Here is a 72,089-nt window from a genome sequence, read left to right on the forward strand (position 1 = left end):
CCTGCGGACTTCAATCCACTAAAAACAAGCTTTCTAGCCTGAATTCCAAGAAAAGACAAAAGGAATTAGTGATTTAGAGAAGAAGAAAATCAAACAGAGAAATTTGATAAAGAAATGAGCTCACGGACCTAGAGTCCTTCTCTCTAAAACCTCTCTCTAGATTTCTTTAAGAATAAGCTTAAGAGACTCCCTTCTTAGAGAAAACCTTATATACTCTTCTCTTTAGTATCCACTAAACCATGAACCAACTTACTATGTTTCAACAAGAATAACCCTTATTTCACATGACAATTAATTATAAATGAAATTTTATAATTAGATGTCTGAAAACAATTATTTAATATTTTTTAATTATAATTAATTATATTTTAATTAGACAATATAATATGTTACATTTAGTTCACACTTAATTTTAATTAATATTATCAACAATCATTAATCGTACATAATTATATTAGTCTAATTAATTGTCCAAATTCAATGATATATATCAACTTAACTATATTTAATTTTAAAAAAATCAATTTATGTTCTTGTATATTATGAATATTAAAAATCATAATATCTTCATGTTTATAATGACTAATAACAAAAAAAAAAGGTATTTTGTGCAAAAGAAACGTGGATTATTTTTAAATAGATGAAAATTCTTTTCTTTTCTTTTCTTTTTTCCAGTAAAAAGTGTAGTTTTTTATGTATTTTTTTTAAGTTCATCCATATATATATATATATATATATATATATATATATATATATATATCAGTAAATTAAAAATTAAAATATAAAATAGGAGTATAGTTGACTCTCTAAAAGTGAATATCAAAATAATCCATCTCCTTTATTTTTTGTTATAGATATGATATTCATATGTTCTCAACTTCTCACTTAAAATTAAAATTAATAAAATCTTGTTATATTTGATAGTTTATACGTGATAAAGTTATAACAATATTAACTTCTTTTTTTTATCTTATTAATTCTTACTTTTTTTTATTACATATTTTACAAATGATAAATTCAAGTTAATGTTTACATATTTAAATATAATAATTAATGTTTAATTTAATAAAATTAATTACAATAATAATTGTTATATTAAAATTTATACTGAGTTAACACCTGATTTTAATTAATTAAAAATATATAATTAAATATCAATCAATTTGATAATATATATAACTGTTTATTTCAGAATATAGCATACTCATATTAAAAATAGTGTTCTTTCATATCTTAAAACGTTTAATAAGAAAAACATGTTTAAAAAGAATGTTCCAAAAAAATATAAATATCTATAAAAAAAATATAATGTTAATAATTATGCTAAAAAAAATTAAATGTTACATTATTATTTTAAATATTGTTTCAATAAAAAATAGATAAAAACTATTAAAAAATTAATTATTTATAGAAGAAGTTATATTTAAAATAACACATAAAATTATGAAATTATATATTTAATATGCTTTTAATTAGATAAAATTTAAATAACACACTTATTTACATGTGCATCGTGCATGTCAATGTCTGGTTAATGGTAATTTATGTACTTTCTTTATCCATTTTGTTGGATATTTTGACAACAATTTTTGTTTATTTTAATTTAATTGTTGTTTTACTATATCAATTCAACATTAATATTTTTTCTATTATATTTTTAATCTTTATTATTGCATCCTTTAATTATTTGTGTGAATTCAAAATGTTTAAGGATAATTTATTTTATGAAATCAGACATGTTAGTTGCATTTTAAGTTTTGTGTCAAAACTTTAAATATTAAAATGGAATGAAGGGAATAATGCTTAAGAGGTGTTGATATAAGATTTTTGAAATAATTAAGACAATTAATTTATGGATAGAAAAAATAGAGTTTATGAAATCTCATAAAATGTCTAATATATTCACGTTATAACAATTTGTACATTATTATTTTTCGTGTTTATTTTTTTTTTCATTATAAATAAATATAATAAACGATGTGATGGCAAAAGAGAGACAAAATTAATTTACAAATTGTTGAAAATTGAACAAATATCATTAGGCCTACTTCATTCTTATCCACCAGAAGGAACCAGATCAAGAAAACCTAAAAAAAAAAAAAAAAAAAAACATGATGCATCCATCATGAATTGAATGAAGTATAAGCAGTGCTGCGAAAAGTTTTAATGGTGCATGCACTAAGAATTTGGAGAAGCACCGGGTCGTTGGTGCACCTAGGGGTCTTGAACTGACTCAGTGCTGAACCAATATTGGCCAAAAAAGAATCCAAAATCTTTCTGAAAGTTCCTCTCTCAACAATGCAAAGCACCAAAGGCCCTATTGAACTGGCTTTCCTTGCAACCACATAGCCATGGTCAACAAAAGCTGCATCCATTTCTGTGCAGCATGCCTCAAGCACCTCGTCCTCGACCTCACCTTTGATCTCCCAGTAAATGACATAACATCCTGGTTGGTTTGAGAGATCTGCATTGCTCGTGAAATCAATCAGCTCAGCATTGGCCTTGTTATTAGTTAGCAGCTGTGAAGCCTTCTCTACCACCATTTGAAGGTCTTTCTCTGTGGTCTTGTCTATGTTCACTATTAGAATTAGTTTTCTTCTGCATATGAATTTCAGTTTTGGGGTCCCATTGTGAAAACCTGCTACTTCCACCACATCTCCTAGTCTGTACCTGTACAGCCCTGAAAGTCAAGAAAATAGTTTAAACAAGGAGTTTTACACTGTAATTAAATCAGAAATTACTGTATATAGATGTGTTTATCAATATATATATATAACTACTTAAAAATAATACTTGTTACGGCTATGATTGGTTTTTAGTATAATTTTTTACATTATTAATACATAAAAATTAATTCCTCCTATATATTTGTTTATTATGAGTTTTATAGTAATGACTTTATAGGTTTTATCTACAAGAAATGGTTGTGAAAGTATTTGAGTTTTACTTACATTATTTATAGGTAAAAATAAAGTTTTTATTTTACTTATAATCATCATTTCTGTAACAACAAAACATGTAAATATTGGTCAATTTTCTTGTGGAATCAACTTTCCAAAAAGTTATATGTATAAAGGGCTTAGTGGTCATGCACCGTAAAAGTTTCACTACAACAAAATTTAGTATTACCGACAATTATTTAATGACAATAAATTAATTGTCTCTATTTTATTATTTATTAAAAATATTAATGACTATTATATAATGGTCACTAAAAATGTATTTACATCACATCAAAATTTACTATTAGCGACAATTATTTGTTAGAAAAAACTTAAGTCCACATCGATTAGAAATAAAATAATTAAAGAGTATATAAGTGAATGATAACTCTCACCTTACAGTATGTTTTATAAGGTTTAGTTAGGCCTATAACTTACTATTCTAAGTTGGTATTTAGGAAATAAGATAATTAAAAAAATTAAAAAATATATACTTAGAAGATAACCTTCATCTTCTAAGTTTTACATCAATTAGAAATAAGGTAACTAAAGAGTATTTGTACTCATCTTACAAGTCCTACATCGACTAGAAATAAGATAATTAAAGAGTATTATAAATATTTTCTTAAACTTTTAGCGGCAATTTTAAATGTCAGTAACAAATGACACAAAAAGTTATACACTTTTCCCGACCATTATGAGGGTCTTTACCAGCATATAGAATAATTGCCGGTAAATGTTTTAGCGACATTGCATACAATGGCTAATGTGTAAAATGTCGGTAAAAGATTTTGTAGCAATTTTTATTGCCACTAAAAATTATATTAAATACCACTAAAAGTCCATTTTATTGTAGTGTTTTTATATTATCAATAATCAAAAATCATTTTTAATATAATTTTAAAGATAAATTTGTAAAAATCAATAAACTTTTCGAAAATGATAATTTGTAGTTAAATAATTGTGTAAAATTGTTTTATATTTTAGTGTATATAATTTTTTCTCGTGTATAAATTGATTCTGACTTATTAAACTTCTTATTTTCTTCTCATGGAAGTATTAATTGAGAAGTTTAATATAAAAAAAATGATTTGGTCTAAATTAATTCAGTATTTTTTGAAGAAAAAAAATAAAAAGATAGTAGATTTCACATCTAAATTAAAATCAATTTATGCGGTTGTTATTTTATAAGATTTTTTTTTTCATTTAACTTTTAGAAAAAATGATACATGGACAAATTTCAATTTTTATAAAAAAAAAAATATTCATATTACTTTATTTTCTTATTCAATAAGTATCTGTAGTGAAATATATAGACATATTTTATCCTACCATCAATTTAATTAGGTTAAAAAAATGATCATTTAATGTAACATTAAAAAAATAACTAAAGTTAAATTGTTCTTTACGAATGTTCATTTATTTTAATAGTATATACAATAATCTCACTGAGGGGATTTTTTTTTCACCTTTAGAATTCATCTTTGGTTGTATAAGTTGGACTACCAGTTGGACTAAATCTAAGCACTTCTTGATAATTAACATAGTTATAATGAGAAGGATTACATTCCAGTTTGCATATGGAATTTTGAAAATGACCATTTCTGACAATGTCATGGTAAATCCTTGTGAGAACTCAGAATAGACTTGAATGACAGATATGTATCATAAAGGAAAATAACAAAAAGCCAAAGGTTGCGACATATGATATGAACAATCCCGTGGGATGTGGGCACACAACCCCAAATTATGACCAACACCCGCAAGAACTTCAGAAGTTTTCAAAACCCATTTGCAGAAAATATATTGTATTTCAACTATACATCGATCTGACATATCTAAACTAACTTTTATAGAGCTGTGTAACATTATCAAATATAAGAGATAAGGTTCAGCCTAAATTTTTCGGTACATATATATCCTGTTGTTAATGTACAGCTGAGGGTCAAATAGCCTGTTTATTTGTCACGTCTAGGTAGTTTTCTTTATGAACTAATGTTCCACGCTAGGCATTATTTTATGTGAGGACAATGCTTCTAATCATTCCTGTCTAACCGAACAGTGAACAAGTTTCTTTTTATCTTATTTTTAACAAGTTTTGCACAAAAAAGTTGTCTTTTTAATTTATTAAGCCTTATAGTCAAGTTTATGATTAGACTCTCATTTTGATAAATCATGATCCATCAGAAACACTACTACATATATCACATTTAGTAACATTTATCTGCTAACATGTAATAAAATGTTACTAATTTCTATTAATTATATATTTTGTAACATTTTTAACAATAAATGTTACCAATTAATTTGAATTATACTCTTTAGTAACATTTTTAATCATAAATGTTATTATTTTATTTAAATTATATTTTTTTTTTACTTTCTAACATTAAATATTATTAACTTATCTAACATTTTAAACATTTTTAATAATAGATTTTACTAGTATTTGCTTAATTACTAATTTTAAATAATAATTAGTTTTTATTTAAAATCTATTTTCTTATTTAAAAAAAAATACTTGCTTAAACTAGCAGAAACGTGCAAACAACCCTTCCGCATCAAGAGAGATAAACAGAGCCCTTTCGCACCAAGAGAGATAAACAGAGCCCTTCCGCATCATTCAGAAAAATCGGAAGACTGAGCAATGGCAACGTTCTCTCATTCAACTCTCTTATGCTTCACATTCAGAAGCCACAAACACTTCTATTGACCTTGTTCTTTTCATCTCTGATTCTACTCTCTTATTCTTCAAAATCGGAAGCCATACTCATTTGACCTAGTTATCGAAACCTTAAAGTAAGTTTTACGATTTTTAATTTTGAGTAACCATGATCTTTTGATTCCCAAATGTTGTTCATTGAATTAAGGATGTGAGCGAGATATCTTATTGGTTCTGCTTCCTTTTCCCTATTGTTTGTTCTATACAGCTTGGAGAAGGTGAGGGGGAAACTGCTACAATTGAAGCGGGTTATCACTATGTGCTAGAATGGATAATTTGCTTGCCTGAATTTTGGTACTATTTCTTTTGGATGATATTTTCTTAGTTTACAACTAGTAACTGGAGTTCATTGTACTTTTCATTTAGGTTGGAGAGAAAGGAGTTTTGAAATATATTTATCCTTATGATTTTGGATTTTTATTGTGTTATTCTTTGTATTATCTTTTTGATTCAAAGCCATGTAAGATTCATTATTTTCGATTTTAATACAAACTAATAATATTGATAGCTAGCAAAATCCCTTTCTAGTTTTACTTAATCTGAATGCTATGCTATGGAATATCAAAGAAACATAAATATCAAAGAGATTTTTGATCCTTTAATTTAAAATTTAGAATGTGCAGTTTTAGTCCTGCAAGTTTTTCTTAGCCAATTAAGTTCATCAATTTTCTAAGTTAGGCAAATTTGATAGGCCAAGTAATGCTCAGTTGCTCACTTTACATCGTGGCAACGGGTGTGTCTACAGGGTCTTTAACTAAGCTAGGATGATTGGATCTTGATATGTTTGATTGTTGGTGTGCTTTACCCATTGATGGTGTATGTCTTGATGAGGTGTACATAGTTCAATTAGCAATAAGAAGTGATTTGAAAAAGCATAGTACTCAAGCTTTTGTGTTGTCAAAATATAGTTAATGGAGCGTGTTGGTATGTGGATCTTAGACTCCATTAGGAAGAACCTTCTCAGAAAGTGCATGAAATTATAAAGAAATGAGTCAAAAGAATTATGGCATATTAAACTTCTCATAAACGAGCATGAAATTAACAGTATATTTACATCTTACGATTCTTGTCCAGTTCTTCTTTCATATATAGTTGAAAAAAGTCTAAACATTTTGTCATGTGAACTATACAATTGCTGTCTCGCTATTTCTGCTGCGCCTAAGAAGTACTTGTGTTGAAGTTAAGAATCAGTGTGTTCTCTGTTGGAAGAAGTTGGATTGGTTCTGTGGTAAGGTCTTTTTCTCTATTTTCAGTATTACATTTACCTAGGACAAGGAAGAACTTGGATGCTATATGGGTCATTGTGGATAGATTAACTAAGTCTGCCCATTTTATTCCCATTAACATTAGATACCCTTTGGAGAGATTAACCAAGTTGTACATAGGTGAGATTGTAAGGTTGCATGGGGTTCCTACTAGTATAGTTTCTGATAGAGATCCTAGGTTCACCTCTAGATTTTGGGAGAGCTTGCATAAGGCGTTAGGCACTAAGCTTAGGTTGAGTTCAGCATATCACCCCCAAACAGATGGCCAGACTGAGAGGACCATACAATCCTTAGAAGACTTGTTGAGAGCTTGTATCTTAGAACATGGAGGTACTTGGGATAGTTTCCTACCTTTGATAGAGTTTACCTACAATAATAGCTACCATTCCAGTATTGGGACGGCACCCTATGAGGCTTTGTATGGTAGGAGATGTAGAACACCTTTGTGTTGGGTAGAACCTGAAGAGAGTGCCATTTTGGGACCTGAGATAGTTCAACAAACCACCGAAAAGGTTAAGATGATCCAGGATAAAATGAGAGCGTCCCAAAGTAGACAAAAGAGCTACTATGATAAAAGAAGGAAAGACCTTGAGTTTAAAGAGGGAGATCATGTATTCCTTAAAGTAACTCCTTGGACTGGAATTGGTAGAGCACTTAAATCTCGCAAACTTACTCCAAGATTCATTGGTCCCTACCAGATCCTTAAAAGAGTTGGTGATGTAGCCTACCAAATTGCGTTACCTCTATCCCTATCAAATCTTCATGATGTCTTCCATGTTTCTCAACTTAGAAAATACATTCATGACCCATCTCATATTGTGGAACCCGACAACATTCAGTTAAAGGATAACCTCACTTATGAAACCATACCTTTGAGAATTGAGGACAAGAGGGTAAGGCAACTAAGAGGTAAGGAAATTCCTTTAGTCAAAGTTGTTTGGGGAGGAAACTTTGAAGAAGACGCTACATGGGAACTAGAAAGCAAAATGCGGGAAGCTCACCCATTCCTGTTTTCAGGTAAATTTCGAGGACGAAATTTCTTAAAGGAGGGGAGAATTGTAACATCCCAGTTTTTATTATTATTATATGGTATTTGGTCATAATTTTGTGATTATATTTTACTTCAATTGTAGCTAATTCACATTTCATTTATGCTTAATTGTAGGCTTTAGAAATATATGTATATTGTTGGGCTTAATTAGATAGTTGTAAACTTTCTTTTCAATAAAATCGTTTTCGCTGGGCTGACTGGCAAACCTCGGTGTTTAGGGCATAACTTGGACTGTGATGGTCCAAATGATGCAAAATTGGTGTCAATGGAAATCTAAGAGAAAAACGCACAACTTTCACAGAAATAGCCATTTGCAAAATCGGTCGTTTAGGAGGTCAAAATTGGAATTTGATTGATACAATTGGTTCTCGCTGGACTGATTGGCAAGCCTCGGTTTGTGGGGTATAACTTGGTCGGTGGTTGTTCAAATGATACAAACTTGGTGGCTATGGAAAGATAAGAGAAAATCCTACAACTTTCATGAAGGAAATATTTTCAGATTCGGCTGTCTATAAGGTCCAAATCAGTAGCTAAAGTCGATGAGGAAAAGAACATGGCACCAACTCCATTAATTCATCCCACCAACTTTAATAATTCATCTCACTAATTCATTCCACTTAGTTTTGTCTAAGATTTTTTCATTATTTTCCATTTTTTAATGTGTCTTGAAGGCTATAAATAGCCCTTCACTTCTCCATTGCAAACCATCCCTCAATTCTCATTCTCTCTTCTCTTATACTCTCTTCTTCTCCTCTTCTTCTCTTTGAAGACCTAGAGGAATCCATAGGAGGTGGTTCTATCCTAGTAGAAGGAGCCTAGAGGAGGAAGCTCTTCTTTAGTTTCAGCGCTTGTCATCCAGGTAAGGGGGGGAGTGAGAAATCTCGCTCTGGGTGTGGGATTGTATGCTGGGTAGTGGGATTGGCCCCCAATCCTGTGTTTGTTGTATGTTATATTGTTTGTATGTTCTAATTGCTTGGTTAATATGTGTGTATGAATAGAAATTCTGTTGAGATTATGATTGTGAAAGTTATGAATATGATATGATAATGTGAATGTGATGTTTCTAATGATATGATGTGATGATGAAATATGATGTGAAATGACCATGAGATATGATTGACCATGAGATAGATAATGTGATAATGTGACAATGAGATATGAAATGTGATAAAGAGAAATGACCATGGAAAGTGATAAAGTGATATGAGAATGCATAGAGTCTTGTTTGACATGCATCATTTGCATAAAGTGATAAGGGTACGATATGGAATACGCCGCCAGAGAAGGCCCCCTAGTGTAAAAGCTGTGGGGATCAGTCCTTGGGGATGACTCGGTTTGGAAGTCCCAGTCTCGCCCATTGTGTGCATGGGATGTATCTTGCGCGGCTTAGCTATCCCGACGAGACTCTGGTAGTATGTCCTTCTAGTGAGAGTGCGCAGAGGTTGTGTCCCGGCATGTACTCCTAGACTACTCTTTGTGTATTGCTAGCGGCAATATACTACGTGATAAGTGACTGGCGCCACATGCATGATAAAATGTAGTCCGTGTCCATACATGTGTCTTTTGATGTTATATGACAAATGAATATGCCTTGAATGAGTAAGATGAGATATTGTTATTAATCTATGTTATACATATTTTGTTTGTGCTTGGCTATCTGGTATATATTTCTACACTGTGAGCCGAGTGAGATGTTTTCTCACTCCCTTTTTCTTTGTGTTGTTTTTCTCTGACTGTTATACAGGTGATTATCAGTATGAGGCTGAGAATGTTGGTCGTGAAGCTTAGGCTTCTTTATGGGCTATGCTCTGATAGGACATGTGACATCGGGGCATAGATAAGATTAGATTGGGATGTTAATGTTATTATTTTGGAAACTTGAGATTTATTTCTTTGTAATTTCTGCTGATTGTGTTTGTTAAAAATGTGATACTCTTTAAACATGTTTGATTATTAAATGTTATATTTAAATTTATTGAGTTATGATATGCGGGGTAGAGGGTGTCACATTTAGTGGTATCAGAGCAGGTCGATCAAATCGACCGTGAGTTATGAGTCTACTGTGCTTGTGTGATAGTTGAGAAATTTATACTAGCATGATGGTTGATTATGTTTGTTGTCATGTGTACTATTTTCTTAGATTATGGCTGGTAGAAATGATCGTGCAATTGCTGATGCTCTTCAAGCGTTAGCACAAGCCGTGAGTAACAATAATAGGGCTGAAATCACTCCTAACTGGTTAGAGCGATTTCAACAAAATAATCCACCTACTTTCCAAGGAGGATATGACCCAGATGTTGCGATGAATTGGCTAATGGAAATCGAAAAGATTTTTAATGCCATGGAGTGTCCTTTCGCTCAGAAGGTGAGGCTGGCTACCTTCATGTTGACTGCTGATGCCCATTTTTGGTGGGAAGGAGCTCTTCAAAGGATGATTGATGGAGGAGTGCAATTGAATTGGGACAACTTCAAGAGAGTCTTCCTCGAAAAGTATTTCCCGGATGATGTAAGAAGCCAGAAAGAAGTTGAATTTCTCGAGCTGAAACAAGGAAATGATACAGTGGCAGAGTATGCTGCAAAATTTGATGCCTTGGTTCGCTATTGTACTCATTACCATGGTGAGGGTGGTGAAAGGGCTAAGTGTATTAAGTTCGTGAATGGCCTTCGTCCGGAGATAAAAACAGCAATTAATTATCAAGAGATCTATCACTATCCAACGCTTGTCAACAAGAGTAGAATCTATGATCGTGATAATCGTGCACGTGCTAGTTTCTACAAAGGGGCTGGAGGTCCTATACGTGCTGCAGGTTCTAGTGCTCTGGGTAAGAGTAAGCCTTACTCTGTTCCTACCAAAATTCAAGGAAATCATGCTAAGAGTAGATCCGTTGCTAGAAATTCTTTCGTAAGTGGTGCTGCTAGTGTAGGAGGCTCTGTTTCTACCCCTACTAATCGATGCAAGAAATGTGGGCTGCGTGGGCATGAACACTATAATTGTCCCGACAAAGAAATAACATGTTTCAATTGCAATGGCAAAGGTCATATTAGTACTCAGTGTCCACAATCGCCAAAGCAACGTATGATGGGAACAGGAGCTAATTCTCAACCTAAACGTCCAACAACTACTGGAAGAGTATTTGCTCTTAGTAGTGCTGAAGCTACTCAGTCCGATAATTTAATACAAGGTATTTATTTCATAGCTGAGAATCCTTTGGTTGTACTGTTTGACTCTGGTGCAACTCATTCTTTCATTTCTTTTGCCTGTGTCCAAAAATTGAAATTGCCAGTGTCTTATTTGAGCTATGATCTAGTGGTAGAAACTCCCACAGAAGGTCCCATATCTACTTCTAGTATTTGCCTCAAATGCCCAATTGCTATTTCTGAAAGACAGTTTCTGGTTGACCTTATCTGTTTGCCTCTTAGTCAACTCGATATCATTCTTGGAATGGACTGGTTATCTTCCAATCATGTCCTACTAAATTGTTTTGAAAAATCCATATCTTTTGGTGAGAATAAGGGCGCAGAGAAATTAAGTAGTGAATTTGGAAAAAGTTGAGGTATTTTGTGGCATTAGATATATTGATACATTATTGCTATTTGGTGTCGAAAATATTTTCATTATAGTTTGTTATGATAGTATGAGTATTATATCGACAAAATTTATATTTTGAGGTCTTTATGAAGAATATGGCTTTAGATATTATCTTTTCAATAGAACTAGGATAAGATGAAACAAAAATCTAGAACTTCAAGTTATGACTGCCTTGGTGATTAGAAATTTAGTAAGCACTGAATTTATTAGTGGTGATATTTGAATCTTTAGCTAAAGAGATGATCTCTTGGAAATCTTATGTCTTCATAAAGAGTTGTAGCTTATTCACTTAACTTTCGTTTGAGATAAGTTTGAAATCACTTGGATGAATACAACTCTGTGTGTCAGGCAGATATATGCTATCATGATATTTTGAGTTGTTAGGCATAAAAATAGATTTAAATATGATATTTTGAGGTTTTGTATTTGATAGGTCTATTAAAATGATATAATGCAAAGTAGTAAAAGTTGGTTCTTGTACATGTTATAGGATGTAAGCAATGATCAATTCATACATGCTTAGGAATGATATTTATGAAAAAGGTATTCTAATATGATTTGATATACATGTATGTAGAAATAAGAATAGATGACTTTATGGATCAATCAGTGGAGGGTTGCGATAATAAAATGTTTTTGACCTTAGGATGTGAGATGATCATATTAGAGTATAGATTTAAACTAGATTGTCTAAGTATGAATTTGGATTGTATGAGGTGAGTATTTTAGACCATGAAATTTCTTGCGGAGGAAGATCTACCTAAGTTGTGCTTAAGTGAGAGATACTTGAGTCAATTAGTAAAATCAGGAGTCTTGTTTGATAGTTTATATGAAAATTCAGTGAGTAATTTTTTTTTTTTTTTTTTTTTTAACAGCTGTTCATGGTTTAAACTGCTCTCACTATAAAAATTGCTTTTGCCTTCGTTTCTTTGATTATTAAGATGTTTCAGTTCACTAGGTTGTTTCTTGCCTACCCTTGGAATCAACCGTAAGGATAATCTATATCAGGAATTCTTGAACCTATGTATATTTTTAACTACCCAAATCATTTCGTTGCTTACTTCTTTGAATTACTTACTATTACCTTTGACTGAATTGACTAGAAAGGAGTTACATTAGTATGGGATAACAATTGAGGAAGTAGTTTTCAAACTCTTAAGGAAAGATTGACTAGTGTTAATATTACTAGATTTTAGTAAGATTATTGTGATATATAAATATGTCTCTGAAAATAGGTTTAGGAAGAATATTGTGGCAAGAAGAAAAGATAGTAGCTTATGTTTCTAAGAAATTGAAAATTCATGAGAGAAATTACCACCCATAACCTTGTTAGCGACTTTGTCATTTATACTAAGATTTGGAGACACTAACTATATGATTCTATGGTTGAGGTATTTAGTGATCATAAGAACCTTAAATATCTTTTGACCAAAGGGGTTGAATACGAGATAAAAGAAATAGTTGAAATTTCTTAAGGAGTAAAATTTTGATCTTATTATTTGGCTAAAGCCATTGTGGTGATTAATGTTTTGAGGAAATCTTTATCTTTCATTATGATTAGAGAGATGAATCTTTTTGGCTCAAATTAGAAATTTAAGTTTGGATTATAAGGTTACTTCTAGTATTGTGAGATTAAGTATGAATAACGAATGGATTGTTGAAGAAAATTATAGGAGCATAATTAGTTGATTTATTTTGGTAACAAGTTATAAGGCTATAGGTTAAGGTGATGGATATGATTATGACTTGGGTGAAGATGAAATGGTGAAACTAGAGAACTGATATGGATATCGAGTGTACATTATGCTTAGGTACCTGATCTTTAGAATTGATCATAGAAGAGTTTGAATTGGTTGTAGATAGAGTAGTAAAATTAGTGATCTGATATGTGTATCTAATGCTTAGGTGTTGATGTTGTGGCAAATATCTGGATTACAATGATAACCAAATTATTATTTTGATGATTTAAGGATTGAATTTGATTGCAGAATTTAGAAACTTATGCTAGTAGCATTGAATTATTTATGTTGGAAGTAACTATCAGATTAATAGATGAGATTAGAGGAACTAGGAGTTAGATCCTTTATTAGTGACCCAAATAAGCAAAAGATTAGAAAGGACACAGTTGGATGTTTAGTTATAAAACTTGAAAGGACATAAGAGTACTCTTAACATTTATTTAGAAGTTACTAAAATGTATCAGAGTGGCGCAGGGGAAGCGTGATGGTCTAATATGGAAAGAGAAGTAGAGAACTTGAATCAAGATATGGAGAGTGAGTTTAAATTTGGAGTGGATGGAGTTTTGAGATTTAAGGATAAGTTGTGCATTCCTAGTGTGCTAGAATTTAATAAAGCAATCCTAGAAGAAGGTCATAAGAGTATCTTTAGTATCCATTCAGAAACTACTAAGATGTACCAAAATCTTAAGAAGATATTTTGTGACCTAAGATGAAGAGAGGAGTAAAGCAATTGTATATTTATGGTTAGCATACTAGAAGTTTTTAAGAATCTTGTAGCACTTAGATGCTCCATTTTGGAAGTAAGATGGTGAATAGATAGACCCTAGTGGAAGATTTGTCTAAGACGCTTAAGAAATTGATTTTGTTTGTGTTTAAGTGGATAAATTCGTCAAGATCTTTCCCTAAGCAAATCCTTTGAGGAAATTGATAAAAGTTGTACATCAACAAGGTAGTGATGTTGCATAAGAATTAGAAGTAAGAATGCGAAGAGTTTACCATTGCAAAAATTTCGGGGACGAAATTTCTAAAAGGAGGGGAGAATTGTAACATCCCAAATTTTATTCAATGAAAAGAAATATTTTTTTTATGTATTTATTATGTGAATAAGTATTTTATTTATGTATTTTACTATTTACGTATACGTATTTTTACTATTTATGTATACGTATTTTACTATTTATGTATATGTATTTTACTATTTACGTATACGTATGTATGAATAGTATTTCACTATGCAATTGCACAGTGAAGGGCGGGAGGGACGCGGGTTCAAATTTTATAATAAATTTGAATATAATAATGAATAGTGCATAGTAATTTATAATATTATTTTAATGAATAGTGCATAGTGCATAGTAATTTATAATATTATTTTAATGAATAGTGCATTGTGCATAGTAACTTCAAAAATTCTATAAATAGGGGCCTAAGGTTTTGAAAATTTAGAATTCTAGAGAGAAGGAAATTCTGGAGAAATAGAGAGAGAAAGTAAGAGAGAGAGAAGGAGAAAGAAAAGGAGGTTCTGCTCTAGTGCCTTGTTTAAGGAGAAAGAGGAAGAGATTCTGCCCTAATTCCGATTCCTTTTAAGGAAAGATAGAGAGGAGGAGATTCTACCCAAATTTCTGTAAACCCAGGTAAGGGGGGAGTGGGAAACCTCGCTTGGGGGTGTGGGAATAATTGTTAAATAGTTTGTTTGTTGGATTGGCTCCCGATCCCTTGCCTGTTGTTTATTTCTTTGAATATGTATTATTGATGTGTTTTGTTTTATATCTTATTTATTTACATATTAGAATCTGTTATTTGAATGGAAGGCTAAGCCTCCTAAGTATTTATAAATTTGTAATCTATTATTTAAATGGAAGGCTGAGCCTCCTTATTATCTTATATTACCTTTTAAGCTTCCTACTTTACTTAAAAGATCTTAATATATTATTATTGAAAAATATGATACCTAAGCAACCTCTGGACTGTTGGATTGTTGGACTGTTGGATTGTTGGACTGTTGGACTGTTGGACTGTTTGGACTGTTGGACTGTTTGGACTGTTGGACTATTGGACTATTAAATTGGATTATTGAAATAATTCTTAATTATGAAATATGAATATGATATGTGTAACATGCTAAAGGTTGAGTCTGTGAATGTATGACATGCATCATATGCACATATTACTCCAGGTGTGCCGCTGAGGCCGCATACCCACGACTAACAAGGTGTACCTTTGGGTCACCCACGATATGCTAACGAGGTGTATGAACACCAATGATAGGTGTACCTTAGGGTCACCGACAATTGTATAGGTGTGCCTTCGGGTCACCAATGATGATATGTGAACTTCCGTATGGCGCCACATGCATACATTAGTGAGTCAAGTCAAGAAAATCATTATACATAAGCATATATGTGAGATTGATTATATATGTGAATTATATTGCGTGTGTGTGTGCTATTTAACTTTTATTTCTATATCTGCAACTGAGTGAGAAGTTTCTCACTCCCTTGTCATTTTTGTGTATATTTAAATTATGATGCAGATAATTAGCATGAGGCTGAGGATGTTGGTGGTGAAGCTTAGGCTTCTGTTTGGGTTTCGCTCTGATAGGATGTGACATCGGGATTAGCTAGACTTATTGTTAAATTATTATTATTTTTCTTTTGTAATTTTTATGTTATTTATGTTGAAAGTGTGTATTTTTGTCATATTATAATTTTTCTAAAAGATTATAAGTTAATTTCTAACTAGGAGGCCCTGCCACCTTTACTGGGATTAATCTATAATCTTTATTTTATTATTTCTTGACAATTTGATACTTATAGTTGAAAATTATGAATGTGCATCTTTTACCCAATGATACTTGAGATAATTATTTTATATTAGACTAAGAAAGAATTTATATATAGATGGTTTATATCTATTGTATTTATGTTGGGGTAGAGGGTGTCACACAACTCTCATCTTACAAATCTCATATCGAGTAGAGATAAAAAAGTATATAAGTTATGAATTTAGAAAATGAAATTATAGGAATAAATTATTTAAAGTAAAGGAGACAATTGAAAAAAATAACTTTTAATAGCCTTTAAAATGGTTACTAGAATTGCCACTAAAAAAATAAGTTTTTCCGACAATTTAGTAGATCTTTACCGGCATTTTATATAAATGCCGGTAATAGTATTAGCGACACTGGATACACCAGCCATTAATTAAATGCTGGTAAAAAAATTATGGCCATTTATATGGCCGCTAAATAATAAGTTAATTGCCACAAAAAACTAGTTTTGGTGTAGTGTAAGTTGAGTTTATTCGTGTGTTTAATATATAAAACCAACTTATAAGTTAAAAATCAGAAGCTTCAAGTTAAAATTTGAAAAAATATAAGTTAAAAATTGAAAAGTTACAAATTTATAAATGAATTGATTCAATTGAAAGTGTTAGATAGGATTAACTTATAATTTAACTTTTTAATTAATGTAAAATAACATATTTATTTAATAAGGAGAGTGAAAAACTTATATGTAAGGAAAAGATTTCTAAATTAAAAATTAAAAATTAAATAAATTAATTTATTTTAAAAAAAAATTACTTAAAATTTATGTAATTTTTATTTTATTTTAAAATTATGTCAAATAAAACTTATTTAATGTAATTTTCTAACTGTTATTTTATATTGAAATTTTTGTTTTTTTTTATAAAAAAATATTTACTTAATTTTTAAGTGGGTAGGTACTAATATATCTAGTACTCAACAGGAACCACAATAAGATACAAATTATATACCCTTCAAATATTGGAGACGAAAATAAATATAGAATAAAAACTCGAGAACAAAGAGAAAAATATTAAAATTTTTATTCATCTCAATTCATTGTCATCCTTGATACATGCTTACTAAAAAAATTAGTTAATGTTATTTTTAGTAAAAAAAAATTATTATTATTATTTTATTTAAAAATATTTTATTTTTTAAAATTATCCTTCATTTGAACTTGGTATAAAAAAAGGAAAAAAATATTATTAAAAATATTATCTCAATTAAATAAAAAAAATATTTTAAAGATAATATCATTAAATAAAATAAAACCGGTTGAAATTTGCGTTTATATGAAACCAATAAACATGCGTCAAATAACATTCTCTCTCTCTTTTTTGTCTATGCAGGATGAAAGTCTAATTGACAAATGACTTGGTTATAAAATTTGTCTGGCACTTTTTTAAAATTGAATTGTCATTTGGTTTATTTTTATTAATGAGATTGAAATACTGTGTTTTTGAATAGATTTTTAAAATAAAAAGAAATATAAGAATAAGAAGAAGAAAAAAGTACATAGGAGAGGTGGTAATTTACATATATTATAGCAGATACAATTGAAGATACGAATGATATTTTCTTTCACTATTATTATATGTAATATAGAAGAGAAAAAGAAATTAATAATACGTGTCTTTACATATTTATTTAATTTATTTTAAAATAAACTAAAATAACAGAACTTATTAAAAAAATAATGATAATTTTATTTAGTAAAAAGAAATAATTATTCAATTATAATTGTTATTAAACAATATAATATATAATTACTGAAAGACATACTTGTATCATTTGCGTTTAATCCAAAATCTTTTTTATTTTTATTCTAATCATGTCCTCGATGATTATGTGTGTGTTTGTATAATCGGTGGCGCGAATTCCAGAATAACGAAATAGAAAAGCATGAGTCTTGATACTTTAAAATGAAACCACGTTTAACTATCCTAAACGAAAAAACAAACATACCCTATATCCGTTTGATGGTCCAACATGCATTATAATTTATAAATCCTTCCTAAACAGCAAAAATCAGCTATAAAAAAATTAAATATCTAAACAATTATTTATATAAGTAAATTAAACTAAAATACTTCCTAATTATCAACTAAATGCAAAACATCAAACTTTTGGTTATAATAAAAAATAGAAGTAAAAGTAAAAATATTTTAAATAGATAAATAAGGTAAAGTGTAATAAATATTAACAAAAGTGAAAACTAAAAAATAATATCTTTTTATATATAGGATATGTTTGGATAAATAATTTAATTAAGATTTTATTTAATAAATTTTTATATAATAAAAACTTATGTGATAAGTACTAAAATTCAATAAATTGTTGTATTTGGATATATATGTTGATAAACACTTATATCATTTTGGATACATTATTATTTAAACATTCATAAAATATAGTCTCATTTTAAAATAAAAAATTATAAATTAAATCTTGATCAAAGATAAAATAAAAATTTAGAAAGTAACTAAATAATTATTAAAAAACTTACATTATATATTACAATAATATTAAAAAATAATAATAAATTTTTATTTACTATCTACATACTTTTAGTTTATAAAAAAATAAATTAATAATAAAATGTGAAAAATAAATTATATATATAATTATGATTAAAAATTATGAGTCATAAATTTTAAAAATAAAAAATTAATTCCATATATTTTATAAAATTATAATTAAAAATTTAATAGAGAGAGAAATGAAAATTTCTGTAAGAAATAACGAAAATCTTGATAGCAAGTATTAAAAAAAATATATCAAAATTTGTTTGGTCCAGGCCATTAGGCCTTGCTTATGGACTAAATTGACAAAATCAGAGATAATAACTGTTTCGCTCATGATATATACATCTTTCTCTTTTTTATCTTCTTCTTTTTATAAGTTTTATTTATAAAAACAATAAAATATTTATAACTTTTTAATTTTTTAATTTTTTAATCTTATACATCCAACTTTCAATTTATCATTTTCTTATTCTTTTCCACACATCTCCTTTTTTCTATTTTTCAGTTTTCACATGCATCATTTTATATTTCTTCAATTTTTTACCTATTTCAAAAGATAATTTTACTTCTCTCAACTTTTACATTATTGTCTTCTTCCCCCACCTCTTTCACTTTTTCACATGCATTCAGACCGTAAAATTGGCACGTGACAACATTGTAAGTACAAGCAAAATCCTAAATAGTTTCTACTGAATTAGACGCACATTTTTTTCTTCTAACATTTCCTCTCCTTTCACACCTTTAAAAATCTTAAAATTAAATTGTGTTATGAAAAGAACATTTCATAACACTAGTTTCACTATTCCATAATACTTTTCAAGGTAATGAAATTAGTGTTCCAGAAAGTACTTTTCAAAATTGTATTATTTACATACTTTCAAAAAATACTTTCCAGAACACTAAATTTAGTGTTCTAGAAAATACTTCTCGGAAGTATGTAAAATAACACACTTCAAAAAATACTTTTTGAACACTAAATTTACTATTCCGGAAATAACTTTTTGAAATTATGTAAAATAACACACTTTTAAAAAATATTTTTCATAATAGTAAAAACTAATGTTCCGAAAAGTACTTTCCAGCTAGAACACTAAATTTATTGTTCCATAAAGTGCTTTTTGAAAGTATCTCGATTTCGAAAAATGTTTTCAATGACACTAATTTTACTATTCAATAAAGTACTTTTGGAATACTAAAATAATTTGATATTGCATTTTCTAGACGTGTAAATAGGGAAAGTGTTTAAAGAAAAAATATACATTTGACTCGATACTTTCAATATTGTCAAGAAAGTCACACGCACCTATAATGTTATTGAAAACTAATTCTACATCCTGAGTGCGTGTAAAAACTAAGAGATGAAAAGAAGAAGACAATAATTAAAAAACTAAAAGAGGAGGGGGAGAGAGTAGTGTAAAAATGACAGAATTAAGCCTACTAAAATAAGTGGGAGTGAAAAAAAAAATAAGAGAGTACATGTAAAAATTGAAAAAAAATACTAAATTAAATATTAGAAGTGTAAAATTAAAAATTAAAAATTATAAAAATTAAGAATATCTTAAGCATTTAATTATTTAAAAAAAAAAAAAGAGGTGTACTTAAAAAGAGAGAGAAGAAGAAAAAAGTGTATATATAATGAACTTAACTCTTTTATCATTCACTAACCCATGCTTATTGGGCCTGACTTGGGTTATTTCTCTCTCGTGTGTTGTTATCCATGGACACGATTATAGCCTTTTGACCTCATTTCATTTGAATAGCTGAGTCACGATGATAAAAAAATAAAAAAATAAAAAAATAAATAAATAAATAAATAAAGATAAATGACATCTTTTAATCTCTCAATAATAATCAATCATTATATTAGTTTAAAAAATTTTGATATTATAATTAATTATAAATATTATATACAATAAAATTGTTGATCTTTAAAATAATCAATTAAAAACATTTTTTTAATGAATTTTAGTTGGTCAAAAGTGTCATTTCTTTTATAATTAAACTGTAATAAAAAAATAAAAGGATTGGTTTTTATTATTGTTGTATGCATAAAATAAGAATATAAAACATGTAAAAAAATTTAGTATTTGTGAAAGAAAAAAAAACTATTTCAATGGTATGAACAAGATCTTACATTCAAATTTTATTTTCATTATTATAACTTATATTGATAAAAGAATAAATCACTCAATTGCATTTTTCTCCTATTAGAATCACATATTACTTTCTTAAATATCATTGTTTAAAATTATTATCATTATCATAATTATTATCATGATTATTGTTATCATAAATTTAAAAATATAATCAATTGAAAATCGATATAATGACCAATCTATTAACTAAAGAAATTAGAGTATTTTAAGAACTGATCAAATCAGTTCAAAAAATTAACGAAATAGGTTGAATCTGATTATTTTTTTTTCTTCTTATTTTAAAATTAACTTAAATATTTTTAAAGATAAAACAAAAACACATTTAGCAATGATTACAAATAGGAATAAATTATTATTAATATTTTATAAAATATAATCCACTCATTTTTAATAATTTATAATTTTTATATGTTGATATTTTATAATTTTATTATATTAAATTATCATTTTTTATCTTAAATGTAAATTTGTTACCGTTAATGGACATAATTGTATTTTATTAAAATTCAAACTAATGTACTTTTCTTTAGGCACATTCATCCAAAAAAAATTTGGTGCATTCTTTTAATTGTACTTAAGAACATAATGTTAGTTTTTAATGCTTAAAATATATTTTATCATTTAATGTTTAATTATTTATAGTTGTTATTATTATATTAATATATTTGTGATCATAACTAAATTTTAAATTGTAAATAAGTATCTTAACCAATTCAATAATTGGTGTGATTTTAAACACGTTAGTAGTTATCATCATTTTGAGGTTTGTTAATAACAAAAACTACATGTTGGTAATCGGGTTCCTAAATAATCGCTTCCAAACCGATGCTTTTAAGCCATAATAGAGATCCATAAAGCGTAATAGCCTCACACTCGTGTGGATTTGGTAGCATAAAAAATGTTTGTGTTCTTGATTTTATATAAGAACTCTCATGGTCTGTGATGCATATTCTAACAACAAGCCTACGATTTGACTGGAATAAGGTAGCATCTAAATTACGTTTAAACATACCTAAAGATTTACTATAGGTAGGGGTAAATATCTCTACAAGATTTATAATTATTTTTATATGATATATGCGTATTGTTATAAATTATCATCATAATTTAATATATGATTAAAAAAATAATTTATAACTTGAGAATTACCTCCCCTTAATTTATACATTAAGTGTTGTTTTCTAAAAAAAAAAATTTAATCTAATTATCACTATTGAAATTATTCTTAATATCATTATTTCGACTACGAATCAATAAGATTGTGCATTAGTTGAGCTTTAACATATTTCTACTTGAACTTATTAATTAAGATTAGGTCGGATTGAGTCAATTTAAAAAAATTTCTCAACTAATTAAACTCAACCAAATTAACTTAAAGTTATATGACATATTTACTTTTTACTTATTTTTTTTTATAAGATATATTTTTAAAAAGGAAAATCAAATAATATTTAAGTGTCTTTTAGCTTATGTAAAACTGAAAACAAAAATAATAACAATATGGAAAATGTTTTTTTTTTAGAAAAATAAGAGAAAATAGTAGTTAACTTATCTATTTTTTTAAAATCGACACTCTAAATTTAAATTTATTTCAAAATGATCCTTAAATTTAACTTTCTTGTAAACAAAAAAAGTTTAAAAACTAAGATAAAATTGAAATTTAAGATAGTTATTTACAAAATAGGTAAAGTTTACAGGATTTTTTAAAATATGTTAGAATCGAACTGAGTATAAAAAGTTTAAAATTTTACGTATTCTTTTAAAAAAAATGTTTGGGTTTAATAAAATTGATTGATTTCGCCGTATCTAACTCTACTACTTATCCCAATTAGATTAAATTTGACCCAAAATAAGCCCAACGCACTAATCCTGCAGTGAGTATTGGGCCGCGTGCTATTCGGCCATATTGGTATAATTGGTACCTTTTCAAAAGGAAATAAAATGAGTAAAAAATAAAAAATAATTATTAACAATCAAATCAGTAAAATATTCGAGAAAAGATTTAAAAAAAAAAATATTTAGAGTTTGCGTCCTATTGTGGACTTTTTGGCACGCTTAGGGTTGTGGCAGTACACGCTTGCATAGAAAAGAAGACAATCCACACGAACACCAATAAACAAAAAGTCTTCCCCTTCCCCATAAAGTACTAAAGAACAGAACATGCCCAATTTCCAGGACCATTTTCATTCACTTTTTACTGCATATTCTACACCATAAAATATCTATATATGTAGATATACTGGAATGCTCATAATTGTTGATACTTGATACCAAACAGAGATTGATCTCTAACTATTGTTGTTGCTTTCTAATAATTTTAATTTTGCTTATTATCAACTTCTGCTTGCTTTCACTACAACTATATGCTAGCACAATAACAATTAACAATGGAAGGTGTAAATGAAACCTTGCTAATTCCTCGTGGACTCTCAGATGCATGTTACCCTTCAATTTTTTCTTCCCACATAACCATGGAGTTTCTTGGAAACATCTTCCATAAAACACGTTTTTCTTTTCTTTTTAAACAATCACAACTTATAAATTTATTTAAAAGACTATTCAAAACATAAAAATTAAATACAAATAACACTCATAACTGATAATTTATCGAAGTCATACGTTTGTTTATTTATCTAAAGATCTAACGATGTATACAAGGTTCATCGTGAGTGAACCATTTAATTTTCACACCAAGAGTGCATCTAGAACGGCCCGTTCTGCTTTCAGAACGGGCCATTCTAGTTTCAGAACGGGCCATTCTAGTTCCAGGTATTTTCAAAAAAATTAACATCCACGTGTTATCCACTTATGCATCTATGTGACATCCACTTAGCCAACAGTTAACACGTTAAAGAAATTTGGACGGAAGTCCCACATTGAAACCAATTAATTTATTAGGAACTTAATTGAAACCAATTAATTAATTTGAGACCAAATTAAAATCGAAAATAAAAATAAAACTAACAATTATTATAAGGGACCAAAATAGGTTTTTAGGTGATCCCATACAAATTCAACATAGCTGTATTGGATAAGAAACAAAGCAAGGAATTAACAAAAAAAAAAAAACAAAGAATGAAAAGAGAAACATCTATGGAGATGTTCGTATTTACAGAAGCATTTTAGCAAGCAACATACCTCACAAGGAAAATCAAGAACATGGAAATGGAAAACATGCCATGTCACTGAAAATCGCTTCTACAAAACCAAAAATCTCGAAACAAAGAAAGAAAGAAAAGAAAAGAAACGTACTTCCAAACACTACAGAAAAATAAAGCACTCCAACGACACATGCGGGTTCTCCAGCGACTCCTGCACCGAAACGCCGTCGTTTTCCTGCGTAACGCCCTTAGCCGCCGGAACTCGCCGGACGGCCCTTCCAGTCGGCCGGAGTTGACTCCGGTCAGCGCACGAAAGCGGCCTTGACCGCCGGACGGGAGCTCCGCCGGAATGTCGGTGGGGATGGTCGGGCTCCCTACGGCGAACCGGCCGTGGCCTCGCCGGAATTTCGGGTTTTCTCGCCGGAGATTGAGTCCTCCGTTCCCTGGCGCCGATTCTGTTGCCGTCGACGGCGCAAGAACGCTTCCGGTTGCGAATTCCTTTGCTCCGCTTGCTCGTGGCTTCGTCTTCTCTGTTTTCCGTGACGGTGGTGGTGGTGGAGAAGCTCTCGCCGTTGCTGCATGTTTCCGACGCGAGAGATACCTCTTCCGATTCACACGCTTTCTTAACGGGCACCTTCGGATTTTGAACAACGGGCAATTGGGTCTTCGTTTGTGGCGTCAAAATTGGAACTTGTTGCGGTTTGGAGATGGGTGTTTCCGAGAGGACCTCTTTCACTGTTTCTTCTTCAATGGGTTGTGGGATTGTGCAGTTCTGTTCGTGAGATCCTAGGTGTGGTTGTTGTTGGTGTTTGGGGACATTTTGGCCCTTTTGGGGTTGCTTAGTGTTAGGGGTGCTGAAGCAGCAACCCATTTGGAATTTGGAAGTTGTGAAGAGGTTTTAGGTAGCAATTGTTATAGTTGTGTGGTGGTTAATTGGAACAAAACAGTGTTGGATGAATGGATGTTGTTGCATGGCTAACTAGTTTGGTTTTGAACATTTTGATGGAAAAATAAATGTGAAGTGGTTAACGGCTATTGGAACGTAGGGTGGTTGGTTGGAAAGAGGTTGTGAAAGGAGAATGTTAAGGAAGAGTAAAAGGGGCTACACAGAAATAACTACTGAGGTGAATACGGATTATGGATTGTAGAGGGAATGAGGTTGAGTGAAGGAGGAACATGTTGGACCTGTTTAAATACCTTTGATCTTGCTATGGATGAAGGCCAAAAAAACATCCAACAATCTTACATTACCTGAATGTGGCAAGATAATCATATTTTTTTAAGTATGCGATCAAATAATTAATTTTTGGGTACAATCTTAATTCTTAGTCCGAATGTACACAAAAATAGAAAAATATCTATTAAAAGCTCAAACACACACACACAAAAAAAAAAAAAAAACTTTATATTATGTCTATCCTAATAATATGTAAAATGTTTTTATAATATAATACCTCGGTGTAGTATGTTAATCTTTTTTTTATTTTTTATTTTTAAAGCATATTGAGATTTAATTTTGGGTAGAATCTTTAGGTCGCGTGGATAGAAGAATATCTATTAAAGAGGTAAGTTGGTTTAAAAACAGATTCTAATTAATATTATCTGTCCATCCTCATAGAATTGGAAATGCTTTTATAATAAAAGTGAGATATTTTATTTAGATTTTGCGGGAAATAGTTTTGTCTTTCTTTCGGATTACATGCCTTTTTTTATTAGATATTTTTGTTTAAATTGAGTAAGATTATTATAGTTAATAAAATTCCTTTTTTAGTATTTGATACAAATCATATACAATTATACCCACAGGATTTGAAATTGAAAACATTGGTTAAATTGAAACATCCATGTACAATTAAGATTAATGTAAATAAGAGAAAAAAGATAATCGCATAAATCAGCTCGATATTTTATAATGAAATTGAATTTGAAAAAGCAAATGCGTGTGTAGGTTTTGCAGCTAAAAGAATCTTAAATTATTTTTGCATGTTATTCATGTTTAAAAATAAGTAAAGAAATCATGGACATGTATTATTTGCTGATAACCGTAATTATAGCAGGATAATAAGCTAAACATGTAATATATTTTCACGTTGATTAACTAAACAATTTGGTGTTAAAAAAAGAAACTAAACAATAAAAATATGTTATATGTTTTGAAATTTGAATTTAACATGTTTGTAATTTTTTATAAAAGTTTTGTCGTGTTACTCTCTGCATGGGGCAATTAGCAATCTGCAATGAGCAGGCTGTTGTTCCATGACATTGATAAAGGCTGCGCATTTATTTTTTTACTGAGTTGTCCGTATAGAAGTTTAAAAATAAAGATAAAGCAATGTCAAAGTATTACCTTGGATTGTTTTCGATGAGACATGCAAGTTTATAAACATCACATAAAAATTTGTAATTGAAGCTGTTTTTTGCAATATTCACGTAAATAGATAGCAGTGACTATTAATATTTCCCGTTAAAGAGGAACATTCTAGTCTTAGTTACATCAAAAACCTGTCTAACTTTTTTTTTCTTCAGTTATTTCATTTTATTTTACTACAAGAATGAAAGAAGTAAGTGATGATGCAGAATGATATCTTCAAAATATGGTATTGAATTTTATGAATCACTAACAAATTTACTGTACGGTTATTTTAGAATTTAAAATAAAACTAAAAATATGAATAAAAAATACTATTATTGTTAAATACTGATAAAATGACGTATTTTAAGGAAAAAAAATATTATAACAAAAATTTCTTTATTGTTATTAACAATGAGAACTTCATTTTATTAGATAAAATATATAAGAGGGAAAATATTTTTAAAATGAGAGAGAAATTATAAAAATAACTGTTTAATTAAGACACACTACCTCTATATATTTTAATTTAAAATGGTGTAATAAGATTTAAAATTTTTAAAATAAAAATTTAAATGTCTTTTTAATCCCGGTAAAATAAGTGAGTTTTGATTTTGGATCCAATAATTTTTTTTATTTTTCATCCTTCTAAAATTTATATATATTATTTTTGGTCATTGTAAAATAAGTAAACTTTGATTTTTTTATTCCTATAAAATGATTTTTTTAATTTTTATTTCCCAAAATCTAAAATCATTATTTCTAATTCTTTGACGATAATTTTAGGATAGATAAATAACATTTATTTTAAAAAAAATTAATTTTTTTTAAAGATGTTGTATATTAATATAATATCATTAACATTTGTAGGTAATACTTGAGATGATCATTTAATTTTTTAATAAACAAATAAGTTACTAAAAATGATTACATAATAATAAGAATTATATAAACAACAATTCTACGTAGATGAAAAACAAATAGATTTTTTTACAAGAACCAAAATCAAAACTTGTTTATTTTATAAAAATTACAAATATATTTAAACCAAAAAAAATTAAACTGAAAATAATTAAATTTAAGTAATGTATTTGAAAAAATATACTGAAAAAAGGATAAAACTTAAGTACATTTTTAGGTAATTTTTATGTTATTATTTAATTATAATTTGATATTCACCTCAGCAATTGCAATCAAACCTGAAATTCTGATTTTTATTTGTTTTGGATTACTAGTGAAATTTACTAAACGTATTTAAGAATTTGTATTTAATTTTTTATCTAAGTAGAAATTTAAGAAATAAATATAAGATACTTAATATATGAAAAATCAAAAAGTCCCCTCCATCAAGATTATGTATTTTAGTATATAGGGGTGAATTATTATTTTCTTTAAAGAAAATAAGTAGTTAATTAAAATTCACTCTAAGAATTTAAGTAATTTACTTATCTTGCATTTAAAAAAAATCAAAATAATTAAAAATAAATTTTATGTTGCCATAGACATAGTAACGGTTAGATATTGAATTCATTTTATGGGCCATGGGTTGGCTATTCAAGTTAGTAAATACAACCGTGCTAGTAAAACTCAATTCGTGTGTTGGGTTTATTAAAAGAAGGTAAATGTAGTTTGAAACTTGAATTTCATTTTTGCAACCCTTTATCTGAGAAATTCAAATTCCAAATCTTCGAAATGGACGAATGCTACGCGGTGAATAAAAGTGATGAGTACATTATCTATCTCACCTTCTCTGTGAGGTCACTAGTTATTCCGCAACGCCATTCACACGAATTTAAATATTATATATTGCTCCTGATTTTTTTATGCTATTTAATATATTTTTTAATGCTCTTCCAAATCTTAGCACATTTTCTTAAATGCTAACACATTTACTTTGTTTCAGCGGACTTAGTAGTGTTTCCTGAATAATTATTGGAAACTTCATGTAAATAAGATTCATTGTGATAATCCATTCGTGAGTTTTTTAGTTTTTTTTTTTTTTTTTCTCTTGAGAAATGGAAAAGATCCATGAATTCAAAAGTGAATTCTGAAACTAAATGCAAGAACCTGAAAAGGATGAATTCAAAAGGCAATTCTAAAAGTTTATGCAAGAAATTGGAAAAAGATGATTCAAAAGCGAAACATGCTGGACAAGGCTGTCAATGTCATGCTAAAGAAGGTAAGGAAAAGAAAGATGTATGCCTTTTGAATTGTCAATTAAGAAAGATAGTAATTTTATTTTAAACCAACAAAGAGAATAGACGGATAAAGCTATAACTCCATGAAAAAATAGGTGGTAGTTTGCGAACCATTTTGAAAATAATTTGTTAGATTTGAGTAAATTCTATGTTAATACTACAGAAATAATTGTCTCTCTGTCTATGCATGCTCACACATTTTATATATCGTTTGATTTAAATTATATTTACAGTTTCATATCAAAATTTCACACAAAAATATATAATCTAATAATTGTAGTTACGTGTTATTTTTTATTTCCTGAAATATTTTTTTTATATATTTATATTCCATCCTTAATAATATTCAACACTTTCATAAGTAATTTATAATATTTATATCTGTCAAATAAAATTAGTCATAGATACTATTAATGTAAAATGCATTTTGATAAAAGTAGTTTACATAGATCATCTGCATGCATTAGCTATACGTTTGAATTAATCTGTTTTGTCATAAAGCATAGTATAATCAAAATTTTATCCAAAAGAGCAAAAGAAAACTTTACTAAACTCGATCAAAACAAATGTTCTAGATGTCATTGCGAACAAAATTGTGGTGGGTCGAACCTGGAATAAATTGTAAATATGTAGAAATGTTAGTGTCCGACAAAACGATTGGGAATGCGAGAAAGTAAGCATGTAACAAACACCTCCCACTGGATGTACTTTAAGTGGTCACTTTTTTTATAAAATTTCAAATGTATTCTTTTGGGTAACCATGACTTGAACATAACAAAACAACCGTCACTCTAACTTGTCAAGAAGACTTGCAACTCAAACAAACTTTTAACTTCAAGGAAACTTTGCAACCTTTTAATCATTTAACAACTTTTAATATCTGCAATACTAGCTAAAATTAATATCTTGTGAAGCTGATCATCGAAGAGAACTGAACATACCTAAGTGGATATTTTCAACAAGAAAATAAAGGATCAGCCCCCAACCCAACCTTCTTTTGATCAACATCAGTTTGCTCAATTGTAATAGGCAATGAATACAAATGTCCCATCCAAATTTACTCGACCAAACATTTTACCACGATATACAATGACCCAAGAACCCATAATGCTATAGTATAAATGGACTCTCAAACTTTTCATATTTAGAATATACTTGATTTTAAGTCAAAAGAATCAATTTTGTCGTATCCAAAATGATCAAAATCACATTTATAGTATAATTGACTATTAGCAAAATTGATTTCAAGATGTGGAAATTCACATCTATTTGGAATCAACTACTACTAACTTTTCCATCAAACAAAATCAATTTTGAAATTTTATATATCCAAATTTATAATTATACACTCAAAATCAATTTTAATTACAAATTTTTAAACAACATTCGGTATGAAAATGAAGTCTATATCTTTTGTCATCCAAATGAAAATCACGTTATTTTTGACTTAGTTTACTCGAAATCAATTATACAAATTCAATTCAATTATAAATTAATTATATTAATACATATCCAAATTATGCTCAAGGAATACATTGTAGCCAAAAAAAAATTAAAGCTTTCAATAGTTTTACAATCAGTCCCCACCCAACTGAATGTTGAGAGACAGACACTAGCCAGCCTGCCATAAGTCACAAGCCAAAAAAAGAATGCCTCGCTGCTCTACTAGGCTATGCATCTGATGAATGTAACGATAACACTAAACATGGTTATAGGACAATTTGCCAGCAGAATTGTATAGGCTCTTGGTGGTACACAGCTATAAAGTAGTACCAAATTCTACTTCAAAATTAAAGTCCAGTGAGTAAGTTAGAATGTCAGCTACCAAATGAACCCATATTGGGTAGCACTTCTAAAAAGAAACACTTCAACCATATTAAAATCAAAAGCTTTAAATGGTTTCTCATGTAAGAGCTAAAACACTAATAACTTCTAATAACTACAGGAAATGGTATAACCGTATAAGTTAGCACCGGTTAAAGAGAGAGAAATGAGTTCGTGTAAATGACAACATATACAATCAACTATTGAAATTTGCATTTTCCAAATAAATCAACCAATCCACTTATAGGCGTTTTGGGTTGGAGAGGAGGTGGAGAAAAAAATGGCAGACAGCATATGCCCTTTATAGCTTTTTGCTGATATTACACGTGGCATGAATATCAGCAGCATGTAGTAAGCCTGCGCTCCTTACAGATAATGCACATTAAACTAACAAATAATATAATGGGTCAAGAGGAGGCCAGCTTTGAGGGAGAAGCAGCCCGATCTGATTCAATCATGGATTTAATATAGAATTCACCTGCCTTGTATGATGACCTCACCATGGGCCCAGATGCTACATATCGAAAGCCCTGTCACATACAAAGTAGAATTAGTTCGTCATTCATACCACATGATCGAGCTATAATTAAAACAATATGCAGCTTTTAATATATTACAGTTTTTCTACAAGTCATCATGATGCCAGATGCAACAATTAAAAGGAGAGAAGTTTGCCATGATTACACACACTAGGTGATGTATAGAATGCCAGATGCAGTGTTAGATTGCTATTGGCAGGGGCCACCGGGGTGTGCTAACTACTAAGAATAAATAAGGGAATGACAACCCTGAGTTTACCGTGTAATAGCACGATAAAGGTTATTTTACAAAAAGACTGAATATGCAAAAATGGTAATGGAAATGACTTAATCTGCCCCAAATATTGAGGCAAGAATAAATACTGGGAAGAAGCTGAAATGCTTTTAAGTTGTGCGCCACTCAAATATCTATGTACACCGAGAGAACATAGCAAACAAAACAACCACAAAAATTTTAGTAATTGTATAGAACTGATATTTAGGATTACATGCTGGCCAGCAAAATGATGACAACAAGCTCTATTACACTGTTTATTTTAACCACAATAATATTTCTTTTATTATTTCTACATTATACTTGACAACGTTAGATGATAGGTTTATTTATTTTTTTAATACTTTTTATTTTACATTGTTTATTTTAACCATTATACTAACTAACATAACGAAACGCTAATCCTTTTTTATACCAATACTAAATCATAATCCTAACTAAATAAGAAAACATGGAAATCAAGGAATAGGAAAAATGATCTAATTAAGATATAATTTCTAAGGTACTCTAAAATGCTCTAAAAGATATAATATTGATATTAATCATCATATATTCCAAAAAAACTTTTAGTAACCAATTAATTTTGGGAAATAAATTATATAACTGCTTTCTTTTTCAACAACTCTGAGGAAACGATCTGAAAAATGAATATTTATCCTAAATAAGTTAATTAAAACACAAACAACAGCCACAGGCTTACCATTTCCATGCCAAGAGTCTGATACTTATCAAAGGCCTCTGGTGTAACATATTCAGAAACTGGCATATGGCGCTTTGAAGGTCTCATATACTGACCAAATGTCATCACATCAACACCAGCCGCTCTCACCTTCTCCATTGTCTTTACAACTTGGTCAGGTGTTTCTCCACAACCTAACATTATTGAAGTCTTGGTGAGTGTTCCAGCAGGAGCATATTCCTTAGCCATCATTAGAACATCTAAAGACTGCTTAAAATTAGCACGATGATCTCGGACAACATTCTGAAGCTCTTCAACTGTCTCAATGTTATGGGCAAAGACGTCTAATCCTGATTTGGCAACCTTCTCTACACAGTCAGCATCTCCTCGAAAATCCGGAACTGTTACAACAAAAATAGTGCAACAATCATCACAGGAAGAAATTTCGTGTTTGAATTTAGAAAGGGTTTTAATTAAGCACAGTCCCCTAGATAATAATCTATCTCAAGCTCTCAACAAATACATATCAAGATTGAAATAATATGTAAATACAAAAACAAACCAAATATATTATCCATGTTAACAGCAAGATCTCTTTTAATTCTATTAAAAGCCAACCATTAGAATAGCACATTTCAATAATAAAATAACCGTCTATGAAATTCATCAACAGAAACTGCATGGGGAATTAACATTATAGGTACCACCTAATTCACCTTGCAACCTAATAGCCTATAGTTGAAACCAATGCTAAAAAAGATGGTCCTTCCTTTCATATCCATTAATTATCCACTAACTATAACTGCAAATCATATAGATGCTCAATTTTTGAAATAGAACAAGGAGCCAACCTATCAGGGCTAGAATTGGTGGTTTGCTATTTGATAGAACTAGATGTTCACGCAAATGACCATATTAATCTATTTTCATAGAAATATTCAAATGCATACCTAAGGCTTCTATCAGCATATTAGGCTTCAGTGCCTTCAGCTTCTGCACTGTTTCGGTAAAATGACCACTCCCTTGATCAGGTAAATCATCACGGTCAACACTTGTTATAACCACATAATCCAGACCCCATGATGCAATTGCTTCAGCCACATTGGTGGGCTCATCAGGATCAGGTGGTGGAGGAGTCCTTGATGTCTTAACATTACAAAATCTGAAAATTAACATTTAATAATTAAATGGAAGTGTACTGGTGAAAAACAAAAAAATTACAGTACAACTATAACAGTTATTGGGTAATTACACAATTTACACTAACCTCCCCTGAAGTGTTTTTTTCAAAAAAAAAAAAGAAAAAAAAAGCAGGAGTTCTTATTAAATCAAATACTTCTTTGGGAAATTACACCTACGCTCCTTACCTTGTTTACAAAGAGAAATTGAGTAGAAATTGCACATAAAGTAGGCAAGTGGTGGCAATTTCTCAAATTAAAAAGGATAGATAGGTACCAGAAAAGTACACAAAGTTACCGCTGTGTGTAATTAGTAGTTTCCGAAGTCATGTGTAACAAGCACTGCCCTTAAGAGAAATCAGTGTAATTACCCCATATTTTTTATGTTAACCTATATAATATTACAAAGGCAGTACAGATTCAAACTCAGAACAGAAGCATTATTTTCCTTTTAATTAACATAACAATTTGATCATAACTACAAACTAGCAACAACATAAAAGAGGATTTGGCTCCTCTAAAGTGAGGGAAGAACATGTTTGAAAATAAAGTACAGTTATAGTTATTAAATAGAAAATTAACACTTAAATTTTAACAACTTCATAGTTTGTTATACATGTATGTATGTACGTGTATTTTACCACAATCTCAGCTGACTATACCTATGTTTTATCCTCTAAAATGCACTCCCTCACTTGAGAAGAATTAAAATGTGTTTGACAAGACACCGGAAGAGTTTATAAGCTAGACTGACTAACTTATAAGCTTATTTGACCAAAATAAACTCGTTTGATATCAGCTTTTAGCTTATTTTCATAATTTAGTGAGCAACTCTACTCCACTCGCCTTAACTCATCATTACATACTTTTGAATAGCATCATTCGTTATACTAAGCCAATAAACAACTCAATCACTGAACAAGCTTAAAGCATTTCCCACATTCACTTGAACTCGCACTCGCACAATCTGAGCACATAATTAATCTGCTCTATTTACCTATCAAACCGAAACACCAATGCTTACTCTACTTAGTTTCGCAATTCAACAACACCAATACACTATTTCCTCAAAGCCACTTTCTAAAACCAAATGCACCAATTAAATAAATACAGAAAATTTAAATAAATAAAAAAAACGAAATGATTGGATTATAACCTGCAACCTCGAGTACAAGTGTCGCCGAGAATCATGATAGTGGCGGTGGCAGTGCCAGTCTCGCCGCCGGACCAGCACTCGCCCAAATTAGGGCATCGAGCCTCCTCGCAAACCGTGTGAAGCTTCAATTCGCGGAGCTTCTTCTTGATCTGCACGTACTTCTCGCCGCCGGGAACGGCCTCCTTCATCCACTTGGGCTTCGGAAGCGGCTTCTTCTTCGTCCCAACCTCCACCGAGTACGCGCTCTCCGATTTCAGCGCGATGAAGTCCGTCAGCGACGGCGATTCCTCCGCCAGCCGCGCCCGGAGCCCCGCCAGAGTCTGCGGGAATTGCGAGGGCGCCGCCGGCGTGGTGGTCGAAGAAGAACAGAAGAGTCTCGCGGCGCATTTGATGTTTCCGGCAACGCTTCTAAACCGTGAATGCATCATCGTGTCTCTCTCTCTAACACAATCACAGATCGCACACGCGGATAGAGAGAAACATGAGGATGAAGATGCACGCGACACGTCCACACCAACCACCCTCAATTTGGGCCTAAACGTGCAACTTGGCCCAACTACTTTATACTCTTAGAGTCTATGCATATATTACAATGACAGGCCCGTTTCCCCTGAATATACACACCAACTCTCTGTATAGGAGATAAACAACATTAATGTTAGATATTTTTGTATTAAATTTATCTATTGATGTGAGTATTAGTGAAAACATCATATTAAATTCAACTGATTGTACATAATCATCTCAACATGTCATTGTTAGATATATTATTGGTAATATGAAATTAAAATAATATTTCTAAAAATTACATGAACTAATTTTAAATCCTAAACTTAAAAATAGTAATTTTAAATTTGAAAAATAAAAATAAATTTATCTTAAAGGTAAAAGATTAAAATTATATTTAAGTAATCTTTTAAGTCCACTCCTATGTGCTAGAGGCAATGGTCTTTGAACAGTTTTAAAACTTGCTTCTTTTAATAAGCTTGGGCTTGGTTAAGAAAATGGCAGTTATGGGAGAAGTGATGAACGATGACAATTGACAAGGACATGCATGCAATATTGCTGGCACTCAACACAAACTAACGTTAATTCATATTTCTAGCTACCCCACATGGTCTAAAGTTATAAACCGTCATTGAAAGCCGGACAATCACAACCCTAAACACGACATATCTTTACTTGAACAATCTTGTATTAAAAAGAAAAAAATAGTTTTAAAATAAGTATTATATTATTGTAGAGGATTCCTCTCTTATATTGGCAGCTTTGAGGCAAAGGCACACGATTCGATTGTGAATGGTGGGCAATTTGTCTTCTTGTGGAGCTGCGTCACAGCCAACACGATGGTAGTATTGTCAAAGATGCCCATTGGTTTTGGCATTCATTGGATTCGAGATACCAAAAGACATGAAAATGTTGCTTTTTACGTTCCTTAACTCACTTTTCCAATCGCTTTGCTCATTGCACTTGAGTGACTCTTTTTTCAATTTAATTTAATTTAAATTTATAATTTTTCCAAAATTCTTAGTCGATTCTTACAAATGTATGTATTTTTTGGAAGAAAGAAAGTCAAGGGGTTGTCTTTAATTAACCTATTGATAATAAATATATTGTGTCAATGTTAGTATGTACTCTTACTAGTACTATACTATTTGTTGTTACTTGTTATCTACACACTTGCTAGTATGTACGTAGCTGCGTTTAAAAATTTACCTGAAATGGGACAGAAAGAAAAATAGTTTGAATAATCAATTTCACTGAATCACGCTAAATATGGGGAAAACAGAATCGTGCATCCCATAGATTCAGCATGTTGAATGACAGCGATAAAATCATAAAATCATAAAACCACACCGACTCACCATTTTTTTCCCTCCCATTTCGATGCTTCAATCTTTCTTTTTTCATACCATAACCATAATCTTCCCTCTTACCCTTTGAAAGCTACCAAATCAACTTCCTTTTATTTAACTCTCCTTTCAAAATTGAGAAGCCTAATTCCTCTGAAAACATGAGCCGACAAAATAGTGGGCCCATTTAAAATTTTACACCTATCAATGTATTTGATTATAAATTAATTAATTTTTACTTTTTAGGAGCTTTTTTCTTTGGTCAGAAGACTATTCGGTTCATTTCAATGGGAGGATAATTATAGTCATATACAAGAACGTGAAGAAAAGTCGCAGTAGATCAACTTGAACATGTTTTTGCAACTAGATTTTTAAAAAGTTAAGATTCTTGTAAAACTAAACTGTGAAATCCTAAACATGCTTTTGTTGAATATAGGTATTACAAAAAGTACAAATTTCACATCGATTATGATTGTTTTTAGAGAATGATTTATATGGGTTTGTTTTTTAAAATTTATTTTTCTAAAAAAAAACATTTTTAATAAAATAAATACTTATTTTTTAAACATGTTTATCTATTTTTTTTTAGAATAAACAGTTTTCTATATTTTTTAAAAGAAAAATCCTTATATATCTATTTTATAAAGAATTGTAAAAAAATTATTTTTACCTGTTTTTTTTTTAAAGCAGAAACTATAATACATTAAAATTATTATAATATAAAATTTATAAATTATAAATTTCATATTCGTCCGACTTAGTTTTATAAATAAATAAAAAATGCATTTATGTTATGTTACAGAAAAATATGGCGATATCTTATAAAATTCAGAGGAATTAAATTACTGGCACAAAGGCCATAACAATGATTGAGTCCGACCCGTGAAGAGCGTAGAGAAACTGGCGGCTCTGACACAAATGACTGTTTGCAATTGCAATACGTTAGATTCTTGCTGTACTCGCGTATATCCTCTCAAGGCAAGAGCTTCGTTATTCCTACTTCCAACACACTTTGTCTCTCTGTTTTCTCTTGTTAGTTGATAACTCTCTCCCTCACACACACATCTTTAAATTCATTATTTTTAAAATGAAATTTATTAAATATAAAGTAATCTATATATTTATTAGGAGAATGTAAAACAAATTTTTACCCATTATAAAATTGTATAAAAGGAATAAAGGATAATGTTGTGTATAATACTTCCTTCCTTCTAAAATTATTAGTGTTTTGGTTTTAAAAAAATTGGTGTTTTTTTACATATATTTTTATAATAATCAGCTTACTCCAACTCTACTCCTACACTAAATATCAAACGATAAAAGTTTAGACTAAATATATTAGTTTCATGGGTTTTATTAAATAGTGGAGGAAATAAAAAGGCATTATATGCCTTCGTTAAAAAAAAAACAAGCGAGAAAATAACAAATATTTTTTAATAGTGTACACAGTTATAAATATTGTGGTTGGTTTCGAAGAAATTCATAAGTGAAAAATAAGGTAAAGAGAAATAAAAAAAGAAAAAGAAAAATAAGTGAATAGATATAAGTAAACAAATATGATGAAAATGAGTTTGTTTGATTTTAAAAAAATAATATTATAAAGTTGTTTGATTTGAATGAATTAAAAAATAATAATAATTGAAAAATTACATTTTATCCTTTTAAGTTAATTTGTATTTAACACCTTTTTTATTTTTTTTCTTTTATTTGATTAAAATAATCTTTCATTCGAATAAACTAAACTTGTTTATTTGGTTGTAATCAAATAGCATGTATGCTATTCAAATACAACAAAAAAAAATAAAAGTCATTAGAATGTATTATTTGAATAAAACAACTTTCAAGGGGTGTATTAGTATTTAAATACAATAACAATCAGTTGAATAACTTGTTTTTTGTGAGATCCAAAACTTTCATTCCCTTTTCTATTCCTTCTACTCTTTCTTTCTCTTTTCATATTTTTTCCTTCACTCACTTACCTTCACTTGTTGTGCTGGAAAACCATTGCATTCTTGATGTTTCTTTGTTGTTGAACTCATTCCTCTCATTTTGATTCACCAAGGTACCGAGCAATAGGAGAAGTTGAGGACTTTGAGCACCAGAGTCGCACGGATTCTCCTTCTTCATTCTTCTTCTTCGTTCTTCTCTTCTTCTTCCTCGTAGAGCTTGGGATTGAGGTAAGGGAAGCTGGAAAACTTGAGATTTTGATTTTCATGTTAGGTTGTTTGAATAAACTAAGACTTGATTTTGAAAATTGTAAATGGGGGATGACTCCGAAGTGATTTTCATGTTGAACAATGGGGTTCTAGTTTCTTGATGAAAGGTTGAACATTGATGATTTTCTTTGAATTTGGCTGCATGCATGTTGAATTTCTTGTGTTTTTTTGGTTGTATGAACAAATTGGGTAGAGATTTTGAGCGTAGATCATGTTTAGAGGGAAGATTGGTGAAGAGAAAGAGAGGATCAAAGGTGAAAACCATGGAATTTCAGAAATTGTGAGACTCACAACCATGGTCGTGAGGAAAAAATGAAGTGGCAGAAATTCACAACCATGGCCATAGATTCACAACCATGGCCTTGGGGAAAAATGTGGTGGTAGAAACTTGCACCCATGACAGTGGGTTCACAACCATGGCCATGGGGGAAAATGGAGTGGCAGAAACTTGTAACCATGACCGTGGATTCACAATCATGGCCGTGGGGGCAAATAGAGTGGCAGAAACTTGTAGCCATGGTCGTGGATTCACAGCCATGGCCGTGGGGAAAAATGGAGTGGCAGAAACTTGCAACCATGGCCATGGATTCATGATCGTGGAAAGGAAACTAAGCTGGTAGAAATCTAGCGCTAAAGCGTTGATTTGAGCGCTGCAGCGGTGATGGTAGATGACCAAATTTAGTCTTGAGGTCTTCGTACATCTTAGTCATACCAAGATGTATGTTAAACTTACTTTTGTGACCTTCCTCCAACACAGACTTCTTCAACTCAGAATCTTAAGGTAGGCAAATTCTACCCTTAAACCTCAAAATTTCATCTCCATCCAACTCAAAACTAACTGCTTTTTCTGTGTCTAGCAACCCAAAAATCTTCACCAACTCAGGATCTTAAAAACTTTAAGTATGTGGGACTCACCTCTATTAATTTTCTTCATGAAAAAATATATGTTTAACCAAATGATACATTATTATTATTTTTTACCTATTTTCTTATAAGAGTGGGGAATTGAGATAAGAATAAAAATGAAAAATATAATTTATCTTAAATATTATTAAATATTAATTATTGTATCATTTGATTAGTGTTAGGTTACAATCAATTTTATAATTTTAAAATCAACATGTGAGTATTTAGAAAAAGGACAGAAATTACATGTACTGACCGTATCGCGAAGCCGAGCTCCAAGCTCGGCACCACAGTGCAAGATGATCTCAGGCACGCGTCATACAACGTCAGCTCGACATTCAGGTGAATCACAACTGATTCCCGAGGATCTCATCCATACGAGATCCATTATCTAATCACTGATTACCGAAGATCTCACCCTAGACGAGATCCGCTATCATATCTTATCTCAGGCCCAGAGCCCAAAGCAACCCTAATTCACTCCAAGGTACGTGCATTACTTATACGAGACTATTACTCATACAAACCCTAACTTTAGCATCAGAGTCTCTTTTGCAGGTACCACCCCCATCTTGGAGTACTAGCGTACCCGAGAAGTAGGCTCACCAATCTTACTTGGAAGATCGTCCCTACGACAAATTCCGGTAAAAACATTACATATTTTATATAATTAAAAATAGAATGTCTAAAATTGTAAATTTGATATTATACAGTCATTTATGCATCATTGTCCATGTGTAACAGGTTTTGGAAAAGCAGAAAATTTTAAAATGTAGAAATTAAAACCTAATACATGCATGTGATTACATGAAATAGTAATTTAATATGGATGTTCAAGTACGAGGTTATAAAAAATAGTCTAACAATTTTTATGGATAATAAACAATTTTAATCTTAGACACTCCTTTAAATATATATATATATATATATATATATATATATATATATATATATATATATAAAATTCAATTACAAATTTTTAATATAAAATTTTAATTAATTTTTTTAAAAAATTTGATAGATTAATATTATATTAAATATTAATTAAATTATGTATCTATTTTTATACTATAAATATTTATATATAAAAGCTTATATTTAACGTTTCAACGTATAGAGATATGAAATGAGAACACCATCCTCATCAAGTTCACCCTAGGTAGTCCTTTTTAACATATGTACATTAAATTTAAAAATATTTTTAAATGTAAATATGAGGAAATATAAATATCAGTATATCTCATATTGTAAGAAAGTTAAAATATTTGGAAAGAATAATTAATGTTATAGTCTTCTTAATTATTTCCGTCAAATCTTTCTATGTAATACTTCATAAATAAATATTAAATATAGAAATAAATATACTTAATACCTTAAAAATATAATGAATATTTAATATTTTTACATTTAGTAAATAGGAAAATTAATGAAAAATATATTGAAGATAAATTATTAGTCAACGAATTAATCGCCAATATAAACAAAAAGAAGAAATTAAAAAAAGAAGTACAAACATTATTATTTATTTTTACAATAACTATTTATGTTATATATATTTATATAAAATTAATCAATAATATATATATATATTGATAATGCAGAAAAGTTACACTAGTACAAAAATGCTATTGCCAGACCCCGGTCTCCATCACTATATTAAAGTGAGCACTCCGTCACCGCATAATGACAGATAAATTAATCAATAATGTTAGTAATTAACAAGAGTAAGCATCTTGGTTAACAAATATTTCAACAATATTTGTTGAGAAATATTTAATACACTTAATTTATTTAAAAATAAATATTAGACAATTTTATCATCTTAATAAAAAAATTTATTAAAAAAAGATATGTTTAACACACTGTTAAGTCTTGGTTATACAATAAAGAAACACACCTAACTATTCAGAGTTTTTGTAAGTGAATGTCTAGTGGAACTGGTATTGAGTTTAAGTTTTTATAAATAAAAAAGTAAGATAAAATACCCCATTAAAATTATTTAAAAAAACAATAATGCACAGTTTCATTAAGAACTTTAGAGTTATTATCTCAAATAAAATTTACATAGTAACAAATAAATGGTGAAAAAGATAGAGCAATAAGCTATAATTTTTGTTTTTGAATTTAATGAGTAGTACAGCTACAGCATGTAATCGCATGACATACGATACGTTACATACTAACAAATACATCACTCGTCCTTGTCACTACTAATCCAATATGTACTTGTTCTTTATGCGAGAACATATTCTAATTTGACAAATAATAATTGACCGGTTGTAACAGAGCGACAAAGGGACACGAGCACTCCATTATTATAACACATCAAACATGGGCAGCATCGCATGGTACTGAAACAAACAAACCGTACGCGTCGACGAGGGAGCGTAGCAACAACGGTAATTTCACCCTTCCAACACCACACACACTCCAAACAACACATTACACATCACACCCTCATTTCACTTCTCTAGTTTGTAGAGTGTGTGTGTGTGTGTGTGTTTGTGTCTCTGTTTGTTTCAGAGCAGAACTTTTTCTCGTCCCTTTGCCTTTTCTCTTGTTTTCAGCTTTTTCAAACGCCTAGGGTTTTTTCCACAATTTTTAATCACTTTCATCATTATTATAATTATATGATGATAATTATTATATTATATATGCCAAAAGCTTAGTAATGCAGTCTGTGCTTCCGTTCACCACTCAAACTACTAAATAAGCTCCGAATCTTAGCCGTTAAGTTTATTTGCAGACTCTACAAACCTTCATTTTTTGTTTTTGTATTATCTCGAGATTTTCGGCATTACTTCTCGACCTTCTTCAGTTTCTCTCTTAAGTAAGTTCAATTCTTTTCTCAGATTTCATCCTACTCAACTAAACTTTTTCTTTTTATGCATTTTTTGTGTTTGTGGAATAATGGGTTTGTTTTGGTTTTCTTTGGGGGGATTGAATTTTCAGGACGGGATGGTTTGGTGATTGGTTTAAAGGGAAAGGGTAAGGCGAAGATTAACGTTGAGTTTGGCAAAATGGGTGAGGAGAGATCCGGTTCACTGTACAAGAGAGTGAAGATCCATGGACAAGTTCTATTGGGATTTATGTTGATCTGCATAGTCCAGTTTTCACTTGCAGCCACTGATCCATCTGATGGTAATGATTCTGTCCCTTTTTAGTCTTACCTATTTTCCTCTACAGTGATGCTTTGGGTTGATAAATGATAATTGTGTTCCCGTGTCTCTTTTTATGTAATGTGCTCAAACATTTCTCATTGAAATCATTATTATATAGCTACTTTTTTGAATTGTCTTTCCTCTTGGCCAATGTGTAATGGGCTACTGAATTGTGTGGCAGTGGTATGGAGTGGAAAGTGATGTTTACTGTTGTACACATTCTTGATTGTTTTCATCTATCTGTGGTTTGTTATTAGAGTTCTAAAATTTTATAATTGGAGCAGTTGCTGCAATTAATGGCTTATATACTGCATTGGGCAACCCTATTCTTCCTGGGTGGGTTTCTAGTGCGGGAGACCCCTGTGGACAAGGGTGGCAAGGTGTTCAATGTAATGGTTCAGTCATACAAGAAATGTATGTAATCACTTTTCTCTTGCTTCTTCCTCACTTTGATTGAATCTCACAGAGAATAAATAACCATTAGCTCTTTGTTGTTTAATTTATGACAGAGTTCTGAATGGTGCAAACTTGGGAGGAGAACTAGGTGATAGCTTGGGAGGTTTTGTTTCTATCAGAGCAATGTAAATAGCCTCTTCTTTTTCTCTCTCTCTGCTCCACTCTTGCTGGCTTGCTTTCTCTGCATCTTTCTGTGTGTCCCCAGGCATGTGCATGACATGAGCAAGTCAATGTGGGATGTATTTATAATGCATTTCCAAAGTTCATGAACTTCAGTGGTCATTCTTTTGAATGTTTCTCCTGCATAATCTTTACTGTTTCTTACATGTTTCTGGGGCAGAGTTCTAAACAACAATCACATTGGGGGAAGTATTCCATCCAGTTTGCCAGTCACTTTACAACACCTGTATGTGGTACTTACCTTTGTGATACTATCTCTTCGAACACATTATGCAAAATAACATAATGGTTTGGGCTTTTGCAGCTTTCTTTCAGATAACCAGTTCACTGGAAGTATTCCAGCCTCTTTATCCACATTGACTGAACTGACTGACATGTGAGTTTATTGCTTCTTTTGTATTTATATCAAATTCTAATGATGGCTGATTTTAACTGTTATGCAAGTTTATCTAACTGAGATTGTATTATCCTTTCAGGTCACTTAACAACAATCTTTTAACAGGAGAAATACCAGATGCATTTGAGTCTCTCACGCAATTGATCAATCTGTAGGGAATAATTTCAAATGATTCTTCAGCTATGTATACATTAAATTGAATTACATGTAAAACTTATTTGGTGAACCACAAACTGCTGTGCAGAGATTTATCTAATAACAATTTGAGTGGGGAATTGCCTCCATCTATGGAGAATTTGTCAGCTCTGACCAGCGTGTGAGTATTTAGTCTTGATTAGATGATATTTTTTGAACTTATTTCTCTGCTTTGTCATTTAATCTAACTTTTTTCTCATTGGCAGACATTTACAGAACAATAATTTGTCTGGGATCCTCAATGTCTTACAAGACCTTCCACTGCAAGATTTGTACTTCTCTTGACCATGTTTCATATAAATTTTGTATGATATTAATTTGGTTAAAATAAATAATTAGTTCCTTTAGTTTCAACCAATTTAGACTCTGGTCCCTAAGGGACCAATGCTTTAATAATGGGAAACTCTAAATATCATTTCTCCCTAAAATAGGGACTAATACCTTAATAAGTAAAATTTATAATGATTAAAATCTAAACAAGTGAAAAATAGTAGACAAATACCTTATTGTAAATGGCAAGGACCAAAATCCAAATGAAGGAAACTATAGAAACCAATATTCAGAAAAATAATTAAGGGAACCAAGTTTTAAATCAGGTGAAAATCTAGGGATCATTTATATGACCTGTTGGTTTAAAGAATTGTTGTTGATATGGGTTGTAGAGCTTTTGGAAAATTGAAATTTGTTTAGAATTTGATGTCTTTAATTTTTCAACCACATTAATTCTCTTCAAATTTGTGCTTATTCTGCCCTATTTAAACAGGAACGTTGAGAACAACCAGTTTGCCGGACCAATACCTCCGAAGTTGTTAATGATCCCAAACTTCAGGTGAAATCCTTAAAAATAAAGATTATTTTTTATACTTAAATGAGATAATTCCTGAGCTACAAAAATGTGAAGATGGACACGAACTTGTGTGAATTGGAATACATTTTTATGAAAATATATGTTATCCTGTTAATTACAAAATGTTCAGTGTTGCAATTAAGCACAAAAAAGAGCTTAGGCATGAAGTTTTCCTTTCTTCATATTTTTTGCAAAAAGTAGCCAATTAGATTGTGGCTCCCTTTATACAGCCAAGCATTTGAAACTACACATGTATTGTAATATAAGTTAGTCCTTAGTCAAGGTTTAGAGACATAATTTCAGATGTGTAACAGTCAGTGCACATTTAACAAGGTATGCATTTTTTTTTTCTTGTGTGCTTTTGCTCTCAAATAAACTTTTCATATAACTTTTGGCAAAGGACTCATGTATGTTGGGAAATATTGTGTATGATAATAGTGCTTGAAATTTGTATTTATTGGCCTGATAAATGTGCAAGTGTTTTTCCTTTGTAATTTAAATTGGATTGGATATGAAAAAAGACAATGATACCTGCCAAAATAAAGATAATGGTAACGAGTAGGCTTGACTGAAGAAAGTGGTCACTAGACTATTGGTAGTTGGTGCACTGGACCAGTAACAGGACTCCAAGGTGGTGATGTTAGTGTTATTGCAGCTATTTGTATCTGTCTGAGAAAAATGAAGTGTTTATTCCTTGATCAAAGTTTCCTTCATTCTCTGTTCCTTAGCTGATTTCTGTCATGTCAGAAAATGTGAGTGATATATATTATATATTTGTAACTTTGGCGCCTCAAGAACTCATGGTGATTTTTTTTATACAGAAATGATGGAAACCCATTTAATCTTAATGGTAATGCTACTATAGCTCCAACACATGCACCTCATTCTCCAGTTATAGCACCACCACCTGGACGTATACCTACTAAACCAACTAAGGGACCAACTTCAGCAAAGGAATCAAATTCTGGGAAATCGAATAAAAACACCAAAAGGGTGGTTTGGATATCTATTTCTAGTATATTGGTGTTTATTATTGTAGTATTGGGTCTTCTTCTCTTTGTTCCAAGATGTAGCAGAAGAGAACGGGTTGACAGAAGCTCCAAGCAACATCAAGTTGGTGTATATGGAGGTGAAACACAGAATCGTAGGGAATATGGGGATTTAGTCCAACCACCTAATCAAACTGAGAAAGGCAAATAAATAAAAATTTTGGTCTCTTAATTTTGTTTCTAACATTTAATTTCCTTGTCAGGATTTCATTGATATAACCATTGCACTTTCTAAACATTTTTTTCTTTCTCTTAATAGTACCTAAAGGTGCTGTTGTGAGGCCGAAAGGGGATCATCAAGAGGAGACAAGGAGAGTGAGGCCTATTTCAAAGCCACAAGTCCAGAAAGAAAATGACGAACAAAGAATGGGAACAATCCCAAAGCTGTTAGATCATGAGATAGATATGAGTGCTCTAGATGCATATTCAATGCCTTCTCCACCACCACCACCTCCACCACTTTCAAATGAGAGGGTGACTGTTGAACCAACCCCATTCCACAGAGAGGCTAACATCAATCATCCCAAAAAAAGTCCAGTTCCCACTTTTGCAAAAACTTTCACCATTGCATCCCTTCAACAGTATACAAATAGCTTTTCTCAAGACAATCTTATAGGTTTAGGCATGCTGGGGAGTGTGTATAGGGCAGAGCTTCCTGATGGAAAGGTAGGATTGTTTCTTATTAATTGCATTGATGTGTATGGAATGTACTGGATTTTTGTGTGTATCCCCTGCGAATTTCGTTGTTAAGGCTTATATCTAGTTTTGTGAACTTTTATCACCTTTAGGTAGCTACAAATGATTATGTTAATATTCTATCTTTTTGTGTAGTCTTAAATGTTCCTTTATCTGGATAGATGATATTTATTTTATCACATGTTTAACTACTGATATGTTTGAATTGCATTTTGATTCAAGTTTCTCTATTTCTGTTTCATTTGCTCAAATAGTCTTGTAAATTACATTTATATTGTCACTGGATTAAAATCTTGACACTTACTCTTTCTCTGAATTGTTAGATACTTGCTGTGAAGAAACTAGATAAGAGAGTTTCTGAACACCAAGCAGATGATGAGTTTCTTGAATTGGTAAACAGTATTGACAGAATCCGGCATGCAAATATTGTTGAGCTTCTTGGGTACTGTGCAGAGTATGGTCAAAGGCTTCTAATTTATGAGTATTGCAGTAATGGGTCGCTGCAGGATGCACTCCATTCAGATGATGAATTCAAAACAAGGCTGTCATGGAATACTCGCATTCGAATAGCACTTGGGGCAGCTAGAGCCTTAGAGTAAGTCAATTAACCATCAAGTGTTGACATTAAGGAAAAATATTTGCTTGCCCCTATCTGTTGATTTGTTGTGTCTAATGGATTCAATGTTTCCATTTTCTAATTTAATTTGTCTGGCCAGAGTTTTCAAGTATTCGCAGTGGATTAATTTAATGATGGAACTTTTTTGCTAGAAACTTGGTATCGTTATAGTATTTATGCTAGAACTTTTTGAAGTTTAAGTTCATATAATCATAGTTCTCCATAATATGTCTTGATGTGGAACTTTCTAAATCTAACACTGTAATTTGTCCTCTGACTAGGTATTTGCATGAGCAGTGTCAGCCACCTGTTGTACACAGAAATTTCAAGATTGCCAACATTCTCCTTGATGATGATGTTTCTGTGCGTGTATCTGATTGTGGTTTGGCTCCATTAATAACTAAAGGTTCTGTAAGTCAGGTAAGAGATTATTAGGTATTGCATGAAATATGTTTCGGCATTATAAGGTCATTGGTTAGAAAAATTCTGCAAGAAAATGCATATTTCGTGCGGACTAACCTCCCTAATTTGATTGTGGTAATTTCGTCTTATGTTTAAGGTTTTCCTCCCTCATCATTATGAAGCATACTCTGAACTGGAATGATTAGCATAGGTGTATGAATGTTGATAACACTTATCCTAAAGATTGAAAGAAATTTTCAAAATCATCCTACATGAACATGCTTCCTGTGAAATGCATTTTTTAACTTGTATTTGGTTGTTTCTTCTGAAGTATGGTGTAACTATATTATATCAATGGCGAATAGAATTTCATTAGAATAATTGTCAGTGAAATTTGCATTGTATAACACTCCATGGATTTTCAGCTCTCAGGACAACTGCTAACAGCTTATGGCTATGGAGCTCCAGAGTTTGAGTCAGGAATTTATACATACCAGAGCGATGTCTACAGCTTTGGAGTGGTTATGTTAGAACTTTTGACAGGCCGTCAGTCTTTTGACAAGTGAGAGCCAAAAACAAGTATTTTTTTTTTATTAATCGAAATTACAATTATGATAACAAGTAATTTAACATTTATTTCCGTTTATTTATGGATTTAATTCATGTATTGTGAACATCTTGGACAGGAAACGCCCTCGAGGGGAGCAGTTTCTGGTGAGGTGGGCTATTCCTCAACTTCATGACATTGATGCGTTATCAAAGATGGTTGATCCTTCTCTAAATGGAAACTACCCTGCTAAATCATTGTCAAATTTTGCAGACATTATTTCTAGATGTGTTCAGGTGAGCTTCTTTCACTCATGAGGGTTACTTTGCTTACTAATAATAATCTCTTTGCCATGAAATTGATTTCTTGGCCTTCTATGTGTCTTATGCAGTCGGAGCCAGAATTTAGGCCAGCAATGTCAGAGGTTGTCTTGTACTTAATAAATATGATAAGGAAGGAATCTCAGCAAAATGAATCAAATGAATAATGGAAATGGTGTTATTTGAACATGAATTACGTGTGCAAAGAATCTCATCTGGTTAAGATATGCATGTCACCCAAGGAGGGGCCCAATTAGATGCCCCCCATATTCGAAGTACTAACCCATCCAAAATTCACATGCCATCAGCTTCAGAGGATTGTAGCTACCAACACTCCTCGCACTCGTCAAGTTTATATTTTATAATTATACATATGATCATTTAATGCTTCATTAAACCATACCATGTTGATGTGCCCATTTCTTTGATGATTGCTTCCATATTGTTGATAGTTTCATTGTGCATCCTAGTTGGTGATTTCATGTTAATCCTTGATGAAATTTTGATAATCCTTGTATCTATACACATTCAAGCATTGTTATTTATATAAATATTTGTTCTTAGTAAAGTAGAAAACGCCTGTCTAAGATGATGCGGTATTTGTATATTAGTTGTAGCGCGTGTTTGGACACGTATGGAAATCGTAACCGGAAAGCATAAAAGAACGTCCAATTCGTAAAAAGCTAGAAATAATGACAAGGAATCGGGCTTTTTATTAAGTACACATCCGTTTATTAATGAGATCGGGACACTTTCTACTTCTATATCTTATTTAATAAAAATATTTAAAAATATGTTTGATAAATTAATTAGTGTTATATTTGATTTTTAAATCTAAAAATCTTGAATTTAAATCTTATTTTTATAGAAATGATTAATTTTTAATATTATTTTTTATTATTTAAAAGTTTAAGGATAAAATCATCTATAAAAAAAATGTGTATATTTTCTTTATTATATGTTATTGATACAATTGTCATACTCTTTATATATATTTTTTAATTTATTTGTTCCTCAAATGCCATTTTTTTTATTATAAATTGTTCACTCAGCATTTTTATTCTCAGCACTCACCTCCTTCTTTTAACATTATTTTTGTTTTCCTCCGGTACTAACTATCAATTTGGAATGATAAAAATATATTTTCATAAAGTATTTTTTAGATGAAGAAATATATAATTTCGTAATGTACTTTTCAGTTATAAAACATACTTCTAAAAACTAGAAGAGTAAAAACATACTTTTTAGAAAGTATTTTCTGAAAATTTCTTTTAATGGATTGAGGAGACATTATGAAAAAGTTATTAAGAAATATATGCAAGTTTAATATAATGTTAATTCATTATCATGTCATCATGTTTTGATACATAATTAAAAATTAAATATTATCATTTTAATTTTTAAAATTTCAAAATATTTTTATGATATGTATTATTAGACGAAAAGATAAATGTTCATAATGAATTGATATTCAGCTAAAAATAAAATAGATGATATAACAATTATGTAAAAAAAAATCTTTTTACTTTAAAATTATTAGGTCATAAGCTAATGTAGGAAATCTGAGGAAAAAAGTTCAGCAATACTAAAATAGATAAATAGTTAAACTTAATATTTATGAAAATTACATGAATTAATTTAAATTCAGATATCTCATCTTAAATCTAAATTTAATTAGTGTCAAAATGGCCTCATCCTTCAAATAAGAATAGACTGCACTTTCGAGTTTGTTTCTCTATTAACGACAAAGTTGCGAATACACTAACCCATTTTCTAATACATTTTTTTTTATAATAAACCTTTTGTTATTAGTAAAAGATTATTAAAAATTATAAAATTGTAAATGAGATTCATTAAATAAAGAGTGAGATACATAAAATTATATAATTTTGAAAATTTTTAACCAATAATAAAGAATATATTAAAAATGTTTTTAAAAAGTATATTATTAACATTTTTCAATTGCAACACACAAAAAAAATAGTGTTATTGACCATGGAAGAGTTAACAATAAAAAAAAATGTTGTAACACAATAACTTATATTATGTTATTATATATGAGAAACATTAACAATATATTTTTTAATACTTTTTCTATTTTATACATAAATTTCACTAAATGAAAGAAAAGTATAGAGAGTTTGTTGTCAGTAATCTTTCTTGTTATATTTATGTTATTTTAATTACCAGGAAACAAATATTATTATATTAGTCATATTCACATATTTAATTATTTGAAATATTTACTTGCACAATAAAACATTAAAAAAAAATTATATGAACGGACGCTGGTTATAAGGTAGAACGATGCATGAATATTTTTCATCCTTCCATTGGTGTGTTTTCTAACACCTTTGGTTGGTAAAACGAGAATTAGTTTCTCTCCATTCCTCTTCAGTTTTCTTTCCCCATTAGCCTTAACAAAACAAACAACATCGCAAAGCAAAGAGAAGCCACTCATTTTTATTCCCCTAGCTATGAACAAATATCTTTCCTCATTTTTTTTATGCCATTCCCTCCTCATCAAATCTTGTATCCATTTTCATTTTTCCTTTCTCTCTTAATTTTGATTTCTCATTGTCTATATCTTTGTGTTTGGCATGGGTAGCTACGACACCAACCCCTTTGCTGAAGAAGAGGTTAATCCCTTCGCCGTAAGTTTCATTCCTATCCCTCTTCATTAAATTCCCATGTCTATTGAATTACATGTTTCATGTTGCATGCAACTGCAATACATATTTGCTTGCATGTTTGTCTATTTGATTCGTGTTTGTGGTGTCAATGGTGAATTTGTAATTAACGTTGATGCGAAATGATGTATGATATATATGATTTATTCTTGGAACCTTGTTCATTATTGTACACTTTGTTCATGTTTCAAATCTTGTGAACTAAAAATTTGAAAACAAATGTTTCTCTTAAATGACGCTACATAGTGATTACGTGATTTACTTATTCTCTATTTCTATTAAGTAAATGTTAGATTGTGGATGCGATGCCATGGCAACATCTCTGTTGCGATTGCCATCACAATCGTACTATTTTGTAACAGTCAAACCCCAACCTTAACCGACATAATGATTTTAATTGGTTCTTAGTTCTTTATTTGTTTACTCTTTGTGTTATGAAGTATTTTTTTCTAAGGTAATATATATTTAAGAAGAAAATTATTAATTACATGAATTACCATGGAAATAGTATTCTTATTAAAAATTAAAATATATATTCGAATCTATTTGAGTGTTGAATTTAATTTATATGTGTTGCTAGTAAATTAAAAAAAAAAGAAAAAAAAAAGCTTTTTTACACGTGTATCTAATGGAATTTAATTGTTTTTACTATATCATTTTATTCATTGCTATGACGTGATCGGAGAATGAATAACAATTGAATGTCTTCATGGAAAATACTCCGCAGTAATGTGGTGTATGTGTATAGATTAAACTCAAGTGACAAGTATTATTGAAGCAAACTAAAAAAAATAATAAGACATATAATATGAGATAAAAAAAAAAATATATCTTGAATATTTTAAAAGTTATTTTTTTTGGTAAAATAAAAAAAAATGGATTGCAAAATTCAAAATTTATGAATATTTTTCTATTAGATTAAATTTCATTCAAATTAATGTCATTAAATTATTTTGGGCACTTGTAGAAAAAAGGTCATCGAAAATGAAAATACAAATCACTACATGAGAGAAGTTCACACTTTTAACACACTTTTAAAAGAATATTTATTAATGTTCAAATGCGTTATTTTAATCACTAACCGACATTTTTAAAACATAAAGTGTTTCAATTATTTATTATTATTATTATTAGAAAAAATATATATTTATATTTTCATAAAAACTAGATAACCTAAAGCCTATAATACTAACTTTTACTTATACTAATGATAATCTTAGTTAATTAAGAAAACAAAATGATGATGATAAAAGTGGTGATTAATCCTAATAGATATAGAAGAAATACGGAAACTAATCATACATGAAACCTTAATATGATAAAATATTTTTATATATTTTGATAATTATATTAGAGGGGGTTATAATTACACCAGTATAACTTTTACCAAGTATTACACCACTTAATAACTTTATATTAAATGTGAATTTTGTAAAACTAACCGTTGGATTGAAAGTTCATATCACTTTATATTTGTATATTAAATTTTGTTAAAATTAAACAACAACTTGAAGGTAATCAAAATGTTCATATTTTAATATATTTTGAAATAAATATATTACGCCAATTTTGTTTTATAAGAATGAAGTATCAAATCATCTTGGACTAATATAAAATTTTGTATATATGATCTAAGAGTAAAGAACTTACAATCTAATAGTTAAATTTACAAAATTCATATTTAATATAGAATTATTAAGTGATGTAATACTTAGTAAAAATTATACTAATATTATTATAACATTCCTCGTTATATTAACATCTAAAAGTTGGTGCTAAAGTTTGTTTTCTATTAGGACGGAGGTGCTAAAGGAAAAGCATCCGGGCTATCAAATCGTGGTGGTGGTGCATCATATTCTAACGTAGGCTTCTTCTTACATGTCATTACTATTATTACTATTATGTAAACGTACAATTATAACTTCATTTTTTTTATCATATTTTGGCAAACAAAAGGAAGCACCAGTTGCTTCAAATTTCAATTTGTATCATTTGTATTTTGATTAAGCAAGGGTGTCTCATATATACTTCATAGTTTCTTAACCAGTTTCAATATCTATAGCTTCAAAAAAGCTTTTTTTTTATAATTTAAATATTAGATACTTGGTATACTTTTTATGTTTCCAAAAGACAAAAGATTTAGTCTAGTTGTCTTATGGAGGTTGTTTTACTTTTATAGTAATGACTTGTTGACATTAATTAATTTGTTTTAGTCTATTATTAAAGGAATTTGTATTTGTAAGATGCTAAATTGTTATTAGTAAGTTGTCTAGATTGTAGGAGTAAAAGTGGTACGCCATGACCATCAACATAGTGATAATTCTTAATATAATATTTGGAGCAACTTTTCCGAGACAAGCAAACATGCACCTTTCCAACCTTTTGGCTAAGATTAACCTTAGTAACAAAAGTTGTATATATGGATGGCAACACAATGTTAGTGTAGCAAAAGATGTAAGACAAAATTAACATAGAAGAAGTAAGGATAAATAGAACTCTTTTGAAGCAAGAGATTCTACCCTTTTGTCATAGCCTATTATAAAAACTATAAAATAACATGAATATGTTTGGAAAAATCAAATTCTACCCTCGTGTAGTTTTAGATTCATGTAAGACATTATTATTAACAGGGAAGTTTAAAGACATAATTATAAGTTTGCCTAATCAGTTATTATTTGAATGTAGGATTTGTAGGTAGAATCTTTAAAATTAAGAATTTGAAAAATACAAGTTCTTGGAACAAATCTTCCTTTGAAAAAGATTGAACAAGTTGGTATACCTAGTTTTGTTGGAATACTATCTTAAGATGTTCTTGTTGGTTTGGAGTTGAATGTTTAATTGGCTATAAAGTTATGAAATTGTCGATGTACAAATTCATGATATTGTCTTATTTATTTATTACCTTTATTTTTATTTTTATTTTATAAATAGAATCCAGGACATGCATCATCAAAACTTTCACCCTTGTCTCCCGAGCCTTACGATCGGGCAACAACGGTTGACATTCCTCTCGATACCGAAAAGGTGGACCATATTATGTAAATATATGAATAAATTAATGTCAAAATTATGTTGTATTAATGTTTATCAAATATTTAATTATGTACATTTCCCCTACAGGACCTTAAAGCGAAAGAGAAGGAGCTTCAAGCTAGAGAGGCTGAATTGAAAAGAAGGGAACAGGTCATTATCTTTAACTCTTATTTGATAACTTTAATACTCATTTTATTACTAAGTTAGAAACTTAGATCGAAATATTCAATGTTTTTATTGTTATTTTACATAGGAGCTTATAATTATTAGTGTTTCTATCAGTTTTATGTTAATAAATAACATGTTACCAATTGGTAGTAAAAGTGAATTATTGTAATTTCCTTGATGCATACAAATTATTATTTGTACATTAGTAATAATACTTCACCTGAGTTTTTGTTTCTTACCCTAAAAAGAGAAATATCATACTTTTAACCAAGTTGTAAGTAGTTAACTTGGCTATATTGCATATGTAAGATATTTTGTGTTAGTCAAGTAATGCATGATCTTATGATGATTTATAGGAACTAAAACGAAAGGAAGATGCTATAGCACGAGGTATTTCAAGTTTATTTATACTTAGAGTTTTAAAGGAGTAATATGTCTTTAGATTGGTGGTTTACACTATTTTTTGTTTGCAGCTGGAATAGTTATTGAGGAGAAAAATTGGCCACCATTTTTACCTATCATTCATCATGATATTGCAAATGAAATACCAATACATCTTCAATCAATTCAATATGTTGCATTTACAACATGGTTAGGTATGTTGAAGTCTATAATATTTTTGTTATAGGTTATATTTTAGTCATAACTACTTATTTTTTTTGATAATAATTAGTTAATAGTTTTTTTAATCAATGATTTCAATATTGATTAAAGTGTTAGACAAAAAGGAAGTTACAGATTCTATTCATGTTCACATATGCTCAAAATTATAATTTAAATAATTTTTTTTTTTAAATGCTACATAACTTTTTGTTTCATATATTTCTATTTTTTATATGTTAGTAAAATGCATTTAAAATTCTTTAATTACAATCCATATTTTAGTTTTAAACTTTGTAAAAATTTGCAGGGTTGATTATATGTCTTTTATGGAACATTGCAGCAGTTACTACTGCTTGGGTCAAAGGAGAAGGTTTGTTTTACACCTAGATATGAACCATTAAACATAGTAGGGTCATGTTGTTTACACAAATTTATCTAACCTTGTAGGTATTTCTATTTGGTTTCTTTCGATCATATACTTTATTTCTGGAGTTCCAGCATCTTATGTGACGTGGTATCGTCCCTTATATCGTGCTACAAGGTAGTTTTCAATATTTCTAAATTATGTGGCATGCAAATCCAAGTTTTTGTTTTTTTTGGTAGTTGCATGTATATATGGGGAATTTGTGGGAAATATGCAAGCTAATAGATGACAATATTGTGAAAGGCTTGTGGATGCAAAATTTACACTGCGAAATATTATTATTGTGAACATTAATAGTTTTAGTTGAATGATTTTGGGTTTTTTTTCTATGATTTTAATAACATTTTGAATTAGAATGTTATATTTTGTACTTTTGTGTTACAGGACGGATAGTGCTCTAAGGTTTAGTTGGTTTTTCTTGTCATATGGGGTAAATGTTAAATACTTTCTACTTGTACTCATTCATTTACACTAATTTTGTTAAGTGTTTTTATCTATTATCCTATTCTTTCCAAGCAGGTGCACATTCTTTTTTGCGTTTTTGCGGCAGTTGCTCCTCCGATGATATTTAAAGGAAAATCTCTTACGTGAGTTTCTTTATAATAAACACTATATTCCATTAATACTTAACACTATTCTTTAATTTACGGGTGTTCATAAATTAAATTTTTGAAAAGTTCAAATTAAACCAAGTTAATTTATTTTATAAAAGTGAATTAATTAATTGATTCAATTTTTATAAAGTAAATCGATTTGATTTTTTTAAAATATAGATAAGATTTTTTAAAATTGAATTAGTTTGATGTAATACATTTATCCACTTTTTATTCATATATAAATTTTTAAAAATTAATTAATTAATTAATTAAATCGAATCGATCCATTTTATAAAAATTGATTGGATAACCGAACTAATTTTACAAAATAGATTGGTTCGTATTTTCTTTCACTAAATAGATCAAATTTTTTAACATTAATCAAATCATTTATAAATTAGTTAAAATTTATTTAGATTTTTCACACACCCTACTTTAATTACCTTTTGTTAATTTAGTATGTTAGAGGTGAGCAAAAGATTAATACGTTACCCATACTTTACAACATGTGGAAATTGCTCTATTTATTACCTCTTGATATGTTTATTTTTATGCGATTCATTATCAAACTAAATAAATTGTCCCTAAACTATTTTATTGAACAATCATCTTTTTGATGCACTCTATATGACACGACTTTGTCTCTATTACACTTGACTTAATGATTATCTCATCATATTTTTTCTTCATATTGTTGTGTTGAGCTAAAGACATGTTTATTATAATATCACTTTTATCGGTTTTGTTATTGATATTTGTTATACTTTTCTTTTTTGCATTGTGGTGGTTTTTTTACTTGAATTAATGATTGTGTTGTGTAATTTTATATTATGGACAGAGGTATTTTGCCTGCATTTGAGGTATTGGACTACAATCTAGTGGTTGGGGTAAGTACTAATTGTGTTACTTTTTTTGGCTTCTAATATGCCACCATTTTTCTTTAGTTGTATAATTTTCCGCTACATATTGAAATTATGCTAATAGTTGCGTTGAATTACAGATATTATACTTCATTGGATTTGGATTTTTTTGCATTGAATCACTATTGAGCATTTGGGTTATTCAGGTTTTAATCTTCCTAGAATCACCTTCTTGTTATCTCTTGAAACTACTACTTTCTTCTATGATATTTAATTTATATTTGCAGCAAGTGTACATGTACTTTCGAGGCAGTGGAAAAGCTGCAGAAATGAGACGTGAGGCTGCCAAAGGGGCTATGAGGGCAGCTCTATGACAAGGTGATGAAATGTGGAAAGTGACACTTGCAAATGTATTATTAGTGGTTTCACCCAAAATATTGATTTCTTCTTGTTAGTTTCTTGCATGGTTTGAGGTCTGCATAAAAGTAGGATCTTTTATTATAGGTTTTGTCCTAGGAATTGAGTCGTGTTTGGATATGTGTATGTAAAGTTGATTTTGGATCAATGTGATTTACAGATTTCATTTTAAGTAAATGAGAATTTCTTGTAGATTTGTATTTGGATAACAAATATTAGAAAATTGGTTTTAAAATAATATTTGAAAACTTGTAATCAAAATTTATTTTTAGTATATAATTACTAAAATGGGCTTTAATATCTCTATATATGTTTATTTGTTATATATATATATATATATATATATATATATATATATATATATAATTAATAGCCAAGTTTACAATCTTTTTTCTTTCTATATTTTGATGAGGAGCATATTGATTATAGATTATGATTTGTAATAAAATAAAAGTATTTGTCGGACCTTGTTATATTGTACTAGTCATGCTTCTTTTTTCTTGATAATATTTATTACTTATAGAAAATATGCAAATTTTGTGGAAAAACCATTAAAAGTATGCAATCATTTATTATGACAATATCAACAATAATGATATATATATATATATATATATATATATAAAAGAAACTTATATGACTCATGTCGGGTGTGATGCCAAAAACTACTTCCAAATATTTCAATAAAATTTGTCTCCGGTTTAAAATCATATTTTTAACACACATCAAAATATACCGGTTGTGTAAAAATCATGTTTGACCTATCTTAGACTCAAGTTATGCCTTATGCCCTCCAAATATACTCTCAAATTAGATAGTGAAGGCAAACTCTAGTTATGTAAGCATATGGTTACGTTATTTTACATACTCCTTTAATATATGACTAATTTCATAAAATATTTTTACACCTGATATTAATAAATATTGTTCATAAAATAAAATTATCTTTTTTTTTATAAATAACATATTTTATGGTATTTTTTTTATAAAATATTTTTTGTGTTTATTCACGAATATAAATTATGAAAGTAATAACTCTAAATATATTCTAGCATTGTAGAAGCATACACAATCAATCAAAAGTTCATGATGTATTAAATGATGATAGAATGCTTTAGAAAATTTAACTTGCAATTAATAAAATAGTTTGTTGGTCTATAACAACATAGAACCCCTCATCTAATATAAGTTAGTTGCTAGTAGCTGATTTGTTGGGAGTTCATACTCCTCGTGTTATGACTGTGTAATTCTTTATTTATTTATTTATTTTTTGGTCCCTTTGATTTAAAAAAAAATGATGATGAAGTGTTCACTTTGTAATATTTTTTAGATTTTTGTTATACTTATGAAACATTCTATGATTATTCTAATTTTTTTCTAAATATTATAATTAACAAGTTAATTGGGTGATTGATTACTTTTATTTCCTTTTGAATAGTAAATAAAGCTTGTAGTTCTAAGATTAATGCCATTGAGTTGGGAAGCTAGAACCACATATTGAGTTATTATAAAAAGGAAATGTGTTGAAAAAATATCAATAAAAGAAAAACTATATTTCTATATAGCTTTTTTTTAATGAAAAATAGTACCATGAGTAAGTTCATTAGGGAATAAAAAGAGGGGTGTGTAATTAAGATAATTGATGTAATAAATATTGATAAACAGTAGTATTTATAAAATAAAAAAAAAACTATTGTAATATTTATATTTGCTTTACAATAAAATGAAAGAAAATACAAAATAGAAGTGATAAAAATATTGGTTCAAAATTTAATTCTAAGTTTTATAACGATTTACAACATAATTGAATAAGTAATATTTAAATAATATGATTTTATTTTTTAATATAACATTTTAAGTAATATATATTATACAAATTAAAGCAATGTAATATTCATTACATAACAGTGAAAATTAAAGTTTACTTACAAATATCGTAATTCAATATATTATATTTAAAATTAAATGTCAAAACAAATAAATATGTTATAATATTTAAATCTAATAACCTACATTAATTTTTATTAGCAATTATAGTAAAAAAAACTAAATAAATATAATTGATATAATTATCGAACAATATAATGTTGGACTAAAAATTATATGAGAATCATAATATTAAATATTTAAATTAAAAATAAAAGTGTATTTTCATTAAATCATATCAAAATAGACATATCCAATTTTGTACCAATTTAATCGATTTTTATACTGTATTTTTTTTTTTATAAAGTTGTATCAATTAGTTTAGTGTTAGTTGCTTAGTCTAACTATTAAGTTGGCCTAATCCAGTTATAACAACTTCGTATCACTTGTTCGTGTGAAAGTGATAACATGTATTATACGTATTTTATTTCCATAGGAATATATATCAATGGTTTTTTTTTTATAATTATATATGTAAAAAAAATTATCAATTTTATTAATAATGAATGGGATCTCCTTTTTTATTAAATGTAAAATAAATTAAACATGTCATAATATTTAAATATAATAACATACAATAGTTTATATTAATAATTATAATAAGAAATTAAATAAATATAATTGGAATTACTATGTTCGATCTAATGGTAAAAGATTGAGATAAAAAGTATAGGGTATTAGATTTGAATTCCGGTATTATTATTGTAATTCTAACATATTAAAAAATATATATAACAGATATAATTATCAATCAATGTTGGACTAAAATTTTATCAAAATAATAAAATTAAAATTTTAAATTTAATTTTTTTAGCAAATTAGATCCAAACAGCCATGTTTGAAGAAAAAAAAGTTATGTTTTGAACCAATTTAATCAATTTTATACTCTTCATTTTAAAGATTGAGTTTTAAAATTACGTGAATTAAATTAGTTTAGTTTTTGATGTTCAATCTATATGGTAAGTCTAGACCAATTATAAGAACACGAGTAATACTAGAAAAAACAGAGAAGAGAAGAAGAGAATTCTGAGTGTATCACTTGTATGCTGTAATATGATCATCATTAATAAAATTTTTGTAAGTATTCTTATATGAGGATGGTTGGCTAAACTATTTGTGGTAGTTCTTAGGGTGTTATGATTATTTTTTTTAACATATGCGAATGTAATTTAGAACTCTGAACTCTTTTGAGAAAATGGTTTTGCGAAAACCTAGCTAGGATTTGTAAGCCTGAATTCTTCAGGTGTGCCCTTAATAAATATTTCCAAAAGACCTTATGAAAAGAAAAGAGAAACCAATAGTTTGTCTACAAGCTAAAATGAGGCTATTGAATATTGAGTTTCAAAATTACATTAATTAAACTAGTTTAGTGTTTGATGCTCGGTCAATATGGTAAATCAAGACCAATTATAAGAACACAGATAATACTTGTTCGTGTGAAGTGGCAACATGTAATACAAGAATCTATCTATTTACTATGAATAAAAGAAGCTTTTTATCTTTACATTTTCATTACTTTGAAAAATTTTCCTGCTAAAATAAAAGGACTGAATTACAATTTTTTTCCTTCTATTTTTATTGTTTCACAGTTTTGGATTTTCTATTTTAAAATAGAGATATTTAGTCTTCCTATTTTTTAAAATACAAAATTTTAGTCTTTTCATCAATTTAATGTTTTTTTTTTATCATTAAAATTTAATATTTTCTGATGATCTATCACCACTTAACTGATATAATATCTAATAACATGATATATAAAATTAAAAATTAAAATAACATATAAAAGATTTTCATCTGTATCTACTTTTATGAATGATTGATATTTATTTTATTAATAAAAAATAATTTGTATGCTTTTAAAAAAAAATTATTTCTAAATGTCATATTACTAAATATTATATTATTATATAAGTATGAGTAAACATTAAAATTTAATCATTAATAGATATCAATATAGATTGACTAATATTCCATATTTTTTAAATTAGAGGGACTACATGCCTCTTTTGTAAATTTGAAGGACTAAATGGCATACAAGCTTTCATGCATGCTTACAAAATTCATATCCACATAGTCTCTCAATTCACAATCCACTTCACCACTAAATTATACTTAGACCTGTTCACTTACATATATCACAAAATTCATGTTTCACAATATTATAGGCTTGCAATACTTCTCATACATCCACAATTCTCATCCCTAAGCACATCACATACTATTCATCTACTTCACATTACAGAGGTAATTCACTAACTCATTCAACTAATTCATATAATTCATCAATAAATGTTAATTTAATAAAAAAAACACGATTTTACATATATCAGTCTCAGATATAGGATAACACTTGACATGGGGTGCCTTGTGTAACAACCCAATTTTCAATGGGCTGTAGGCCCAATTCGTTGCCCAGAACGGGCCGTTTCAAAAGTGAAACGGGCCGTTCTGGAATAAGTTAAAGGCCCAAAATTTGAGAATCAGAACGGGCCGTTCTGGAGAGAGAACGGGCCGTTCCGGTTTGGAGAACGAGCCGTTCCAGAGGGAGAACGGGTCGTTCTGGTTTGGAGAACGGGTCGTTCCGGAGGGAGAACGGGCCGTTCTGCTGGGATTGGGAACGGGCCGTTCTGGTTTTGGAACGAGCCGTTCCAGTTCAAAAATTTGCGTAGGTTTGAAGGGCCCAGAACGGGCCGTTCCGAGTTTGGAACGGGCTGTAGTGGTAGGTGGGCGAAAAATCCTATAAATAGGCCTCAAATCCTCTCATTTCTACACACCTCTCATTCTCACTCTCTCTTCTCTTCTGTTCTCTCTTTCGTTCCTCTTCTTCTCTCTTTCGTTCCTCTTCTTCTCTCTGAAGACCAAGAGGAACTCAGAGGATGAGGTTCTGTCCCAGATTTAGTTCCGATCCTTGTTTAAGGAAAAAGAGGAGGAGGTTCTGCCCGAGTTCCTATTTATCCAGGTACGGGGGAAAAGGAGATTATTTATATGTAGAGTTACATGAGGAAATTGGGTAGAGGAAGAACCCTTAGGGTTATGAACAATTTTATAATTATTTATGTTTGGAGAATTAATTATCTTATGTGATTCTATATATATTTAGGATTACGAATATATGTTTAACTTGTAAAAATGATGCTCTGAGAGAGAGAACGAAATTATAGAAAAGTGCATGTAAGTTAGGTTGTGAAAAATTGGATGATTTCTGTTTGAGAAATTGAGGATCCCAATAGATTCTGTATGTGTTGAGGATTATAAATATGCTAATAATTTGTAAGAATGATGATCTAAGAGGGAGAATGAAATTGTAGAAAAGTGTCTGTGAGTTAGGTTTTGGAACAATTGAGGATTTTACTGTTTACGTTAAAATTATATTAAATTGATAATTCTGTTGTTTGTTATATTAGTTTATGAATGTTATTGTTATATTATTTGATGATCTAGATGATGAATTACTTGAGGAGTATGTGAATCACCATTTTGTGTGGATTGTGTATATATTGTGGAATTGAGATGTGGATGTGGATATGGATATGGATGTGGATGTGAATGTGAATGTGGATGTGAATGAGATGTGATTGTGGTTCTTCACACCTATGACCAGGGGTGAGCACGACCCAAGATTGTTACATGAGTATCGTGACCTTGGTTAACATGTCAGGGGTGAGCACGGCCCTAGGTTAGGGATAACGTGACCTTGGCACAGTGTTATATCAGGGGTGAGCACGGCTCTGGATTGTTACATGAGTATCGTGACCTTGGTTAACATGTCAGGGGTGAGCATGGTGATAAGTGTCTAATTAGTTTGATTTAATACTCACTTGAGACACTTATCTAGCACATTTTGTGTACATATTGATATTATTTTGATCTATATATACTTAGAATCAAAGAGGTGCTTTTGATTAATGTTAGTACAGGGAATAGGAAGCCTTTGATCCAATTTGGTGCTTATTTTGTAGGTTTTGAAACCTGGAGAAGAATGGCTCAGCCATTCTAAAGCGCTCAGCGGAATCAGGTCAGAGAACTTCCCAAACTCAAGGCGCTCAGCCACTTCAAAGCGCCCAGCAGATTGGCCTTGGAGGAGAAGGAGTGCTCTCTGCCTTCAATCCGCTCAGCCATTCCCATCCGCTCAGCGGATTTCATCCAGGAACAAGGGGTGCTCTCTGCCTCTAAAGCGCTCAGCGGATCTCAGGCGCTCAGCCCTTGAGGTTTCTTCATGGTGAAGAACTCCCAATCCGCTCAGCCGTTTCAAGGCGCTGAGCGAATTCTTCTCTTCCTGCCTACTATGTTTTAATTCTAGCAATTATAAAAGGGCAGGGGAGAGAGAAAAGGAAAAGGGAGACGAAAACAAAGAGAAAAACAAGAGCGGGGAGCACAGGAGGAAGAAAGAACAGAGTGGGAACGAAGATTTGGAGGCTGGATCACTTGGGAACGAGGATCAACTCCTTTTTCTTCATCTCTTCCTTTGTAATTTCTTCTTCCACTCCTTTGATCTTGTAAATGGCCATGAGGGGCTAAATCTTTGAGGATTGGTCTAGATGTAACTACTAACTCTTCTTCTTCTTAAATATATATATGCATTTCATTTTCATTACTTGTGTTTGATTCTTCTCTTAATGCTTATATCGGCTTGATCACCCGTTGTATGATTTTTGGTTTTTGAATCCGGTTGGAAAACGTTTTTGAAAACCCGAACTGAATCTTGCACCTAAACATCTCTTGCTCTAGGAATAGACTTGATTTGTTTAGTCACCTTGTTCAAGTCATTGCTCTTAATGCAAAGTGTTAATCATAAAACATAGAGGAATCATGTTTTAGATTAATTACTTTAGGATTCAATTTTGAGGGATCTTGTTGAATTACTAAATGAACGTGGAAGTCATGAAGATGAAATCATATTTATTTTAAGGAAATTTAGGAGTTAGCAAGTGCTCTAGGGTCCAATCCTTGTTTCATATAATTGTTCTTATAACTTTTACATTACCGTTTTAATTTTGCCTCACATTAGCTCACTTCCAATCATATCAACATCTCTATATTAATCATTAGAGTAAGAATTACTAAATTCTCAAATCCCTGAGGACGATACTTAAATACTACATCGAAACTTGGTCCGCTTGCCAAGTGGAGAGATTGCGAAAATCTTCATCACATGGCCCTAGAATAGGGATAACGTGACCTTGACACAGTGTTATATCAGGGGTGAGCACGGCTCTGGATTGTTACGTGGGTATCGTGACCTTGGTTAACATGTCAAGGGTGAGCACGACCCTGGGATAGGGATAACGTGACCTTGGCACAGTGTTATATCAGGGGTGAGCACGGCCTGAGATTGTTAAATGGGTAGCGTGACCTTGGCATAGTGTGAAGTGCAAGATTTGTGATGATTGGTGTGATTGAGAATTATGACGTGATGACGATGTATGATTGATTGAAATACGATATATTGAAATATTTATGAATATTTAGTTATAATGAGATAATATGTTATGTTTTCTTATGTGCTATATATATAGATGTTTTCTTTTCTCACCGTGCGATTTGTGGATATTTTAGGTGAGGAAGATCCGGCTACGAGTGACATCTAGAATGCTAACGGTTGAGTTGTGGTTATGCTCTAATATTGTGACATCGGGGCAGATGATTTTCTTTAGGACATAGATTGTTATATGAAATTAGAATTGTAAATATTATTTTTGAAAATCATTTGTAAACTCTCACGTTTCATTTTTATCGTTGTGGTTATTGAAGAACAATTTTGAAGATTCTCATGTGAACCCTTTTACCGAAATTGAAAATTGTTTTTGTTAAGTTTTCATTATTACAATATATGTGTTGGGGTAGTAAGGGTGTCACATTTAGTGGTATCAAAGCAGGTCGATCCAATCGGCCGTGAGTTGTGAGTCTACTAGGCTTGTTCGATAAATGAATGATGGAATGCATTGCGTGTGAAGTTTATTGATGTGCTAATGTGATGATTGATTATGTTGTTGTTATTTATTTATGTGCATTGTGTTCTCAGGATTTGTCTGTTAGACATGATATAACTTGATGATGCTATTTTTGATTGCTCTTTCTTAATCTCATGATTGCTTAATTATTTTGATACTTCTTGCTTATGTAAGAAGTAGTGGTAGTAGACGAAGTATCTTGCTAACCAACTAGAACTAGTGGAAGCTTGGATGTGGGTAAGAAATTGACTTATCGAATGTATTAAGAGTTTACGATTGGTGGCGTTTCTGAAAGTTATAGTGGTAATGATTGAATCCAAGAGGTTATGTGTCGAGCATTAGAACTTTGAGTGTTCTTGATGAAAGGTCAAAGTGTTGGTGATTTCCTTAAGTTTTGATGCTTGCATATTAATCTTGTTAGGGGTTAGGTTGCATGAGGATTTGATTTCAGCTCTAAGTCTTTTGTGGAATAGGTGAATTATTTTCGTTTAGGGATTGTAGTTGGAAGCTTGGATATGAGTTTAAGGTAGAAAGAAGTAAGTTTGGAAGGGTTGAGGTATTCTGTGGGATGTTAGTGCACTATTGTTGTCTAGTGTAGGAGATGTTTTCACTGTAGTTTTGTTATGCTAGTAGGAGTACCGTATTGATAGATTTGGATTTTGTGGTCTTCATGAAAGTTGTAGTCTTGGATGTGATCTTTTCAATGGCACTGGAATGAGGTAAAATGAAGGTTTAGAACTCCAGTTATAGTTGTTTTGGTAATTAGAGGCTAGTTATAAGCGTTAAATATATTTGTTATGATTTTGAATTGTTAGCTGAGAAGAGGATCTATTCAGAATCTCATGTCTTCATAATAGTTATAACTTATTCTTTTAATGTTCTTTTGGGATAGGATTGAGATCGTTGGACAAGTGTAACTCTCTAGGTATCATTTTCCTTGACAGTTATTGATGGGATATGTATGCTATCATGATGTTTTCGAGTTACTAGGCAATACAAGGATAAAAATGATTTTGTTATGATGTTCTGAGGTGTTGTCATGTGGATTGTAAGGTTATTTAAGGTTTTATGATGCTATGTGGTAAAGTTAAGTTCATGCACATGTTATATGGTGTGAAATAGTGATAGATTTATATATATGATTGGGAAGGATGTATATATGAAGGTTTAAATAGGTATTCTAATATGATATCCATGTATGTGGATATGAGGATAGATGACCTTATGGATTAATTAGTGAATGGTTGTGTGTTTAGTGAGATTGACCTTAAGATGTGATATATATATATATATATGTTTTGTTAATATTTTTTTTTATAATTTCAATTTAGAAATGTTAATTAATATAAAATTAATACAATATTTTTTCAAAACACTATTTATTAAAATTCAAATAAATTTTCAAAGTGATTTTATAAATATTTTTAAATAAGGTTTGAATAAGATAAAATAAATAAATTTGATAATAATACAAAATAATCAAAACTATAAAATATATTATTTTAAAAGAAACAAAAATAATAATCTTTAATCGATATGGTTACAATCTTATCACTATCATTTTTATGACATTTAATCTTTATATTTATTTCAATATCATTAGCTCAGTATCTACTCTCCCGTAAATTGGTCTCGACTCTCTATACCTTATTGAAGTTTAGTGTAGAACCAATAAACTATGTCCCAAGTTTAGGGTTGAAAGTTTAAGATTTAAAAATGTGATAAAAAAAAAGTATAGATAAATGTCATAAAACAGGAAATAATATTATTTTTAAGGATTGACAGATTCTTTTTGTGGGGTTCTAAATAATAAGGACATAGAAAAATAATTAAAACAAAAAACAAAAAAAAACAAAAAATTTAAAACTTGGAATTTAAGATTTAAAAATGTGATTAAACAGCAATGATAAATGCGCGCCAGGTAGGGGTCGAACCTACGACTTTCTGCTTAGGAAACAGACGCTCTATCCACTGAGCTACAGGCGCATCTGATTGTTAATATGCTCTTTCTCATTATCTTTGTTCCATGTATGAGTATATATGCGATTGGAGGGATCTTTGTGTGTTCTAGCGGAGGGACACGCATCTCCTAATTTCAGTACAAAGATTTTACTATTTGGTTCCTATAAAATATATCATGTTGTATTGTGATTTTAATATTATTTTAAGAGTTTAATTTAAATGCATTAAAAGTATAAAAAAAAACACACAAACCATGCAATTATATATTATATTACGTAATCAATTTGTTGCATAAGAGAAGGGGATTGAAACGAGTTTATTATTATCTTCTTTTAATGAAAAAATTGATCAAGCTATTCATTAAAATTTAAATTTGACTCAATTAAGACTCAAGATATATGAGATAAAATTAAGTTAACTTAATATATCAATATTAATATATGTATGATTAAATAATAAAATAAAATAGATATAAAATTTGAATTAAGGTATATTTTATAATATTTTTTTAAAATAAGTAATATCCATATAAATATAATTTAATATTATATAAAGTATTATTTATTAAAAAAATTATTATTAATAGTCATTAATTTAAAAAATCATACAGTACATTTTAAAGCAATGAATAATAGGTTGAGAAGACTCAAAGTATAACTTAAATTCATCATAAAAATTTATATCGGACATAATTCTAAGACTCAAATGCTTAATTTTTTTTATAAGTATAAAATAGAGTATTCATTTTTATTTTTTATTTTTTATTTTGATTTGGTCCCTTCAATCTAAAAAAAAAAAGTTTACTTGTCTCTTAAAACATATATGTTAGATTAACTTAGTCATTTTATCAATTTATTACACTAATTTAGTGAACTTAGTGACATATGACAAAGTGTAAGATGTCACACTAGTACAAATTTACAGCATTAGTTTTTAAAAAATTGACAAAAATATCAATTTGATTAATGAAAATACTTTAAAAACTAAAGTAAAATTTTTCATCAATTTATTTGAGTCACTACATTATTACCAAAGTGACACATTATAGTTAAATAACAATTTAATTAAGAAAGGAAATAAAATTGTCTAATTAAAAAAAATATTAAAAAAGTATTACTCATTTTAAATTATAGAAGAATAAAAAAATAATTTAACTTACAAGTAAATTAATATAGTAGAAATATTAAAATTAATAATAAGTCATAAAAGTCACCTTTTACCATTTTTTAAATAAATCTTATAGTTTTTTTTTGTTAAATATGTGTTATGTCACTAATGTGTATTATCACTAGATTGTTGCCTTATTAATTAATGCGAGTCCCTATGTTACCATTAAAGTTAACATGATGTATGACAGACTAATTATGATTAAATTGATTGAGATAACTATAATTGAGCAATATTGAAAATTAAGGACTAAAATTATGGTTTGAAAATTATAAGAAGATTAAAAGTGTAATTTAACCCATTCATCCTTATATATTAAATATAAACAAACTATTTTATGTAATAGTTTTTTTTTTAAGTTTTTCTTTAATGAGAACTTTTTTAAACATTTTTCTTCAATAAGAGATTGAAATTTTTTAGAATTTTTTTTTTAACTCTTTTTATATTTCATTTTTTATTTATAATACTTTCATAAATTAAGTTTTAATATTTTAAATAAGTTAACAATAATAGAACACAATCTTGTATTAAAATATAAATTATTTATATTAAATCTAAAATATAATTTAAATATTTAAAATATTAATTATACAAATTTAAATATATTTATATATTTAAAAAAATTTATTTATTTTATATATAATTAATTGTGATTTTTAATTATGTATAATAAATATTTAACATAGTCACACATGAAGTAAAAATACTAGTCTTGTAACTAAAAAGTTAGACATAGTTAATAGGCTGAACTCAAAGTCAAATCATTTGAACAATTTTCAAATTTGATTATTGGTGGAAATATCTATTAATTAGACTTTACTTACCCTACTTTAAGACGAAACATTAAGATATCGATGCAAAATTATAAAAAAAAAATACTAGTCATGTAATAATGATATTGATTGAAATTAATATAAATTGTTCTCATAGGTCATGTTATTAGTTATATATAAAAGAGTTAATCACCTATACACTGTCGGTGTAAAGTTTTTTTTATACTAACAACCAATTATGTCTCTTAATTGTGCCATGTCACTGTAAACACATTTACTTTTAACAGTGACATGATACAATTAAGATATATAATTGGTTGCCAGTGTAAAAAAACTTTACACTGACAGTGTATAGGTGATTAGCTCGATATAAAATAGTTAATGTAAATGTGTCATTTTTAATGATTTTTTTAGACTAACTTGCACATTCGGTCTTCCTATTTGTATTAATATGTAATTTTTAACTTATATTTTAAATAAAAATATTTAGTTCTCTTATTTTTTTAAAATAAATTTTTAATCTCACTCACATTTATTAATCATTAAATTTTAATGTCATTTAATGATCTTTTACAAGTTAAGCAACATAATATTTAGTAATATGACATTTAAAAATAAAAATTTAAAAATAATATAACAAAATATTAATTTGTATATATTTTAATGAATAATTTATATTTATTTTATTTATAAATCTTATTAGATACACCAAACATGTAACTTAATTCTTTACAATTTTTTCAATATTGTTTTTAAATATTTTAAATTAACTCATATATATAAAATATAAATCTATATCTTGTGTTTTACTAATTATTTTAACTTTTAATTTGATTTTATTTATCATTATTATATATATATATATATATTAAACTTTAATATTTAAAATAAATTATCAATAAAAAATAATCTTATATTATAACATAAATTATTTATCATAAATTTAAAATATAAATTATATATTAAAAAATTTATAATAAATTTTAAATATAAATTATATACTTATAATACAATATTTTTATATATAGTTTATTAAAATTTTAATTATATATAATAAACATTTAACATGTATATTTTGCATACTAAAATATTAATATAACTTTAAAATAGAATCAATATATTAATATCTATCTAAACTATTTTTTTAATTGAATATTTGATTTTGTAAAATATTTTTAATTATGGTATAAAAAAATATTTGTAATTAAATTCATACAGTTAATTTGTGATGATTTAAAAATGCTAATAATTAGTGAGTTTCAAAGACTGAAATATAAAATATTTTTTATAAAATTATTTTAAATATATTTCCATTTTTTATTATTATATTTTTTTAAAAAAATTTATTATGTAGCTAATTAATACCTTTAAAAATAAAACATTTAGTTGATAAATTTATAATTTATAAATTAATAAAAAAACTAAACACAGAATCAGGTTGAAATTTTAAAGTAGCTTAATGCTCTTTTAGCATTTTTATGCCACCATTCCTTGGGTATAAATTTGAGCAACTAGGGTTTTTAGTCGTTTGTGCTTCTTCTTTGCGATATTCAAGAGAAAGCAGCCGCTACCCTACCCTCCTCTTCTCCTCCACCAATTTCAGGTACCCTCTTCACTCTCATTTCAATTCTCCGCTCAAAGTGTTTTTTTTTTCTTCCGCTGCACCGTCCCACACTCGATTCATATAAGGGTTTCAAAACTCTTCTTTGTTCTGCATTTCACTTATTCATTCCGTTCAATTGCTTATGCAGCCATGGCTGAGGAAGTGCACGATGCTGGGCTTGCTCCAGATCCCTACCAGATCGACGTCAAGCTTTTTAACCGTTGGAGCTTCGACGATGTCCAGGTACATATTTTAGTCACAATTTCCCCTCGTTTTCACTTGTTTTCAAATATAATGTTATGTTCCACGGGTTCATTAGATTTGGACTATGTAAAATGGTAACCCTAAACAATAGACGAAATCTCTTATTTTTGAGTAAAAAATCTCATTTTTTTTTTAGTTTTATAATGTGTTCTTATGGCAAATTGTATTGATGTTTTTTTTTTTTGTGTTATTAGGTAAATGACATTTCCCTTGCTGATTACATCGGCGTGGTGGCATCCAAGCATGCCACGTATGTTCCTCACACTGCTGGTAGGTACTCTGTGAAGCGGTTCAGGAAGGCCCAGTGCCCCATTGTTGAGAGGCTCACCAACTCTCTCATGATGCATGGTAGAAACAATGGCAAGAAGCTCATGGCCGTGAGGATCATCAAGCATGCCATGGAAATTATTCATTTGTTGACTGACCTGAACCCCATTCAGGTCATTGTCGATGCTGTCATCAACAGGTATGGTATTCATGGTTTATGTGTAGATTATGATGATGAATATGCCTTTTGTTGATTTGTATGGTAGAAAGTTTAGTAAGTTTGTTGGTAATCGTTGATTTAGATTTTACATGGGAAGCTACTTGTATGTCTTACTTTGGAGGATGGAATGATGATTATTGGTTTCCCTATTGGTTTGATTGCCTGAATGATGGCATTTTGTATTAGCTCTATCTGACCATTCTCCTTGTCTTCCTCTGCATTCGTTTGTTATTTATAGTTGGATATTTGATGATTGAATGTGTTGCTTTTTGAAAGAAAATATCTTTGCAGAGGAAGGTGTGAAAGCATGTTTGTTTTCTCTTTTAGTTTTCTTTTCTTAACTGAAGTGGTAAGGTTTGATCAATGACAATGACAGTCAGTTGGCGAATGACATGATGATTTCTTTTCCCTATTGGTTTGATAGCCTGAATGATGGCACTTGTGTATTAGCTCTATCGGATCATTCCCTTAATTACTTAAAATAGAATTATGGTTGGTTTATTTCCATGTGACCAACACCATGCTATTTGGTAAAAAATGGTTGATCTCCTGGGGTATGGATTTCTTAGTTGTTGTTTGCATAAGTTGCTCAGTTTATTATCATGTAGATAAAGCAACATTGAACTGAAGTTTTATTTTCTCTTGAGCAGTTTGTGTATGGTTGACATAATTCACACAAAATGTCATAAAACGTTGGGGTTAAACAGTAAACATTGGTTTGTTATATTCATTCCAAATAAGCATTAATATGCTAATTTAGAGCTGTAGTGATACACTATTTGCAGTTCTGGATGTGCATTGTTATAAATCGAATATTAAATTTACTTTTGTATTTGCTAATTTATCAGACTTGTTTGATTGTGTTTCATTTATGCAGTGGTCCCCGTGAAGATGCAACTAGAATTGGTTCTGCTGGAGTTGTAAGGAGACAGGCTGTGGATATATCACCTCTTCGCCGTGTTAATCAGGCTATATATCTTCTAACAACCGGTGCACGTGAAGCTGCATTCAGAAATATCAAGACAATTGCTGAATGCTTGGCTGATGAACTTATTAATGCAGCAAAAGGGTCATCCAACAGGTATGCTTCTACAATTCTATCCGTGGATACATTTATGATGTGTTTTTATCTTCATGACTTATCCATTTTTTTAATGGTGCCTGGGATTTACTTTATACTCTCCATTTCAGCTATGCTATCAAGAAAAAGGATGAAATTGAGAGAGT

General features: G+C 29.6%; 6 protein-coding genes and 3 non-coding genes across 13 annotated transcripts in view; 6 read left to right on the plus strand and 3 right to left on the minus strand.

The window, feature by feature from the left end:
- Positions 1-8,697: 8,697 nt before the first annotated feature.
- Positions 8,698-16,159, plus strand: LOC145952630 (uncharacterized). The gene is made up of 3 exons (XM_083065429.1): positions 8,698-8,839; positions 10,121-11,162; positions 15,842-16,159. Exons 2-3 carry the CDS (start codon positions 10,124-10,126, stop codon positions 15,847-15,849), a joined length of 1,047 nt encoding a protein of 348 aa, XP_082921555.1. The 5' UTR covers positions 8,698-8,839; positions 10,121-10,123; the 3' UTR covers positions 15,850-16,159.
- Positions 16,160-23,874: 7,715 nt separating this feature from the next.
- Positions 23,875-25,102, minus strand: LOC109791153 (uncharacterized). The gene has a single exon (XM_083065219.1). It carries the CDS (start codon positions 24,768-24,770, stop codon positions 24,060-24,062), a length of 711 nt encoding a protein of 236 aa, XP_082921345.1. The 5' UTR covers positions 24,771-25,102; the 3' UTR covers positions 23,875-24,059.
- Positions 25,103-30,462: 5,360 nt separating this feature from the next.
- LOC109791154 (lipoic acid synthase 1) lies at positions 30,463-34,612 on the minus strand. The gene is made up of 4 exons (XM_020350418.3): positions 34,098-34,612; positions 32,714-32,925; positions 31,785-32,164; positions 30,463-30,801 (listed from the first exon to the last, which is right to left on the minus strand). Exons 1-4 carry the CDS (start codon positions 34,523-34,525, stop codon positions 30,679-30,681), a joined length of 1,143 nt encoding a protein of 380 aa, XP_020206007.1. The 5' UTR covers positions 34,526-34,612; the 3' UTR covers positions 30,463-30,678.
- Positions 34,613-41,322: 6,710 nt separating this feature from the next.
- Positions 41,323-48,514, plus strand: SRF1 (STRUBBELIG-receptor family 1). Of its 3 annotated transcripts, XM_020350419.3 has the most exons (18): positions 41,323-41,471; positions 41,819-41,902; positions 42,025-42,213; positions 42,518-42,647; positions 42,743-42,814; positions 43,030-43,095; positions 43,174-43,245; positions 43,346-43,417; positions 43,511-43,582; positions 43,668-43,733; positions 44,225-44,290; positions 45,130-45,500; positions 45,617-46,023; positions 46,377-46,648; positions 46,951-47,089; positions 47,497-47,633; positions 47,758-47,914; positions 48,010-48,514. In XM_020350419.3, exons 3-18 carry the CDS (start codon positions 42,093-42,095, stop codon positions 48,103-48,105), a joined length of 2,316 nt encoding a protein of 771 aa, XP_020206008.1. In that variant the 5' UTR covers positions 41,323-41,471; positions 41,819-41,902; positions 42,025-42,092; the 3' UTR covers positions 48,106-48,514. The 3 variants fall into 3 exon arrangements, with proteins under 3 accessions (XP_020206008.1, XP_020206009.1, XP_082921254.1); XM_020350420.3 differs by lacking the exon at positions 41,819-41,902 and having other exon boundaries at positions 41,328-41,471; XM_083065128.1 differs by lacking the exon at positions 41,323-41,471 and having other exon boundaries at positions 41,495-41,902.
- Positions 48,515-50,257: 1,743 nt separating this feature from the next.
- LOC109791157 (secretory carrier-associated membrane protein 1) lies at positions 50,258-56,937 on the plus strand. 3 transcript variants are annotated; one of them, XM_020350422.3, is made up of 13 exons: positions 50,259-50,592; positions 52,425-52,490; positions 53,560-53,652; positions 53,749-53,811; positions 54,186-54,219; positions 54,303-54,425; positions 54,740-54,802; positions 54,880-54,973; positions 55,241-55,286; positions 55,376-55,443; positions 56,291-56,339; positions 56,453-56,518; positions 56,600-56,935. In XM_020350422.3, exons 1-13 carry the CDS (start codon positions 50,539-50,541, stop codon positions 56,684-56,686), a joined length of 906 nt encoding a protein of 301 aa, XP_020206011.1. In that variant the 5' UTR covers positions 50,259-50,538; the 3' UTR covers positions 56,687-56,935. The 3 variants fall into 3 exon arrangements, with proteins under 3 accessions (XP_082921255.1, XP_020206011.1, XP_020206012.1); XM_083065129.1 differs by lacking the exon at positions 53,560-53,652 and having other exon boundaries at positions 50,258-50,592; positions 56,600-56,937; XM_020350423.3 differs by lacking the exon at positions 52,425-52,490 and having other exon boundaries at positions 56,600-56,936.
- Positions 56,938-66,519: 9,582 nt separating this feature from the next.
- TRNAR-CCU (transfer RNA arginine (anticodon CCU)) lies at positions 66,520-66,592 on the minus strand. The gene has a single exon. It is a non-coding gene; the product is annotated as a tRNA-Arg (tRNA).
- A 3,380-nt stretch (positions 66,593-69,972) lies between these two features.
- Positions 69,973-72,089, plus strand: part of LOC109791156 (small ribosomal subunit protein uS7) — a 2,375-nt gene continuing 258 nt past the window's right edge. Inside the window, exons 1-5 of the mRNA XM_083065628.1 lie at positions 69,973-70,111; positions 70,260-70,354; positions 70,570-70,841; positions 71,740-71,943; positions 72,054-72,089. The exon at positions 72,054-72,089 is cut by the window's right edge and continues 258 nt beyond it. Coding sequence (XP_082921754.1) covers positions 70,262-70,354; positions 70,570-70,841; positions 71,740-71,943; positions 72,054-72,089 — 605 coding nt within the window. The 5' untranslated portion in view covers positions 69,973-70,111; positions 70,260-70,261. The remainder of the gene's footprint in view (positions 70,112-70,259; positions 70,355-70,569; positions 70,842-71,739; positions 71,944-72,053) is intronic.
- LOC114915292 (small nucleolar RNA Z102/R77) lies at positions 70,983-71,064 on the plus strand. The gene has a single exon (XR_003803263.1). It is a non-coding gene; the product is annotated as a small nucleolar RNA Z102/R77 (small nucleolar RNA).
- Positions 71,248-71,328, plus strand: LOC114915293 (small nucleolar RNA Z102/R77). The gene has a single exon (XR_003803264.1). It is a non-coding gene; the product is annotated as a small nucleolar RNA Z102/R77 (small nucleolar RNA).

Source organism: Cajanus cajan, chromosome 10 (genome assembly GCF_000230855.2).
Source record: "Cajanus cajan strain Asha chromosome 10, NIPB_CcT2T_4, whole genome shotgun sequence".
Lineage (NCBI taxonomy): Eukaryota > Viridiplantae > Streptophyta > Magnoliopsida > Fabales > Fabaceae > Cajanus > Cajanus cajan.

Bases quoted from the DNA above. Each gene is read 5' to 3' on its own strand.
- LOC145952630 (XM_083065429.1), top strand. From the start codon at position 10,124: ATGGCTGGTAGAAATGATCGTGCAATTGCTGATGCTCTTCAAGCGTTA.
- LOC109791153 (XM_083065219.1), bottom strand. From the start codon at position 24,770: ATGGGTTGCTGCTTCAGCACCCCTAACACTAAGCAACCCCAAAAGGGC.
- LOC109791154 (XM_020350418.3), bottom strand. From the start codon at position 34,525: ATGATGCATTCACGGTTTAGAAGCGTTGCCGGAAACATCAAATGCGCC. The intron at 32,926-34,097 runs GTTATAATCCAA...GTTAATTTTCAG, and splicing joins ACTTGTACTCGAGGTTGCAG to ATTTTGTAATGTTAAGACAT. The intron at 30,802-31,784 runs GTAAGCCTGTGG...TGTATGTGACAG, and splicing joins AGACTCTTGGCATGGAAATG to GGCTTTCGATATGTAGCATC.
- SRF1 (XM_020350419.3), top strand. From the start codon at position 42,093: ATGGGTGAGGAGAGATCCGGTTCACTGTACAAGAGAGTGAAGATCCAT. The intron at 42,214-42,517 runs GTAATGATTCTG...TAATTGGAGCAG, and splicing joins AGCCACTGATCCATCTGATG to TTGCTGCAATTAATGGCTTA. The intron at 43,096-43,173 runs GTATGTGGTACT...GGGCTTTTGCAG, and splicing joins CCAGTCACTTTACAACACCT to CTTTCTTTCAGATAACCAGT.
- LOC109791157 (XM_020350422.3), top strand. From the start codon at position 50,539: ATGGGTAGCTACGACACCAACCCCTTTGCTGAAGAAGAGGTTAATCCC. The intron at 54,803-54,879 runs GTTTGTTTTACA...CTAACCTTGTAG, and splicing joins TGCTTGGGTCAAAGGAGAAG to GTATTTCTATTTGGTTTCTT. The intron at 55,287-55,375 runs GTAAATGTTAAA...CTTTCCAAGCAG, and splicing joins GGTTTTTCTTGTCATATGGG to GTGCACATTCTTTTTTGCGT.